Raw genomic sequence first — 60,948 nt, 5'->3', positions numbered from 1 at the left:
CTGGGCACTGGTGGCTTGCGCCAAGCTTGCACCTAGTTAACTCAGGAGGTTGAGAGCTTAGAATCATGATTGAAAAGCAGCTAGAACAAATTTGTGAGACTCATAGCTCCTTAACCAACAAAAATAAGGAGGAGGTGTGGCTCAAACGGTAGAGCAATAGCTTTGAGTGAAAAAGCTGAGCAAGAGGATAGGCTGAGTTCAAGCCCCAGTATTTGCATGTGTGCACATGTATGTACGCATGCATACACACACATGCACACACACAAAGCCAACCTAGCCTTGAGTTTTAGCCCTAGTACTGGCATACATACCACACAATTCTGTAATTTTTGTCGGTCTTGGGGCTTGAACTCTGGGCACTGTCCCTGAGCATTTTAGCCCAAGGTGAGTGCTCTGTTACTTGAGCCACAGTGCCACTTTTGGTTTCCTGTGGTTAATTGGAGATAAGAGTCTCATGGACTTTCATGCCCAGGCTGGCTTTGAACCTCAATCCTCAGATTTCAGCCTCCTGAGTAGCTTAGATTACAGTCTTGAGCCACTGGCGCCTGGCTTAGTTTTGTAATTTTCTTTCTATAGAAACATACCTGAGTAGGGGAGGGAAGGGATAGTGGGAGAACAACAAAGGAGGGAGTAACAAGACTCGACAAGAAATGTACTCATTGCCTTCCTCATAACTGTAGCCCTCTGTACAGCATCTTTACAATAAAATAAGATTTAAAAAAAGAAAAAAAAAGGAACATACCTGAGAACTTGCCAAATGGTATGTTTTCCCTGCTGTGGACCAATGATATTGCTGGAAACGAACTCAAGGCTTCTTAATTTATTTCACTCTTGTGTCAAAACAAAACAAAAAACAAACCCAAACTCAACACAGTATTGTACAGTTTATGAGGGCTGCACTTTTATTAAAAAACAAGCAAACATCTCTGACATACCGACTGCTTTCATTTACATTTCTGTCTGTAGGCATGGCATCAATACAGACTCAACAAAATCCATTAACACCAAAATTAAGTGGTAGGTGCTAGCATTGTGGTCTGAGGGTAAAGGACAAGAGGCTATCAGACTGCTTTACTGTTCTCAACACTGTCGGTTTACAGATCCAAGCAGTTTGGTTCCTTGTAAGAGTGCTGGGAACAAGGGCCTCAGCTAGGCTGCTCTGAACTTTACAGAACAGAATTTCAATCCAGAGTGCCCATCTATCTCTATCAAGCAGGTCTAATTGGAAAGACAGCTGGCAAAGGCCAGAGCTTAACAATGAGAACCAAGATTCTGTGCCACATCATCCAATTGCACTGTGCCCTGCCTTACTGTGGGCTTGATCTCAGCCAGACATGCTCAGCAAATGATTCCTTCTCACCTGGGCAAAGACAGAGGACCAACGCAAACAATCTAACTCCTACTTCTCCCTTTCCATACTCTGTCAGCAACATGGTATTAAGTTTCTGCTAAGGTCAGTGGTTCAATTACATCTTGTGAACTTCTGTATTAAGAGGGCAACTTTTAAAGATTTCCTCCCAGAACCTCAGAATCTACCTTTTTGAGAGATATGGGGCTCACACACTGAACCACAGCAAGAGTCATATATGTACATATGTGAAAGTAGGTAATTTCAACACGCAAGGAAGAGTGGCTAAGTTTGTTGCTTTGCTTTACATCAGAATGCCTTTGAAAACTTTGTGAAACACCCAAGCGTCAGCTTTCAAAGCAGCAACTGAAACCTCCAAGACAGTCTAATAAAAAACACAGGTTTCTGAATATGCAAAAGTCAGTAGAAAAATCAACCAGGTGACGTCCATTACAGCAGTGACTTCAAAATCTGTTTTAAAAATAGAAACCCTGTTAAATAGCGGAAGCATCTCACCTGCTGTGCTCCTCAAGCATGTGCTGTGTCTGTAAATGACTCAACTGAGAAGGCAGGTGCCTCCAATGCTCACCTCCAACAGGGTCCTTCACTAGCTCCTGCAGCCACAACCGATCCGCTGTCTACATACATAGAAAAATATATACATTTGGATACAAACACTTTTTTTATTTTTGAAGCCTAGGCTGGCTTGGATCTCAAGTCTTGGGAGTGCTGGGATTATGGGCATGTACAACAGACAGGTTTCTCACAGACTCTTTTTAGGACAATGATTGTGAGGAAAGAACAGTTAGCAGGGTGAAGGAAAAACAACTTTAAGAACATTCAATTAATTAATTTTCCCACTATGGCCCTGGCAAAGCCCTGGGTGAACATATGAGGTATGGAGCAGCAGCCTTCAAGTTCCAGGAACACTGGAAGCTTCTGGGTGTTTGCTACCTCCAGAGATAACGATTCTTTAAGCCAAGAGTGGGCTCAGGAATCCTGCTTGCCTGACTGAAGCCACAGACACCTGCAGGGAACACCCTGTGAACCAGGGATGATCTGAGGGAGGAGGGGAACTTTTTGAAAAGCAAGACCAGAGCAGCCACTCTGTCTCACTGAGGAACAGGGACCTTCATCAGATTGGGACAGTAAAAAAAAACTATTTTTCCTTTTGAATTTCTAGATTAAAAAAATAAATTTACTTAACATTCCATTGTCCTAAATTGGGTAGAATTAAAAAAAAAAACAGATTAACCTCATCCCTCAAAAAACATTTCTGAACATAAAGTGCTGGTTTTTGCTTCAGTTATCATTATTTTGAAGAAAAAAAACCACATACACAAAACCTTTTCTATTGACTCTTTTGGCCACATTTTGTACTTGGGCCTATATTAGCATGTAAATTAATAACTTTTAAAGTCACCTACATAGTGCAAATTAAAAATTGCATCATATACATGAGAAACAATTTTACTTTCTATTACAAATGCAAACTATTTGTCTTTTGACATGCTGGTAGTACTCACTTTTACTGCACAAAAAGGTCTGTGATTTCTGAATCACAGTCTATATTATAAATCTAAGCTGTCAAATGTATTTCAAAAAACAAATACTTTTTTTGACATACCCTAAAAAAATAAAAATAAATACTTTGAACTATAAAATTTTTACAAACATTAGCAACATTAAGAGTTCATAGCTAGTTGTTTCAGAAAACCTAAAATTACGTAATCTTACAACTTATATTTTAAACAGAAGTCTCTGACTTCCATGAACCATAACAAAGCACTAAAAATTTCATCATCTACCTAAGAGATCCGTAAGAGCTGCCAGGTATTCAGTGTGGAAGCCACTATGTTGATGAGAAGGAATGTGTTGGACTAGTGAAAGATGCGAGAAATGTGAAGACAAAGACGTACAATTTACTTCAAACATTTCTTCCTGAGAATGTAAGTTATTTTTTTAATATCAGGACAATTTAAAATGGGACAAAAGCTTGTGAATTATTTCATAAAAAGTTACTGGTCATATAAACAATTATTACCTTAACATGTAACTTGCAAACATGAAGTTCTACAAACTGTATTTATTTAAACAAGGCACATGCCTAGTTATCTGCAATGCTGGGTAAACTAGTGCCTAAAAATATGAGTAAATTTTGCTAAAACAATGGTATGATTTATGACATAGTGTTCTGAAATAATTTTCCTAAATAAAAACTAATCTGAACAAATGAATAAGACAACAGAAAAACCTGATGGTCAGTAGGGGGAAAGAGTCCACTTCATTGGATTATAATTGAAAATAATTGTTTCAATAAATAGATATGTACATGAACTTGTTCTAAATCCAGTGTAGCAATACAGTACAGTAGTTTCAGTAGTTTAAAAAAAAAACTATGTAGTTGTTTTATATGAATACTGACATCCTAAATTATTTACTTTGCTTCCACTACAAATTAGCACTACCAATCAGAGGTATGACCTTTGGCAAAGTGAATTTAACAGTGATATATATATATAACAATTTTGATCACAAACGAAAGCTTGATTTTGCTGAAAATATGATCAGCTCATAAAAGAAAATCCATGAAACTGTTCCATCACCACCACTGTGGATATTCCCTGCGAAAGCTTTATAAAAAGCCAAAAACAACTTCCTTATCAAAATCATTCCAGACTAGAATTTGGCATGACTTATGGAGATCTGGAAGAAGTTAACTTAGCAAGATAAGCCGTTTAATGTAACATACCCCTTACTACTTAAGTGGTCCTTTTTGAAACACTGCTTGGGCCTGAGGTGACTCAAATAAAAATTCATGGCAATTCATGGATAATACATTCATACTGGCCCCTTACATGTTTTGGGGAATGTATTATCATCTTTAGAGATTAAAATCATGAAAGGTCACCAAGCTTACAAATTGGCATTTGTCAGAAAAACAAAACTGGACACCCAGTGAGTGTGCCTAATCAGAAAAACAAAACTGGACACCCAGTGAGTGTGCCTAACTGTATAAGCAGGCTGGCTGAAAACAGCAGAGGAGCACTCTCTAATGGACAGTCGTAGAATTGCCTGACTTTCAGCAGGGAAACAAAGTTTGCAGTTAACCTTCCAAAAGAAGTTTGTCAGTGCCACAAAAGACTTGTCAGAATTAAATAATAATTTCAGTTACTTGGTCAAAAGAATAAATTTTTATCTGATGGTGGCTAGAACTTATGTGACCAGTTGAACTTATTAAATAAAGCTGTATGATATGTGTAAACAAAAACACAAGTATCATGCCACAGGTAAATAATAAATAAGTTCAAAATATATCTCTATCTATTTTAAAATAAATATATAAAGTTTCAGCAGAGGTTTCTGTCCACTTACCTCCCCAAGGCAGAAATTCTGTTAAGTGCTTCACATAGAAAAAAAACTATTGGATTTCAAAGTACTACAAGATCACTGAATGCTAAAAACATGCATCAGCCTTGAACTTTTTTTTTCTGAGCAACTAATCTGACTAGCAAGGTTCCTTTAAGCATATAGTTTTTTCATTGTTGGCACAGCCTTTTAGTCAAGAAAAATTGGAGAACCGTTATACCTGAAGTGCTCTAAATCTTTGGCTGGGGTGCTCAGTGGTATGAACAATGCTTAGCATAGGAACAGCTGGGCTTGATCTCCAGTGACACTATAAAAAAGTGCTCTCAATCTTATTTTAGACCAATTATCCTACCCAGTTTTTCTTTTTTTCTGTTTTTTTTTTTTGTGGTACTAGTACATGCACTCAGGATAGTTCTCTTTGGATACAAAAAAAGATGTTGGGGGAGGGAAGGGATAGCTCAGTGGTAGAGCACGTGCCTAGAATTCCTTCTCCATGAGGACTAGAGTTCAATCTCTAGTACTACTGAAAAGAAAAAAAGGATCCTGAATATCAATTCAACATGGTTATTTAGAGGGTTAACAAAACATCTCAAGAGTCTAAAAATGACTTCAGAAGTTTTCAGAATTGTCATACTTTGACATTGCTCCTTCAGGGAGTTCCTGGATCCATTCAGATTGGGCTGTGAGAAATCTGAAGAGGCATGCTACAGGAGGATGCCCCATCTTAACCTTGCTGGTTTAACAGACATCATTTCCAAGTTAATGGTAAAGTGTTACCATTCAAAGTTAAGAGGGAAATGATCTTTCCACTCATATCCTTCCATCAAATGTGTGGCTCAACAGTAAGGAATGAAACAGTGCAAACAAACTTCAGTGAGCCCCACTCTCAAAAGCATTTTGTCTCCATGTAACTTTCTGTGATGTTTTCAAAGTTAGTAATATATGATCAAAGTATCTTGTTGAAAAAAAGAACAGCTGTTGTAGTTACAGGACATCTGGCTGTTTGGGAATGCTATTTACATAAATGTGTGCCCATTGTACTCTGAGGAAAATTAGGACTGAATAGCAGCTGGAGAAGCTCTACTTCTGGATGCTCATGCATCTGCATATTTGTGCAGATGCTGTGCTAGCAGAACAGTTCATTTCTTTATGCAGTTACTCAGCTTCCTTTATGTCCTCTTGATCTGAAGCACTAGAGATGTCTTCGTCTGTTTGTTCTCCAGAGAAATAGAGCATCAAAGCGTGTGTTTTATGAGTTATGGTGACAGTGCAGGGTCCTTGGGCCCACGGCTCCCCATCTACTTGCATTGGCATCATTGAGCACTTCAAAATCAGCTGAAATCAGGAAACAAAAAATTAGAAAAGTCAGTTCCAGGAAAGTAAAGTCTGCCTTACTAGTATGATCCACATGGTCACTAACCTTTCTGCATTTCAGCTTTTTTCTTTTTTTGGTCGGTCATGGGGCTTGAACTCTGGGCCTGAGCGCTGTCCTTGAGTTCTTCAGCTCAAGGCTAGCGCTCCACCACTTGAGCCACAATGCCATTTCCCATTTTCTGGTGGTTAATTAGAGATGAGTCTCATGGACTTTCCTGCCCAGGCTGGCTTTGAACTGTGATCCTCAGAGCTCAGCCTCCAGAGTAGCTAGGATTACAGGTGTGAGCCACAGGCTGCATTTCATCTTTATAAAGTTAATCTGACTGTGTTTTTATTTATGGATTGTTTAGTGACTCTTTTCTAGCCAACACTTATTTCTTCAGCTGGACTGAGGGCCATGCTTCCCATTTCTTCCTTCCTCACTAAAGTCCCAGCAAAATGACCAGCACATGAGCCTTCTATGTATCTGTGGCTTGGTAGTGAACTGGGAACACTGGCCTGTTATGACATTGTTTCACCTACCCTCACTGTATGCGCCTGTCCTATTCGAAAAGGGTTTGCCAGCTTCACCTGAATCTGAGCACAGTGGAAAGACCCATACACACCAACGACTTCCAGCAACCCGTCATCATGCCTAACATTGGAAGAGGAAAACATGAATTATATGGTGGGGCAAAATGAAGTCAACCATGGAATGGCAGTTACTTTTTTTTAAATAAAATATTGATGTTAATGAAATATATAGAAGTGAAAATCTAAAGGAAAACTGTGAAAGTCATATAAAGAACAATACATGCTTTAATGAAAACTGACATAAGACTGAAGTGAGGCAAATGACATACTCCTGTAATCCCAGTACTTGGGAGGCTACAGCAGGAGGATCTTGAATGTGAGGACACTTGGGACTGAGTTCCAGTCTGGGCTATAAGGAAAACTGTTTCAAACAGAATAAACCAACAAACAAACTAGAGTGCAAATACACATACCTGGCTAAAGGGTAAGTCTCATCTCCCATCCCTTCCCAGAGTCTGCAGCCACCGCCCCAGTAGCCAATATTCAGAACAATAATACCTTCCAAATTAGGCAGCTCGACTTGCTCACCATCCAGTTCTAGCTTTAAGGAAATAGAAGCAGTTATTTAGTACAGAGCACACTATTTCCACACATACCTGCCTGCAATTCACACCCACTTTCACACATGTTTACAGAACATATGAGAGATGAATGAGTAGAGGACTCCTTCCATCTTGCTCCAGGTAATCTAGACTTCCCCTCCTCTACAGTGGAATTATTCTTATCAAGACATCAATGATGTCCTTCTTGCTAAATTCCCCTTCTCCCCTGCAGTCTGGGGGCTTGAACTCAGGGCCTGTGTGCTGTCCTTGAGCTTTTTCACTCAAGGCAAAAACTATTCTTGGAGTCACAGCACCACTTCTGGTTTTCTGGTGGTTAATTAGAGATGAGTCTTTTGGAGTTTCATGCCTGGGCTGGCTTTGAACTGCAATCTTCAGATCTCAGCCTCCTAAGTAGCTAGTACTGAAGGTGTGAGCCACCAGTACCTGGCTTTTGCTAAGTCTTTTTATTTACTCCCCGCTCTTTTTTTTTTTTTGGTAACAAGATACTGCTATGTAGTTCAGGTTGGCCTTGCAAGACCCAAGATCCTCTTGCCTTATTAGCCTCTTGCGTGTTAGGATCACAGGCACTACGCTACCTTGTGTGGCTAAATCCCAGCATTTTTTCTTGTACCTCCTATTTCAGTGGTACCTGACCCTGCTGCCCCTCCCTGTTCTTCTTTGCTTGTGGGACTTCACACTGCCTCTGCATGCTCCTCGGTCACTACTGGCAGCTCCACTCCTGCTTTGTGTAGGAAGCATTCTTCATAGCTGGGCAGCAAGCTCCATTTTCTCTCATGCTGCTGACTCCGAATACTGTCAACTGCTATCTCTGCACTCATCTTCCTGGTGTAGGAAAGTGACCTGGGCCAGATTCACCCACACAACTCTCCAGAGCACTGACTCGACTGTGCCATCCAACACTCTCATGGGCGAAACAGTCAAGAAGCTATTCCCCAACCTGCTATTCAGAAAATAGCAGGATAGTCCCTTAGCTCCCCAAGCCCTCCAACTGGGCATTATCTTCACCTTGTTCCACCTAAAAACAGGTGATGCTCCTTCTATGTCTCTTTCCTGACTTTAGCTTGGTTTTGGTGCAGAACCATCATCTCTTCCCTAACTGTGCTGAGCCTGTTTCCGCTAGCCTTACTCTCTTTTTAGACACCCTTGTACAGCAGTTGGAACGATACAGTGGAACATGGCATTTTCTCATTCAACCCTTCAGGGCTGGAGGTATGGCTCAAGAGAGCAACTTCCTAGCAAGTGTAAAGTCCTGACTTCAAACCCCAGCATAGCAAAAAAAAACAAAAACAAAAACAAAAAAATCCCCCCCAAAACCAAACAACAACAAAAAAGAGAGCAAGCAAAAAAGAATAAACAACCCGGCCATGGTCATGCCAAGTTCCAAGTTCCTTAACACGGGGGGTATGACCTGCTGCGACTTGGCCTCTGTCCATCTTCCTGTTCCTATCTCCAGCATCATTAGCTCCAGCCATTTTCCTCCTAGCAAGCTAAGCTTCAGCTGAGCGCTCTCCAGAACTTCCTGTGTCCCTTGCCTTGGGCTGTTCACACAAGCTGTTTTTAGCCTAGAACTCCAGTGTTCCTCTCTTCTTCACTTGGCTCTTGCTTAGCTTCTCACTCTAGAAACATTTCCACATTACTGTCATACTTCCTAGACAGTCTGTGTTATGTATTTATTTATTTTTTTGTGGTAGTGGAGATTGAACCCAGAACCTCAAGCATGTAAGTAAATGCTCTAAACTGGCTCCCCTTCCCCACTAACATTTGAGTTTGAGATAGGATCTCACTAAGTTGCCCAGCCAGCTTCAACCTCCCAATTCTGCCTTCAGCTTTGGCTGGGACTACAGGCATGTACCACATACTGTCCTCATCAGATCACTTCTCATTCTGTGTTGCAACGTGGTTTAAGTACTTTGCTTCTTCCTAGCTATAAACTTAAGAGAGAGTACGTTTTATATTTTTATTTTACCTATTTGTTTATTTGCGACAGAGTCTCACTAAGTAGTTAAGACTGACCTTAAACTCACAATCCTCCTGAGTGCTGGGATTACAGATGTGCATCACCAGGCCTAGGTAAGAGTAAGGGCTTTACCACCCATCTCTAATACTTAGGACAGTGTCAGACATTTTGCAGGCAGTTTCACAAACAACTTTTTCTTTTTTGCCGGTTGTGGGGCCTGAACTCTGGGCCTGGGCGCTGTCCCTCAGCTCTTCAGCTCAAGGCTAGTGCTCTACCACTTGAGCCACAGCACCACTTCCAGCTTTTTCTCGTTATGTGGTGCTGAGGAATTGAACCCAGGGCCTCATGCATGCAAGGCAAGCGCTCTACCACTGAGCCACCTTCCCAGCCCCTCACAAACAACTTTTGAATAAATTAAATAACAGAAAATAAAAGAAGGGCCATGTTATGATTTATCCTATTGACAGTATCAAAGTCTCCCCCCCCCCAAAAAAAGAAATTATGATAAAGTAGCATAAAACTTTCACAATGCCAGGTATGGTAGCACACGCCTATAAACCTAGCACACTCAAGGCAAAGGCAGGAGGATGCTGAGTTCCATATTAGCTTGGGCTACAAGGATAAATCATGTTTTTAAAAACCAAGGGCTGTGGATGAAGCTCAGTGGCAGAGAGCTTGCTTAGCATGCATAAGGACCTGGGTTCATCCCCAGCACTACAAAGTGATTTTATGGAGGATATTATCCCTTCTCTGGGTGAGGACTAACAAAGGCTTTCAGTGGCTGGAGGGCAGCCAGATTTCCTCTACTAAAGTTTGACTAGTTTGGGCTTTCTCCAAAATCTTTTTAGTTGGTATCACAACTAGAGAATTTTCCGAGGATGTTTTGTGTCAGTTCTGAGGCTTGAACTGTGTATATATGTGGGGGCTGTCCCTAAGCTTTTGTGATCAAGGCTAGCACTTTACCACTTAAGCCACAGCTCTACTTCTAGCTTTTTGGTGGTTAACTGGAGATAAGAAACAATCTCATGAACTTTCCTGCTTGGGCTGGTTTCTAACCATAATACTCAAATCTCAGTCTCCTGAGTAGCTAGGATCACAGGCCTGAGCCTCTGGCGCCCAGCTCTTCTGAGGTTTAAAACTCAGGGCCTAGTGCTTGCTAGGCAGGTGTTCTACCACTTGAACCATTCTTCTAGTCTCTTTTTGTGTTGCTTATTTTCTTAATTAAAAAAATTAAGTTGTACAGAGTTGTACAGAGGGGTTACAATTCCATAAGTCAGGTAATGAAGACAGTTCTGCTTGGACAATGTGACCCCTCCCTTCACATCCCCGCCTCCCCCCCATTTCCTCTCCCATCCCTGTCCAAAAGTTGTTGCATAGTTCTTTTTTTAGGGGGGTGGTGGTCATGGGGCTTGAACTCTGGGCTTGGGCACTGTCCCTCAGCTCTTCAGCTCAAGGCTAGTGGTCTACCACTTGAGCCACAGCACCACTCCTGGTTTTCTGGTGGTTAACTGGAGATAAGAGTCTCATGGCCTTTCCTGCCTGGGCTGGCTTTGAACAGTGTTCCTCAGATCTCAGCCTCCTGAGTAGCTAGGATTACAGGTGTGAGCCACCTGCACCTGGCACATAGTTCATTTTTTACATAGTATATATTGAATACTATGACTACATTTATTCACTGCATTTATTCTAGAAATTACTGATCCCCCCTACCCAGCTGAACTGCGACCTTCCTATCTCTTCCTCCCGAGTAGCTAGGATTAAGACTTCAGACAGAGTCTTTGTTGGAACAAGCAAGAAATATATTCAAGATTTTGCCATATCACAATGCTAAGAATACTGTAGCAATAAGCAATCACAATATTCTGTTTAGGTATAATTTAATATACTGTTCAAGATATTGTTTATACTTTTAGAATATAGAGATGTCATACAAAATAATTTGAATTACACTCTATATTTAAATGCCTATTGAGTACACATGAGTCAGGCACTGTATTAGACAACTTGAAATTTGCTATCTTTCAATATGTAAATTAAGCAAATTCTGGAGTTAGATAATTCTAGGTCCAAATCCTGATCTAGCTGCCTGTGGACTCTGCTTCAAACTGTTTATCTTGTCTGCATAATGAGACTATAATAATATTTGCTTTAAGGGGTTGTGGTAAGAATTCAGAGGAAAAAATGAGGACAAAGCACTTAGCAGAGTGTTTGGCACACAAATTCTCCAAATAAATTAGTAAAATATGATAACACAAAATTCAGCATTTGTAAAACCAAAAGTCTTTATTATACAGAAATTACTCTAAAGCTTTAGAAAAGGTGTTAGTAGCTTACCTCAACTTTTTTATTCAAATCTTTACATTCTTGCACCAAACAATCTTTGGTTCCATAGAATAAATAAACAGCCTGAAATATGGATAAAAACATCCTATTAAAATTCCCTCACAAACCCTGTAAACTGTAAGAAAAAATGAGCAAGGCTTCTTGCTTGCCTATTAGACATTGATGGATAGAAGGGGCCCAAGGCTGCTTTTCCTGCATAATTTTTATGGCATGTATCTTTTCCAGTTTAACACTACACCCTGTCACACTACTCATGGCTTAAGAATTGTTGTATGAACTCCGTAACAACTGTCAAAATATTAATCATCTCTCTTTAGAAAGTAACAAAAGCTATCACTCCTTCAGTTAAACTAGATTTTTTTTGGGGGGGGAGAAGGATGTAGCATAGGCAGTTTGTGTTCAAATGGTGATGTTGCCTGATTTATCAAAAAAATATTCATTCTATTAAAAAAAAGAATCTTTTTTTTGTGGTTGTGGGGCTTGAACTCTGGGCCTGGGTGCTGTCCCTGAGCTCTTCAGCTTAAGGCTAGCGCTCTACCACTTGAACCACAATGCCACTTCCGATTTTCTGAGTGGTTTGGGAGATAAGAGTCTCATAGACTTTCTTGCCCAGGCTGGCTTTGAACCTTGATCCTCAGATCTCAGTCTTCTCAGTAGCTAGGATTATAGGCATGAGCCACCGATGCCCGGCAGAAATTTTATTTTGTGGGGCTGGGAAGGTGGCTCAGTGGTAGAGCGCTTGCCTTGCATGCATGAGGCTCTGGGCTCGATTCCTCAGCACCACATAAGCAAAAAGAAAAAAGCCAGAAGTGGCTCTATGGCTCAAGTGGTAGAGCGCTAGCCTTGGGCTGAAGAGCTGAGGGATAGCGCCCAGGCCGAGTTCAGGCCCCACTACTGGACCCCCCCCAAAAAAAAAAAAAAAAAAAAAAAGAAATTTATTTTGTAACTAGAAAATTATACTTTTTCCTAACACTTCGGCTTATTTAAGGAAAATGCAGGTAGCAGGTAACTCTAATAAATAGTATATAATCACTTTTGAGTACAGAAATAATGGCAGAAGTAGTAAAATGCTGAGTTAATAAATGAGTTAGTAAATGCTGAGGTGATAAATGGCAATACTCTGTATTGGCAATATAACTGTATTAAAAATACTTTAAATTCTGAAGTTTACCGAAGAGAACCAGGAATGCAAACCAGGAAACTGTGATTTTCACATGATGTTGCTCAATCACTAAAAGTCATTAAAAAAGTCCTCTATAAACTTCCATTAAAGGAATCAACCATTCTGGAAACCAGGGTGATGACCTTGCTGGGAGCCAGCTGCCCCGTCCCTATCTAATCTGCCTTGGGCAGCTCCTCCACACCAATGGAATGCATGCTATGTCATTAATGACTTAACCAGAAACTTATTTTGCTTAAATTTCTTTCCAATTTTAGTTGCCACTTACAAAAAGTTATCATACATTCCATTTAGTTTTTACCTAAGCAAAATATGCCTTAGAACATCCCAATTTTGAATTTTAAACATTTTGTTATAGTTATTAATAAGATATACTTGAAGACCTAACAGGTTACACAAAACACAACAGGAAGCTATTTCCATAAATTGGTTCAATCTGAATCTAAGAGTGCCAAATATAATTGAACTGTTGATTTTTACTATACCTTCGGTGATAAGCAGGAAATGTAATTTTATCCAACACACCTTATTAAGAATTCTGCTGGAAAACAGAGACGGTGCCTTCTCACGATGAGCATGAAAATTGAGAGCCATGAGAGCATCGGGTCCAATAGAAAAATAGTTGTTCATTGTGAATTCCTGTGGAAGAGAGTGAGGATAAGCAACAGATGATGCTCCTGTATATAAGCTGGTGTCAACCTTCATTATACAAATGTCAGTTCCTATGTTCGTTTTTAGTAGTGAATACTTGAATACTTCCTTTTTTTTTTTTTGTTGGTCATGGGGCTTGAACTCTGGACATGAATGCTGTCTCTCAGCTCTTCAGCTCAAGGCTAGCACTCTACCACTTGAGCCACAGCACCACTTCCGATTTTCTGAGTGGTTTATTGGAGCTAAGAGGCTCACAGAGTTTCCGTTGAATGGTGATCCTCAGATCTCAGCCTCCTGAGTAGCTAGGATTACGGGAGTGAGACACCGGCGACCAGCTGAGTAGTGAATACTTTCTGAATTTAGTTTTTTCAAACATCTATATTTATACTGCCTGTTGAAGTTCCGTAAATAAAGCTTCAGTTCCAAGCTCCTGCTTTCCAATTCTGTACAACATGTCACCTCTTAGACCTTACCATCTAGAGCAGCTCTGATTTTTGTACCCAGGTTTTTCACTCCTGTGTTCTCAATGCTTTTGCTTTCTATCTTCTATCTTTTTTGTGGCTCTCGATCAGTTTCAACAGGCTACTAGTACTCCCTTAGTCTATCCTTCTTCCCAACCTACCTAGATTCCTCAATCTACATGACTTACTATTCTTGTTCTTGACTAAAGGGCCCAAACTTCCAGTTTCTTGTTCAATACTTCATAATTCTTTGTGTTGTATTCCTCAAACCTACCCAAGTCTGAGACGAGACATTCTATTTTTCTTATCTTGGTTAGTGTTTCCACAAGTCAACCATAAAAATTAGAATCTGGTAGCAATATATGTATATATTTGCAGTACTAGGGGCAGGACCTGGGGTCTCACACGTTGAGGCAAGTGAGCCACGACTTGAGCCTGTTTTATGCACCTTAGATTGTTTTTTTAATTTTAAAATTTAAATTCAAAACATCAGCCTCTCTTCCCTTTGCTTGCCCCCAGCTCAATTTTATATGTTTTCTCTCTTACTTTTTATACCAATTAGCTCCCAAAACTTTAAAATGTCTTTGAGTTGTCTAATCCTAAAATTTCCATAGTTTCACTCTGTATAGGCTTCTAGGGTATTTTCACACTATCTTTTAAAAAAACTTTTTAAAACACAGATTTGGGGTGAGGGTGTAACTTAGTGATAGAGTGCTTGCCTGCAAGATGAGTGAGGCCCTGGGTTTGATCTCCAGTACCAAACAAAACCAAAACCACAGATCTCTGTGTTATATTTGTTATTTGCTAATAATCACATTTCACCTTCTTGTCTCTATCCCTCTACCTGGAAAGTCCTTGGCTACCCTTTCTCTGATAATCTATATTGTATTTAAGGACTGCTTCCTGTCTGCAATCATCCCAGGCTGATCTGCACATTGAGACAGAACTAAGTGTACTTGTATTCCGATCTCTCCCACATCATGTTTTATACAGTCCAGCTAGGAGGCTGGGGAAGTGGCTCAGTGGCAGAGTGCTTGCCTAACACAAGATGCTCAGGGTTTGATCCCCAACAACAACAACAAAAAAAGCACAGGAACAACAACAAAGAAAACACCAAATCCAGTCCAGTTAATGAGGTGGGCACATGGGTATCTTTTCTGCTCCATAAGCAGCTGGCTCAAGACCCTAGGTCTCTGAATGCTTCCCAGGTGCTGCTGTGTCTTGTGCAGTGAGCATCCATGAGTGTTCGCAAAACTACTCACAATGGAAGCAATTGGCACATACCTTGGGTTTTCTTAGGTTGTAGTATCCTTTATTTGTTACCTGAACTTTCCATCTAAAAAACAGAAGTATTAAAAAAAAGTCATTTTTGCAATTAAAAACTGTGTTCTGGATGTCTGATGTTTTTCTATTAAAACAGTACTTGAGAAAGTAACCACATTCAGGTAGGTATACAAATTTTGTGGAAGTAGTGAGCATAATTTGTGACTGAACTATATGGAATAACTAAACAAGATGTCAGTATCATGTAACAAATACTATTAATAGTCTTTTACATTTAAACTCATTTTATAGTTAGGCAAGTCTTAATATGTAAACCAAATATCATCCAAGTTCAAGAAATATATATATGTACAAGAAATATATACACATATATGTATATGCATATATATATGCATATATATGTACAAGAAATATATACATATATATATATTTTTTTTTCCTCCCCCAAATTGTAACTTACCGATCTAGTTTGATTCCATCAGCTTCCATTACATTTCTTAAGACCTGTGCAACAGGGATTTCTCCAGCATAACCCGTACCCCAACCCAGGGTATTAGACAGATCGTTGCCTGTTCCCAGAGGCAGGACTGCAACCTGTGGAATGTATTTCTCTTGTCCCTAAAGGATGGGAGATAAATAGTTCAGATTTTTCTCTGTAGACTAGCTGCAGAAAATCTGTAAATTTTAAAGACTACACATGTGTCAACTGTAGACAGTGCTAACTGCTTAATCACAGTATCTCTCTCTCTCTCTCTTTTGCCAGTCCTGGGACTGGAACTCAGGGCCTGGGTGCTGTCTGTGAGCCTCTTTTTCGCTCATGTCCTATCAGTTGAGCCAAAGCACCACTTTTGGCTTTTTCTGAGTAGTTTATTGAAGAGTCTCACAGACTTTCCTGCCCAGGTTGGCTTCGAATTGTGATCCTCAGTTCTCAGCCTTCTGAGTAGCTTGGATTACAGGCATGAGCCACTGGCGCCTGGCTCACAGCACTCATTCTTCTCTATTCTGGAGATGATGTCTGATAGTCACCTGCTTAATAAAAAATACTATGTATCTAACTTAGAAGTGTTTCTGTAGGTTTTTTTCTTTCCTGTGGTGCTGAGGATCGAACCCAGGGCCTTGTGCATAGTAGGCAACTATCTACAGTGCAATCACATCTTCAGCCCCATTATGGTAGTATAGTATTTAAGAGACAAGATACCTTAATCTTCATTTCATCAACTGCATCCAGGACCCAGCCCACAGTCCCATCCCCTCCACACACAAGCACTCGAGCTGAATAATAGGGAAGAAGAGTACAGAGTTGCAGGGCTTTGGTAGGGGGAGTTTTTGTTACATCAAAAACCTAAAAATGAAGAAATAAGAAAAAAATATTTATCCAACATAATCCTCCATCTGAGTACAATCTAGGTTAGTGATATGGTTAAGTAAGGACTTTGTTCCTGTGTATCTACTTTTAATAACAAACCAGGCACAGTGCCAGATTCTATTCACTGTGGCTCATCCCTGTAAACTGACCTACAAACAGGAGTTGACATCATTCTGTTCAGGATGCTGAGGCATAGGAAGGTTATATTGCTTGCTTGTGACTCTGCAGAAAAGTAAATGCTAAAATATAAATTCAAACTAATCTGTTACATTTTACTACCTCTTCCTTTCTACTCACATCAAACCAAAATGGACAAGTTCAATAATTTTTTTTAAAGCCAGAATCAATGTGGCTGAGGCTGGTCTTTAACTTTTGATTCTTCTATCTCACTTTCTCTTATGCTGGGATTACAGGCCTTCACTCCCACGTCTAGCCTAAGCTCACTTTTAGCTAGGGTTGAATACTTACGGTAGGTTTTTTTTGTTTTTTTTTTTTTTAAAATTTTCTCTTACTAGTGTAAATTACTACAAATATCTGAAAATAATTTAGAAAAAAATAAGATGACATAAAAATACCTTTGATACCTTTCAATCTGTAAATGATCCTAGGAAAATATTTCAAGAGACTAAAATGCTCTATGTGTAAGATCCTCAGAGATAGTCACAACCTCTTGTATCAGGAAACTACATGAATACATTATGATGTATCTTTTCAACTATTTAAGTCAGTAGATATATAATTATGAGGACTATATTACAACAGGGTAAATACTGACCACTAAAAAACAGAATGCAGCCAGGTGCTAGTGGCTCATGCCTGTAATCCTAGTTACTCAAGAGACTGAGAGCTGAGGACTGCAGTTCAAATCCAGCCTGGGCAAGAAACTCTTCTCTCCAGTTAACTATTAGAAAACTGGAAGTGGAGCTTTGACTCAAAGTGGTAGAGCACTAGCTTTGAGTAAAAATGCTCATTCATGCTAGGTAAGCATATACTATTGAGCGACACCCTCAATATTCAAAATGCAAAAATCTACAAATTGGAAGGAAAAAAGCTATTACACTTCTGATTATTGCAATAAATGGGTTTCGTTTTCTTATTTTAAAAATCACACAGTATAGCTTTTAAATCATAGAAATCACCCAAAGGTGAACAAATGAAGTTTTTGTAAGTTTGCCTAGCTGTGCAGCTCCCACTGTAATGCCTCAAGATTGCTTTGCTGACATAACCCATTTCTAGACTCAGCCTCAGACAGCCAACAATCCACTCAGCCCCTATGGAATTTCCTTTTCTGGACAGGTCACACAAGTGGAATTAGACAGTTTGTGGTTCTTTGAATCTGGTATTTTTCACTTGTTTCAAAATTCTATTTACTTTATAAACTTGCTTATATCACTGTTATTTTACTTTGTGGGTTCATGAGACTTGTTTATCCACTCACCAAGTGATGAACAGATGAGCTACGTCCACTTTTCAGTTATTAAGAATAATGTTGCCATAAACATTTGCATGCAAGTCTTTGAGGGACATATGTTTTCATTTCCTGTGGGTGTACAATATTCCTGAAACTGGAATGCTAAGTGATAAGGCTTCTGTTTGTTCACATATTTGAGTCACTCAATTCTTTTATAGTTGTTATTCTTGTTATAACTAGGTGATCAGTGATTTTGTGTGTGTGTGTGTGTGCGCCAGTCCTGGGGCTTGAACTCAGGGCCAGAGCACTGTCCCTGAGCTCTGTTTTGTTCAAGGCTAGTGCTCTACCACTTGAGCCACAGCTCCACTTCAGCTTTTTTGGTGATTAATTGGAGATAAGAGTCTCACAAACTTTCCTTCTCAAGCTGGCTTTAAACCTCAATCCTCAGGTGTCAGCCTCCTGAGTAGTTAGGATTACAATTATGATCCACCAACACCTGGTTGTGATCAGTAATTTAAAGCATCAATACCCACTGCGTTTTAGGAAAAATAAAAATATAAAAATGCAAAGATTTATAAAGAAGTTTTTTTTATTTAGTTACCTGGACTGGATTTAACAGGATCCTAAATTCTCCTAATAATCCTTCTCCCATATTAGTTCCACTACGAGAGTTGGCCAGGATTATTAATGGGGTCCATTGCTTTCCAAACTTAGAAGCTAGCTAAAAAAAATTGACATGAGTGAAAGGGTTAACTTTCAGAGATGGAAACACTTTTCAGTTTTTGATAACAATATAAAAATATATAAATTTTTGTTGCAGCAAAAACAACTATATAAAAGTATCAATACAATAATATAAAAATCAAATAATCCTAAGAATGGAAGAGGACCTTAGAATATTATTCTAGGTAAGTCATCTAGCAATATGCTTGGACATTTGGGTTAAAATAAAACTCAGTTAATAAGGTGGCCTGTTCTATTGATATATTAAGTAGATCTGACTTAAACTGAGTTGAACATTTGTCTCTCAATAATTTGTATTAATTGTTCTGTTTCCAAAACAACTAAAATCACTTAGATGACTGCTTTTAAGCACTGGATACATTGTTTAAGATGAATAATCCTTATCTAAATGCTCAGAATCAGGTTTTTTTTTTAGATTGAATATTTGCATATACATGAGGTATCTTATGGATAGTACTGAAGCCCAAACACCAAATTCAGTTGCTTTCTATATACATCCTACTTATAGCATATAGTTCTTTTTTTTTTTGGTTGGTCATGGGGATTGAACTCTGAGCCTGGGCGCTGCCCCTAAGCTCTTCAGCTCAAGGCAAGTGCTCTACCACTTGAGCCACAGCGCCACTTCCAGTTTTCTGGTGGTTTATTGGAGGTAAAAGTCTCATGGACTTTCCTGCCTGGGCTGGCTTTGAAAGGCAATCAGATCTCAGCCTCCTGAGTAGCTAGGATTACAGCCTGAGCCACCGGCGCCCAGCTTGCACGTAGGTAATTTTATACAGTATTTTTAATATGCTTATGTTCTGACCACAAGTTGTCACATGAGGTCAAGTATGGACTTTTCTATTTGTGTCTGGGCTCAAAAAGATTTTATTTTGTGTTTTTAGATTAGATATATCCAACCTGTATTATATATGTTTGTCCCCAGGCAACACATTCAAATTCTTTTACTATTCTAGTTAGATCAGATATGAGTTTTTCTCTGATCTCTTTTGGCTTTCCTTTTCTAGCTGTACCATAGTGTCTGTTACAAGTTTTTCCTTTTTGTAAACAAAGTCTTCTTATGATAAGTAGTCCAGGGCTTACCTCAAATTGGAAACCCTACTGTCTCTGCTCCAGTGCTGGCATTATAGGTGTGTGCTATCACACTGGGCTTGATAGTTTACCTTAGATGGCATTTTATATCTCTACTTAGAATATTTAAATTTATTTTATTCTAGGAACTGATTCTTCTCACATGCACAGAATTAACTATCTTATATAATGACCTAAACACCTCTTTAGAAATCAATTATATAATAAACAAGTTACCATTTCATAATCTGTTTTTTTGTCTTTACGCATCTGGTTAATGGAAGTTAAATAACTTGGTGGAATGATAAGGTTTTTGAATTCTCCAAAATCACACTTTTCATTCTTTAAGCTGTTTTTCATGCACTCATCATGTACAGTTTTCTGACACCAGATGCACCTGAGGGAAGGAGGAAACCAAGGTATTAATTTTAAACTGTTACCTTACTCATCTAACCATTTTTTGGGTCATAAACATTAAAACAGTAATTCCATTACTACTAGGCATAAAATCTAGCAAACTAGATATGTACCTGTATGTACATAGTGAAAATAGAACTATAAAGGTTTGTATGTATTTGGCAGTTTAATCTAACAGTGGTTCTTAAGTGTGGAGTCAAGATCCTTTCTGTGGGGCTAAAATCTTTTTTTTTTCTCTCTGTCAGTCGTGCGGCTTGAACTCAGGGACTGCATGCTGTCCCCGAGCTCATTTGCTCAAGGCTAGTCCTCTACCATTTTGATCCACGGCTCCTCTTCCTGTTTTCAGGTGGTTAATTGGAGATAAGAGTCTCACAGACTTTCCTGCCTGGGCTGTCTTTGAACTTCGATCCTCAGATATCAGCCTCCAGAGTAGTTAGGAGTTCAGGCATGAGCCACCAGTGCCTGGCTAAAATCATCTATATAATACTAAGCCATTGTTTTACCCTCATCCTCCCAGAAGTATTCAGTGGTGTTTTCTGGAGGATATATGTCATGTGTTATTACAGAAGCAGATAGGAAAATTTAGCTGCTAAGCCAAAGCAATCTGTAAAAATGTACTAACTTTTCAGAAAACACATTTGTTACTTTAAAAATGAGAAATATTCTAACAGTTCTTAGTTCTAATTGCAATATGGTAAATAGACATAATCCATGTAAATAAAGGTGACCTAGAACAGTGGTTGTGTTAGTTGTAGTTTGCTTCAGATATGTTCATGAAATCTATAGTCCTTACTGCCTCAATGGTCCCTGGCCTGGGCCTTGAAAAGTTCTTTGGTCCAGCTTAGACATCTATAAATTTGTAAATATGAGTAAAGAAAGTAATCTATTTCTTTCTGGCAGTTGATATTAAAATTTTTTTTTCCTTTGAAATACAGGCAGCAGAACATGCACTTTCAGATTTGCCTCTGTGTGTGGTGTCACTGTTTGGGAACAGTGCTGGTAATGTCAGGGGATTCTATTATTAATCTGCTAAGTATTTAATCCACTTACCAGTGAGGCAGATCTGACCAGACAGACAAAAGCAGGTCACCAGAAAAGAGTGGTTATAATTACATTCTTTTTTTTTTTTTTTAAGTGGAAAAGCGCTGTTTTTGCTTAGATACTATCTTTGCTTTCTACTTTAAAGATATGTTTTTCCTTTGGATCCTCAGACAGGTCAAGTTGATTCAGAAGTGCTGTTTATTGCTAAAGAAAAAAGTGCTGTTTACTGCTATTAAAGTGAAAATTATGACATAACTTGGAAAAATAACATTTGTTGACACTTGCTTTCAAACTGATCTTGAAAAACTATAATAAAGTCTAATACCTTCATTTATTAGCCTACTATTAACTCTAAAGTATTAGATTGCACATCTTTTTCTCTAATTGCCACTAATACATTTATTTGTGGAAGATCAGGTCAAATCTTATTGTGAGCTTGTTAACTGGGTGGACTAAAGACTGCTCTGCCTAACTGGTAACTAGATCCCATACATACACAAGGCACCACCATCACAGAGACAAGCACTACACAAAGGGACTCGTTCTGGGGAGTCATGTGGATTCCCACTCAGAAGGTGCTGCCCTGTATCAGGACTTAGCTTCAGCCTCCTAACTTGGGTCTAGCAGCATGGTGGCCATGTGATAGGGGATCACACCTTAAAAATAGTCTTTATTGAATATAATCTGAATTATTTACAATGGTTTCCTCATCAAGGAAAGAAGGACTGATGAGAAGGGAAAATATCAACTTTTCACCCAATTCTTTTGCATTGCTTACATTTCAATTTACATTTCATATTTTACTTTTTTTTTGGGTTCGGTCATGGGGCCTGAACTCTGGGCCTGGACGCTGTCCCTCAGATCTTCAGCTCAAGGCTAGCGCTCTACCACTTGAGCCACAGCACCACTTCTGGCTTTTTTCTTTTTGCTTATGTGGTGCTGAGGAATTGAACCCAGGGCCTCATGCATGCAAGGCAAGCGCTCTACCACTGAGCCACCTTCCCAGCCCCTACATTTCATATTTTAAAACCCAGAATATGTTCATGAAATTCTTGAATAAAGCTTTAAAATTAAATTTTCAATAATACTTTGTGATGGTTAACAATTTTGAAACATAGAAAGGTATAAAATAAGAATCATCTAAAGCTAGAAGCTTAATTTTTCTCCGTTTCATGATTCACATAGTATCTTTCAGGTTAGGGACAAGATTTGGTTATTGCTTTTCTTCCTACATCATACCATGTTTGTTTTTTCTTTTTTAGAACTGGGGCCTTGAGCACATGAGGTAAGCGCTCTACCACTTGAATCACATGCTCAGCCCAATCATGAATATTTTCATACACTACTTTTTAAAAATATGATTTGTAAAGAATGGATATCATATCATGTAGACATACTATAAGTTATGTAAGCTATTTATTTTGGTGACTTGATTTTTTTGCCCAGGACTTTCCTCTGACTACAACACTACCTATAAGACTCGGGCTCTTGTGTAGCTGGGATTAAAGGAATAAGGTTAACGTATTTACTTATTTTTACTTGGGTTGGTCTCAAATCATGATCTTCATGATTCCCATGTCTTAAGAAGCTTGGATTAGGGGCTGGGAAGGTGGCTCAGTGGTAGAGCGCTTGCCTTGCATGCCTGAGGCCCTGGGTTCGATTCTCCAGCACCACATAAGCAAAAAGAAAAAAGCTGGAAGTGACGCTGGGGCTCAAGTGGTAGAGCGCTAGCCTTGAGCTGAAGAGCTGAGGGACAGTGCCCAGGCCCAGAGTTCAGGCCCCACGACCAGACCTCCCCCCCCAAAAAAAGTGCTAAATGCCAGAAACTTTGCCGGGCGCTGGTGGCTCACACCTGTAATCCTAGCTACTCAGGAGGCTGAGATCTGAGGATCACGGTTCAAAGCCAGCCCGGGCAAGAGAGACCGTGAGACTCCTATCTCCAATAAACCACCAGAAAACCGGAAGTGGCGCTGTAGCTCAAGTGGTAGAGCGCTTGCCTTGAGCTGAAGAGCTGAGGGACAGCGCCCAGGCCCAGAGTTCAAGCCCCACGACAAAAAAAAAAAAAAAAGAAGCTTGGATTACAGGTGTCAGCCACTGTACCTAGCCCCTTTTCTAATAACATTTATGTGTGTGTGTGCTGGTATTGGGGCCTGAACTCAGGCCTAGGCAATTCCCTAAGCTTTTTTGCTCTTCCACTTGAGCCAAAGCTATACTTCTGGCTTTTTGCTCATTGACTGGAGATTGAAGTCTCTTGAAGGCTGGCAGCTGGTGACTTACTCTTGTAATTCCAACTATTCAGGAGGCTGAGATCTGAAGACTGTAGGTCAAAGCCAGCCCAGGCAGGAAATCTGAGAATCTTATCTCCAATTAATCCCCAACAAATTGGAAGTGGAGATGTGGCTTGAAGTACTAGAGTGCTAGACTTGAGCAAAAGAACACAGGGACAGTGCCCAGGCCCTGAGTTCAAGCCCCACAACAACAAAGAAAAAAAAAAAGGAAACTTTAGTAAGTAAGAACCTTTCCTGGCAATGATAATTATTACTTTTTCTAAAAAGTTGTTTCTTTACAACAGCATGTGGTGATCAGCAATGCTGGTGATCAACCCAGGGCATTGTGCGTTCTAGGCAAGCACTTTAATTACACCCCTAAAATTTTCCCCTCTTACCATGTACTCACTATGCTGTGTAGGCTGCTAGCCTAGAACTCACTAGGTAGTCCATGCTGGCCTCTAACTCTATCCTCTTCCTCCTAAGTGCTTGCATTACAGGTGTGGGCCATTTAATCAAATACAGACACATAAAATCAAGTACATTTAACAACTGAATACAGAAATAGAAAATTCAAGATAAATCTGAAGCTAAAGTGGCCAATGTATTCTTTTAAGGCTTGGGCAAGAAGCTTTTGTGTTACTGATCACAGGGGTGAGTGTGTAGGTGGAATGAAGAAAAAGCTTGACAAAACATGTAACACTACATTTCCTTCCCTTACTGAGAGAGAATTTTACAGGGAGACAGATTTACTTAATGAGTATTTAAATTTAGCCTAATTCCTTATGTTGATCACAAGAGAGGTGCAAAGAACAAAGGGATGGCTAGGGCAGAGGTGATGGGTACCCGTAGAATTGTACCGTAGTGGTTGGGTAGACACAGGAACATACAAAAAGGAAACAAGTCTACGGAAGTAGATGCTAGCACAATGTCTGGCACAAAATAGATGCCCAACAAGTGCAACACCTTTGGCACTTTTTTCTGACAGAATTTAAAAGAATTTCAGAATCAGTCACCACCTGTCATCACCACCTTTGAAATACTAAGTTGTTGACCAGTCTCCAGAATTCAGCAACTTCTCTAAGAGTGAGGTACGGAGAAAGAGTCTGTGCCAAGGCTGGACAAAACCCAAGAGGGATAGTCTGGTTTGTGTGCAAAGGATCTGAACAGTGATGTTTTGCTTCTCTCTCCAAAATATCTCCTTTCTACGGCAGACTATAATTCTGATGAAATTACAATGCATCATAATGAAATCATGGGCTAAAATAAACCAGTTCAGAACATTGTAGAATATGTACAACTTCAGAACAGTGTGCTCTGTTCTCCTGAAAATAAACACTTCCTAAATTATATGAAGACTATTTTACCATGGGTGAGTGGTGTAGCATGCTGGGAACAGATTGCTCAGTAACCTGTAAGAGCACATTAATGAGGACAAGGTGACCTGACCTATCATTACAAATACCTACTGTGCTCAATCCAGTGCACTAAAAAGATAGAGGTTCATGTTTTTGTTTTTTTTTTAAAGATTGACATAGCCATGGTTCCTAATGTTAGAATTACCTGTGAGACCTGTTAAGACAAAGATTGCTTATCTCTAGTCCAGGCTTCTGATTCAGTAGGTATGGAATGGGGCTAGGTAAAAGCAGGAAGCCCAGGAAAATGTGTTTCAGGAAAAATACATTTTTTGCGGGCAGACATCTTAAATATTACAAACATTTTATTTTTCACTTCCAACAGATTCAGGGACCTTACTTTGAAACCCCAAAGATACAAATTATTAAGTCATCATCAGGAAAAATTTTGTGGGGAAAGGAAGATGAGTAAACCAGGTAAGGGGTCCTAGAAGAACGCTAACAGCTCTTAAGGGTACTCAGGCACTAGCTAGGAAGATGCTAAGAGAGGAAAGCTTTGTGAAAAAGAAGAGTGTAAGAAACGGCCTGATATTTTAAGGAAACTACAACCAGGTGTTGCTGGTATGTACTGGTGCATGCAGGTAGTGCCAAGTGAGCCTAGAAAAGCACCAAGGCAAAGAGCACTGAGGTCTGGAATGCTGTGTTAGCACTTGGAACCTATACATTAGGTCACTGCTGTGAGTGATGAGGAACACTGAAAAGGTTTTAGGCAGCGCAGGGATTTGCCTACATTGCAATTTTAAATGATCTGGAATCAAAAGCACTTAGGTTATCTGTGAAGGAATATCTGCAGCACAATTAAAGTATTCATGGAAGGTTTTTTTTTTGGGGGGGGGGAATGGCACAGGAATAATCAGTTTCATGCAAGCCATTTTTCCCTCAGTCCTAGGGGTTGAATTCAGGGCCTGGATGCTGTCCCAAAGCTTCTTTTACTCAAGGTGAGCGGTCTACCATTTGAGCCAGATCATCACTACCAACTTTTTCTTAGTTTATTAGAGATAAAAATCTTATGAACTTTTCTGGCTTCGAATTGAGATCCTTAGATCTCAGCCTCCTGCATAGCTAGGATTACAGGTGTGAGCCAACTGTGCCTGGCCCATGGAGCCATTTTTATCTCATTCTGCACACAGAGAAGGGAAGAAAATATACCAATAGTAAATTCAAGATATTGGTCACTGTTTGCAGCACTCACCAAAGACAATAAGGCCACAAAGAATTTTACAGTATAAAAATTTACTGTATAAAAATGAACAGCTTGCTGGGTACTCGTGACTCAAACCTGTAATCCTAGCTACCAGAAGGCTAAGATATGAGGATTGAGGTTTGAGGCTAGCCCAGGCAGGAAAGTCTGTGAGACTCTTATCTCCAATTAACTACCAAAAAAGCTGAAAGTGAAGCAGTGGCTCAAGTGATAGAGTGCTAGTCTTGAGCAAAAAAAGCTCAGAGACAGCACTGTGGGCCCTGAGTTCCAGCCCCAGGACTTGTGTACACACACACACTAATGTCATGCAAAAAATAAAGAACAAAAGTAGCTGCCCAAACAGTGCCAGTTTTCTACTTTAGCTCTTAAGTATGTTTATGGGTCTTTCCACTCATCATAAATAAAAACCTATGACAAGGAAGATGTCCAGACTTAAGGCAAAGAGGAGGCTAGGTATTAATGTTTCTAATCCTATTCTGGGTGTTAGAAATCCTGGAAGCCAATTCTACTTTACCTTCAGTTTTCTCAATGTGAAATGAGTTAAGATCAATAATTTGCAAAGCACCACTGCTTGTTACCAATCTCTAACAACCAAAGGATATCAACACTGATTTCAGACAGTAATTCACATCACAAATATGCTGTTTGGTATATAAAGATTATGTGTATAAAGAAGCCACAAATATTTTTGGCTTAATCAAGTTCCCTTATCTAAGATACTATAGTTCTGGAAGATCATGTCATAGGAACTATTCCTAGAGCTGGGAAGGTGGCTCAGTGGTAGAGCGCTTGCCTTGCATGCCTGAGGCCCTGGGTTCCATTCCTCAGCACCACATAAGCAAAAAGAAAAAAGCCGGAAGTGGCCTTGTGGCTCAAGTGGTAGAGCGCTAGCCTCGAGCTGAAGAGCTGAGGGACAGTGTCCAGGCCCAGAGTTCAGGCCCCACAACCGGACCCAAAAAAAAAAAAAGGAACTATTCCTCTCAGGCTGCTTTTTGGGTGTATTTCACTATGCCACCAATATTAGCAAAAGACATTTGAAAACATGCTGCAATAACACTTGTCTGTGGCTGAAAGTTAAAGTGCTTCATTTTTCCTTATGTAAACTGAAGAAATCATGGCCACAAATCAAGCAGATCTTAAGCTACCCGAACATGAAAGAACCACATTTTTTTTTTTTTTTTAACATTTTGGCTAGAGTAGAGATCACTTGCATCATCTCTGCATTTTTTTTTTGCCGGTCCTTGGGTTTGAATTTCAGGGAATAGGCACTGTCCCTGTGCTTTTTTTTTTTTTTTTTCTCAAGACTAGTAGTACTCTCTACCCCTTGAGCCACAGCTCCACTTCTGGAGATAAGGAGTCTCATGGACTTTCCTGCCCAGGCTGGCTTCAAAACACGATCCTCAGGTTATCAGCCTCCTTGGGGTAGCTAGGATTACAGGCATCAGCCACCGGCGCCCGGCTTCATCTCTGCAACTTTGCAGAGCTGCAAGTATCAGGAGTGTAAGGCACAGCATCAGGGAGGTGAAGTGCGGGCCTCGCGCCATTTGTGCCAAGAGGAGCTCAGGTCTACCAGGCAATCGCGACGCAGCGCCCGCGCCGGGGCATACACACCTGTAATCGCAGAGCTTGGGCTGACAGCCGCATTGCTGCTTGCAGAGCACACAGTAACTGCACAGGGGCACGTTGCCGCGGATCCAGTGGTGGGGCATGGCGGCGTCGGGGCCGCCGCCGTCGCTCTTGAGCATGATCTCCTTGCAGGCGAAGCGCTTGTCCGCCTTCTTGAGGCAGGCCTCGTCCACGCGGAGCCCGCAGCAGTCGCAGAAGGCGCCCTGCAGGATGTGCTGCGCGCAGACGCAGCAGTAGGTGGGCTGGCTGAACAGGTCCGTGTCGCGCCACCCGTGCTGGCTCCGGCGGAAGATGTCCCGGCGGTGCAGCTGCCGGCGCGAGCGCTGGAGGCTGCACCAGAACGTGATGAACACCGGCAGCAGCACCGAGCACAGCGTCCACAGCACCAGGTGTCCGTCGGCCAGCAGGCTGCCGGCGGGCGGGCCCGGCGCGGGCCGTCTCTCCCCGTCCATCCTCGCCGGTCCCCGGTCTGACTAGGAGAGAGCAGGCCGGGTCCATCGGGGCGCGCCCTCCCGGCCACCCCGCGTCCAGCCCGCGTTCGGGCCGCCCCGCCCTCCTCGCCCCGCGGGTCTCCCGAGCGCGTTCGGGAAGCGGACGCCACCGCCTCGCTCGAGCCCGGGGGAGAGCGCAACAAGCATTCGCCGGCGCCCGCCACGCACGGGCAGGGTGACCGCGTCCGTAACGGCCGGCCAGCGCTCGCGAGGGTCCCTCTCGCGAGGTCTCCGACCCGCACCTTCACCCCCCGTACGCCCCCGGGAACATACCTCGGGCCTAGGCCTCGGGCCGCCGTCCCGCCTGGGCGACGCACAGCCCAACGCTGGGGCTGCGTAGGGTGATGAGGACGCGCTGGCGGAGCGCACGAGCGCAGCCGGCACGCACGTCACCGGCCGACCGGCGCGGCTGAGGCGGAGCCTGCGGCGATGCATCCCGCGGCTGGGCGGGGCCTGCGGCGGCGCACCCCACGGCTGGGCGGGGCCTATAGTAGCGCACCCTGAGGATGGGCGGGGCCTGCGGGGGTGCACCCCACGATGGGCGGGGCCTATGGTAGCGCACCCTGAGGATGGGCGGGGCCTGCGGGGGCGCACCCCACGATGGGCGGGGTCTGTAGCCGCGCAACCCATGGATGGGCAGGGCCTGAGGTGGCGTACCACCCCATGATGGGCGGGGCCATGGCTAGGGCGGGGCCTGTAGCTACGATGAGCAGGGTCATATTAAGGTCAGGACTTGAAGCAGCGCACACAACTGTGGACAGGACGTGGCCTGTAGTGGTGTGTCCCACGCTAGGCGGGACCTGGTGGGGCGGGGCCTGCAGCTAAGCGCACGGTGACTGGGCAGGGCCAGAGCTGAGGCGTGGCTTCAGAAAGCAGTAAGGCCTGAAGGTCTGGGGCGGGATTCCGTGGAGGTGGGGGCGTGGTTAAGGGAAACGGGGGCGGAGCAAAGGAGGATGCAGGGATTTGAGCCCCATAAGTAAATTGGTCATCGTGGAAAATTCTATGGGAATGACAGCACATGCAGAGCCTCCTCCAGAGGAAAGGTCGATCTTCCCCTGCGGAGGAAGCACAGATCTCATCAGCTGAGTCGTCCTGAAAAACAAATCCAGATGCACATCTGTACCAGGTGCACATCTGTACCAGGTGCACATCTGTACCAGGTGCACATCTTTGCTAGGTGCACATCTGTGCCAGGTGCACCTGTCAGTCTGCTCAGACTGGCTTCTTCAGCTCGCGAATACACATTCGGAGCTCGTCTCTGTCTTTCCATGTGTTGGAAGCTCATTTCTTTTTAGTGCTAAGTGATGTCCTATGGGCTGAACGTACCGCCGTTTATCCATTCAGCTCTGGAAGGACGTCTTGACTGCTTCAAAGTTTTGAAATAAATACTTGCAAATAAAGGTGTGAACAGCTGTGTGGAGGTGTTCATGCACACACACGTTGTCAACTCATTTGGATAACTGCTCTCTCTATCGCTGTCGTGCAGGGCCTGGGCACTGTCCCTGTGCTTTTGTGCGCAAGGCTAAGCTCTCTTCCACCCTGAGCCACAGCTCTACTTCCAGCTTTTTTTTTTTTTTTTGTGATTAATTGCAGACAAGGATCTCATGGACTTCCCTGACCAGGCTGGCTTTGAACTGTTATCCTCAGATTTCTGCCTTCAGAGAGGCTAGGATTACAGGTGTGAGCCAGTTACCACCAGTGCCCAGCTAAATTGCCCCTCCCTCTTTTTTGTGCCAGTGCAGGGGATGCTCATGGTTGGTACACTACCACTTGAGGCATACCACCCCAGTCTAACATTTTACTGGTTAATTTAAGATAGAATTTCTTAGGCTTTTCCTGCCCTGACTGGTTTGAACCGAGGTCCTCCAGCTATCAGCCTCCTGAGAACTTGGATTACAAGCATGAGGCTTGAGATAGGGTCTTGTTCTGTACTTCAGACTGGCCTTGAACCCAGAGTCCTCCTACCACAGCCTCTTGACTGCTGGGATTACAGGTGTGCATATGCCCCAAGTTCGTGCTTTCTTTTTAAAAAAATTGTCTTACCTTCGATGTTAGAGAATTCTGAGATGTCTGGTGAAATTCCAGGTGGTCCTTAATACTCTGTGAGGTTCGAGAACCCCTTTGGAACGGGTCCCTTGATGTCCCTGAAGTTTTCTCAGCCTGGCTGATAATCACAGAGAAAAACACTCGTATTTCACTATTTTTTCCCAGGACCAGCATGGTCTCTTCCAATTAAAGCCCTGTGCTTTTCCTGAAGGAAGCATAAACTGACAGCAGCCTTGGAAGAGGCTGAACAAATTTATTCCACCCATGTCCTGCTGCCCTCCTACAGCCATTGTCCCCTGTCCCACATTCCTGCCTCTCTGCCAATGCTTCTTGTTTTGGTTGGACAGTAGCTGGCTCTGCCTTGTGAGAGGGATGGTGGCTGACCTCAGATGTCCTCACCTGCTGGGCAGTCAAGGCCAATGTCTTGGGCCTGAGGAGAAATGAAAGCCCATTTGTGGAAGCTGGAAGGGCCCTTGTGTGAACCAGGCCACCTTCGTATTGTTCTTGTTCCGCTGCTCAAAACAGGAAGGGCGTGTGAAGGAATGTTGATGGCAGGAAGGGGAGCCCGGGACAGCAGAGCGGATGCCCACAGACCCAGCCACACTTTCCCATCTACTGAAGATGTGCTTGTATTTCTACAGCATGTAAAGTTGTATATCTTAATACGTGCATGATTAATCTGGGTATTTTTGTATATTTGGTCCTTTATTAAAATTTAATTTTGTTGTAAAGGTCATGGACAGAGGGTTTACAGTTACATAGTAGTGAGTACTTTTCTTGTCAAACATTGTCACCCCTCCCTCGTTTTTCTCCCAATTTCCCTCTCTCCTGACTAGCCCCTCTCCCCTCCATGTTGTAGAGTGAATTTCCAATTTAGCGTTTTGTAAGTGTCGCTGTTGCATTGGTTCACCCTTTGTCCTTTGTTTCACTATTTTGTTATTCCCTTTCCCTTCCCCAAATCACATAAATGCATATACAAGACACAAGGTACCAGAATCAAACACAGTGACTACAGGGGATAAACCAAAGGGAAAAAGAGAAAAAAAAGAAGGGGGGGAAAAAAAAGAACTTCAATACAGTACATCAAAAAACATCATCAAGCCCGGCGCAGGTGGCTCACGCCTGTAATCCTAGCTACTCAGGAGGCCGAGATCTGAGGATTGTGGTTCAAAGCCAGCCTCAGCAGGAAAGTCCATGAGACTCTTATCACCAATAAACCACTCAGAAAACTGGAAGTGGCACTGTGGCTCAAGAAGTAGAGTGCCAGCCTTGAGCTAAAGAGCTGAGGGACAGTCCCCAGGCCCAGAGTTCAAGCCCCATGACCAACAAAAACAAAAAACAAAAATCATCATCATCATCATGAACAACAACAAAAACACCTTATATTTGGTCCTTTGAAATGGTTTTGTGGACTTTCTATCATGTGTCTGAGGGTGGGAGAAGGACGTAAATACAATTCAGGTTAATTTCAGATAGAGATGGACCAACAATGATAGACATAGGGCTCCCTCCCTCCTTTCCTCCTCTTTTCCCTCCTTCCTTCTGCTTCCCCTCCCTTCCTTTCCCCTCTCCTCCTCTTTCTCTTTCTTCCTACTCCCTCTTCCCTCTCCCTAATCCCCCCTTCACCCCCTCCTCCCACTTTCTGCAAGTGTCTTATTATGTAATCCAGGGTGGCCTTGAACTCTTGCTCCTCCTGCCCCCATTTTCTCAGTGTTGGGATTGCTACACCTGGCTAATCTCAGGTCTATTGATGATGCTATGATCAGTATAGTCCATTACCTACATAGTACACATGAATTTGATTTTGAATAGACATTCTTACGGGACCCTATACTTACGATAATTATTATCATTAGGATTTTATTAATAATTTTGACAAAGGAACAATCCTAACCATCCTGTTAAAATCTCTTGTAGGGTGATATTGTCCAAAAAGAATTGTACTCATTACTTGACATATGTAATTGTAACTCTTCTGTATATCACCTTTATAATGACAATAAAAACTCTTGTATTGATGGGCATTGTGGTACATGCTTGTAATTCCAGTACCTAGAAGGCTGAATCAGAAGAGTGAAGAGTTTGAGGTCAGCCCTGTAAATATCTAGTAAGTTCCATGCCAGCCTGGGCTATAAAATGAGACCTCTGTCATAACCAGCCAACCAAACAAGCAACCAAACAAAATCTCGTGTATCAGTTAGTTACTGTCAGGGTAATGCTGTATAACAAACCACTCCTAAACACTGTGGGTTGCAGTAACAATCTTTTTTTTTTTTTTTGGTCAGTCGTGGGGCTTGAACTCTGGGCTTGGGTGCTGTCCCTGCGCTCTTCAGCTCAAGGCAAGCACGCTACTGCTTGAGCCACAATGCCATTTCCAGCAGTAACAATCATTTATGTCATGACTTCCATCTTCCCATTGCTTAGAACAGGTCACTTGGTTAAGTCAGAAAATGCAGGTGGTTGCTTTCACTGTATTTGATGTTGGTATAATTTGTGGAGGGGAAGGGCAAAAAACAAATCGTTTAACTAGGGATACAGGTGGACCCATTGCAACAATGAGATGTACAAGACATTATGTCGAAAAATGAACTTTACAACTTTGGTTGGGGGGGGGTTGGGGGGGGGGGACGTGGGGGGAGTATGGGAAGGGATGGGAAGGGGAAACCAAGAGGAGGCAACAATGCTTGATAACAAATGTACTCGTTACCTTGACTATGTAATTGTAACTCCTCTGTATGGTATTCTCACAATAAAAAAACAAAAACAAAAACATGTTTTTCATTATCTTCTAATTATTTGAAAAAAAGAAAAAAGAAAATGCAGGTGGTAAAGAATTTATGAGAACCAACCTAATGCATCTGCCCTAGTCTCCATCTGCCTGCACTGTGGATGTGTCAATGAGTGTGTGTATTTGTGTATGTACAGCTTTGTGGGGGGGGGGGGGTTGCTAGCACTACTTGAAAGAAGTATAAAAGAAGCTGGGTGTAGTGGCTCAAGCCTGCAATCCTAGCTATTTGAGGAGGAGATCGAGTCCAACTGGGTATAAACATTTATGAGACTCCATCTCCACCAATGGTTGGGTGTGGTGATGCATGCCTGTTATCACAGCAATGGGAGAAGCACAGTGGCTGGGCCCAGTGACATAGGGAAAGACAAGTATGCCCAGGCCAGCTTGAGCATCAAGTGAGACTCTACCTTTGAAATTAACCAAGGCAAAAACAGGCAGGAGGCATGGCTCAAGTGGTAAGTGCCTGCCTAGCAAGCTCAAGGCCCTGAGTACAATGATTATTTTTTAAATTTTTTATTATCTTTAAGTGGTCGTACAAAGAAGTTTCCATTCTACAAAACAGTATATGAATACAAAGTGTCTGATAACATTGTCACCCATCGCTCCTAACCCACCCCTTCTCTCACTTTTCTTTTTCTTTTTTTAACTGAGATTAGGTGATTACATCAATTTCACCTATTTCACAGTATTTTGGTTTTTTTGGGGGGGGGTCCGGTTGTGGGGCCTGAACTCTGGGCCTGGGCGCTGTCTCTTAGCTCTTCAGCTCAAGGCTAGCACTCTACCACTTGAGCCACAGCACCACTTCTGGCTTTTTTCTTATGTGGTGCTGAGGAATCGAACCCAGGGCCTCGAGCATGCAAGGCAAGTGCTCTACCACTGAGCCACCTTCCCAGCCCATCACAGAATTTTGGAATAGTGATGTTTAGTTAAAGTTGCAAACACATTTTAACCTTCACAAGGCAAATTGTCATTATCATGGTCTATAAAGTTTGTGAATTCTATGAGCTTTGACAATACAATTATTTCTTCAACATCAGGTGATATTTACATTTCTTATACTTTCCACTATAATTATTTGTCCATTGTAAAAATTTAGAGCTTATATTCTAGTGGGAAAGAGAGATAAAGAAATAAGCCGGGCACTGGTGGCTTACACCTGTAATCCTAGCTACTCAGGAGGCTGAGATCTGAGGATCACAGTTCAAACCAGCCCGGGCAGGAAAATTCTGTGAGACTCTTTTTTTTTTTTTGGGTCCAGTCAAGGGGCCTGAACTCTGGGCCTGGGCGCTGTCCCTACCACTTGAGCCACAGCACCACCTCCGACTTTTTTCTTTTTGCTTATGTGGTGCTGAGGAATCGAACCCAGGGCCTCGGGCATGCAAGGCAAGCACTCTACCACTGAGCCATCTTCCCAGCCCCTGTGAGACTCTTATATCCAATAAATCACCAGAAAGCCAGAAGTGGCGCTGTGGCTTAAGTTGTAGAGTGCTTACCTTGAGCTGAAGAACTGAGGGACAGAGTCCAGGCCCAGAATTCAAGCCCCATGACCAACAACAACAACAACAACAAGAGAAGTAAAAAAAAAAACATAGGAATGATTGTTAGAATTTTTATTAATCCTTAGTCTAAAAAATGTGGAGCTATGCTCATTCTCATGGTCTAGACAGATTCAGTATCTTTCTGTATTAAAAAATAAAAAAGATTCAGGGTGCTGGTGGCTCATATCTGTAATCCTAGCTGTTCAGGAGGCTAAGATCTGAGAAGCAGAGTTCAAAGCCAGCCCAGGCAAGAAAGTCCGTGGGACATTTTTCTGTCAATCATGGGGCTTGAACTCAGGTCCTGGGCGCTGTCCCTGTGCCTTTTTGCTCCTAGTCTTCCAGATTTTGAAAGTTTTCTGGTGGTTAATTATACATAATAGTCTCACGGATAATAGTCTCACTGACTTTCCTGCCTGGACTGGCTTTGAACCCCAACCCTCACATCTCAGCTTCCTGAGTGGCTAGGATTACAGGTGTGAGGATTACAACCCCCAGCTCTATGACATTTTCTTTATCTTTGATCATACTCCCCCCCCAACAATGTTATCTGGGAAACTCATACAGATAAAAAACTAGCTATGTTAGGGTTCTGCAATTATACGCAGTAGGTTTAACCATGTAGCCCAGGCTGGCCTGGAACTCCTGATCCCACTGCCTCAGCCTCCCAAGGGCTGGAATTACTGGTGTGCACTACCTTGCCTTGATAGTCTCATTCTTTATGTGTTGTTAAATGACCTGGGGAAAGACTTCAGGTCAGACATCAGCTACAACAGTAGGGAGGTGGTCTCAGAAGCTGTAGCACCAGCTCTCCACCGCCAGTGATTCACTGGGATCCTGGCTACCCCTTGAATAGCTAAACTGACGGACCCTGTTTGTTTTCTGGCTAGTTCTCCGGGTTCCACTCTCCAGTTTTCTACTCTGCCACCTTGTGGATAAATTAGGAATTGCGTCTTCTAGCAAGATCTGTACACCGGGTTACCAACTATTGCTTTCTCTGGGAATGGGGAAAAGGAAAAGAGAACTCTCCCACAACTCTTCTTGTAGCACATCCTCCTGTTAGGATCATTATTTTTGGAATTCAGTTGAAATGCATGCTCTTCCAGTATCATAGCTAATGAGGCCTTCTCTATCTGACTGTGTACCAGCATCCATGGCTGTGATACAGGCTCACATCGCTAGCAACACTTTTCCCACCCACTGTAAAAGCAATTCAAGCACACTTAGGACTTACACCCCAGTGGAGGAAAGAAAAAAATACAAAGTTGATAAGTTTTGGGGAGTACTATTATGGACAACAATAAGGGTGGGGGTGAGGGAACTTAAGTTGGCTTGGCTGAGCAGGAGAAATTTCAAAATCTGGAAGACTAGGAGGAAGTGGTTATGAAAAGAGCATGTGCAAAGGTTCTGAGGTGAGACTGAGATTCATAAGTTGAAAGTAACTAAAGTGAATTAGAGGACAGTGGTCAGAGTAGAGTTGGAAAGAACAATAGGCACAAATAGCCCAGGGTTTTCTGTACAAGGAAGGACTGTGAGTTTTGTTCTGAGTTCAGTGGAAGGGCATCAAAGTCCTTATTCAGGAAGCCTCAGCTTCTAGAGTGTGCTCAGCTTACATTATAGAATGTGTGTGTGTGTGTGTGTGTGTGTGTGTGTGTGTGTGTGTGTCTTTAAACTCGGGCTTGAACTCAGGGCCTTGAACTCTTGCTTGGCTTTTTCATTCAAAGCTGGTGTTCTGTTACTTGAGCCACGGCTTTACTTTGGCTTTTTACTGGTTAATTGGAGAGAAGAGACTCTGGGATTTGTCTATCCAGGCTGACTTTGAACTGCAAGCCTCAGATCTCAGCCTCCCGAATAGCTAGGATTACAGGCGTGAGCCACTGGCACCTGGCTCATTATGAATTTTATTGAGCAGCACAGCACTGATATAGAAAGTTGCTAACTTAAAGACATATTCTTTTAGAGTAAAGTCATACTGCATACATTAGAATTTTCTAACTAGCTGTAAATTTTTATTTAATTTTTTATTGTTGTTCTCGAGGTGGTATACAGCCTGTTACTTGCTGTTACATTATTGGGTGATATATACACTTCTTTTGCTTAGTATCAGCTGTTCCCTCCTTCTCTCTCATTCCTTCCCTCCCATCACTGCCCTTGGGTTGCTTAGCTGTAGATTTTATTTTCAGAACATGGAAGATGTTTAATTGCTAAAACAGCATTGTTCTATCTAAGCCCAAAGAACAAAAGGAACAAAAATTTGAATCTACACATAAAAGTCCCAAGATACTGTATATATGTATACAGACATTCCTGAGCTAATGCTCCTAAAACTGTGTGTAGCGCTTGGAAAATATATGAAAACAAAAATGTGGCTAGCGGCAGAGTGCATAAAGCCAAACATCAAATTTTGAGCAAATTAACCAGTGAGATAGCTTTGTTCACAATACATGAGCCCCCCCCCACCCTTTTCTTGTTTACTACCCGTTCAGAATATCTCATACCAATCAAGCAGACAGGATGTGTTGGTTTAATATCCAGTTACACAGCATTTGCATAAACTCTGACAACTTTGGGTCAACTTTGTTTTCTTTTGAGCTGGCAAAGTGACCAGAGAATGACCAGATCATTCCTCTCTTTGAATGGAGAGTTTTATCCCTTAAAAAAAAGAAGCCACATCTTTTTTCACATCTTTTTTTTTGTGTCCGGTCATGGGGCTTGAACTCTGGGCCTGGGCGCTGTCCCTCAGCTCTTCAGCTCAAGTCTAGTGCTCTACCACTTGAGCCACAGTGCCACTTCTGGCTTTTTTCTTATGTGGTGCTGAGGAATGGAACCCAGGGCCTCATGCATGCAAGGCAAGTACTCTACCACTGAGCCACCTTTCCAGCCCCAGTAATAAGTATATTTCTTTTCTTTTTTTGGTCGGTTGTGGGGCTTGAACTCTGGGCCCTGGCACTGTCCCTCAGCTCTTCAGCTCAAGGCTAGCGCTCTACCACTTGAGCCACAGCACCACTTCTGGCCTTTTCTGTGGATGTGGTGCTGAAGAATCGAGCCCAGGGCCACAGGCATGCAAGGCAAGCGCTCTACCACTGAGCCACCTTCCCAGCCCCAAGAAGCCACATCTTTTGTAGACATATTTTTATAGTTGCTTAGTAATTTCTTCATGTGATGTTTACAGATAGATTTAAGGTCTATAGTATGTTGAGAATTTATTATCTCTATGTAAATAACCTTAAATTGGATGCAAGTCTGCTTGCAGTGCTATTGGCTGCATGCTGGATGAGGCCCCGCAAAAGAGCATGTGATGACTTTGACATTATGGGAGCCTGTGAGCTTTCTGTCACTATGACGAAATACTTGAGATGGTTAACTTACAGAGAAGAAAGGTTTACCTGGATGGTAGCTTTATGGGTTTCATTGTTCTGGGGTTCTGTGGTGAGGCAGCGCAGCATGGTAGGAACTGGCGAGGAAGCAAGACTGCTTATGTTAAGAGCTAGAGAGCAAGAGCAGGAGAGAGAGGCCAAGGGTTTCCCCCATGGACTCCACACTTTAAAGACAAGGGGCTGGGAAGGTGGCTCAGTGGTAGAGCGCTTGCCTTGCATGCCTGTGGCCCTGGGCTCGATTCCTCAGCACCGTATCAACAGAAAAGGCCAGAAGTGGTGCTGTGGCTCAAGTGGTAGAGCACTATCCTTGAGCTGAAGAGCTGAGGGACAGTGACCAGGCCCAGAGTTCAAGCCCCATGACCGACCAAAAAAGAAAAACAAACCATACAAGGTGACTTTACGATTCACTAAAATATCACTGTCTCCCAACACTGTCACTGTGGAGACTCCACCAGTAACACAAACCTTTGGGGGGCGTTCCACATCATGCTTGGCATGAGGCATTATGGGAAGAGAAAATGTGGGCGGTCTGTGGACAGAAGCCTTAAATTCTCCTTGGTCATCCATTAATGGAGACTCTCGGATTTGATTTCACCCCTCTGGATCTCATGTTCCTTATTGGTAAGCAGGTGGAGAATAGTGAGTGGTCATGGCTACCAGGAAGTTCAAGCTTATCCCTCATCCTTACCTGGGTCCCACAAAGTAGTAAACTGACATCTCCATTCACAGAGGAGAAAACAGAAGCTCGGAGAGGCAAAGGGATGTGCCAAAAGTTATGCTGTTGGGAGGAGTGAAGCCAGGATCTGAACCCAAGTCCCAAAGTCTATGTTTGGAGGAAGATACTGGGAGTTTGAGTTCAGAGTTTTGCACTGGTTATGCTGGAGCCAGAAACCAGGTCCTGAGTTCAAGCCCCAGGACCGGCAAAAATTTTTTCCTAAATGACATCAATATGCAAACAAGAAGATAAACCAAAGCTGCAGAGAAACACTCATACACAAGCATAGAATGTACTGGAGTGTTTACAGGAGATGAATATCACACTCAGCTTTCTCAAGTCAAGTTCCAGAAGTCATATGACCTAGGGATCATTTCCTGCCTCCGGATGAAAAATTTACAGGAATTCAGAGGAAAATATTTTGGCGGTCATTACTACAAAATTGAGTCAGCTCCACTTAGCATCACGCAGCAAACCCTGTTAGTGAATGCCGGAACGAGCATTGAGCCTGACGGGGCTTCTTTCAAGTAGGCTGGCTCAGCCTGGAGGACCCGGTGAGCCGCAGGTGGAGCAGGCCCTTCAGGATGGGGAAGTTGGCAGCTCTTGTGCTGGCTCTGGCCCTGCTGCTTCTCTTCTCAGGTGGGCTTTCCTGAAACAGCCTCATTCTTTGCTAACGTGAAAACTACAATACTAGTCATTAGGTATCTTTCAAATCATAGGGAGGATAGATTGGGTAGGTATTTTAATGCTTTTTCTTTTCCTTGTAAGGGCAGGCTTCTACGATTACTCTCATTGGAAAAAGAAATACTTAAACGAGCTAGGTGCTGGTGGCTTACACCTGTAATCCTAGATAATCAGGAGGCTGAGATCTGAGGATCACCGGTTCAAAGCCAGCCCGGGTAAGAAGGTATATGAGGCTCTTATCTCCAATTAATCAGCAAAAAAACACCTGGAAGTGGTATTTTGAGTTTTAATGATCAAAAATGATGATAAATCTTCAACTCTTTCTTCTTTTACAGTTTGTATGAGATCAGCACAATTTGATTATTTTTAATATGTTAATATTTTAAGCATTTTCATGTGATTACCAAAGGCAATGTAATTGTGTGTGTATGTGTGTGCGTCTGTGTGTGTGTGTGTGTGTGTGTGTGTGTGTATGCTGGTGCTGGGGCTTGAACTCAGGACCTATCACGCAAGACTGACACTCTACCACTTGAATGATGCCCCAGCTTTCAGCTTTTTGGTGGCTAACTGGAGATAAGAGTCTCGTAGACTTTTCTGCCCATGCTGACTTTGAATCTCAATTTTCAGATCTCAACTTCATGAGTAGCTAGAATTACAGGCACGAGCCACTGGCATCCAATGACAATTTTATTATTATGTTTTCTCTAAAGGAGTATGTATAATATGTGATTTTGTGTGTTTGATGATTAGGTTTAACCTATCTTATTGACACTGAGTATCTTCCAGCAATGACTTTAAGCTATATTTTGTCTATTGAAGAGTTAAAAAGAAAAATCTTACCAGAGCAAACCTAAGAGAGAAGAGAACTGAAGAAAATACTTTGTTTGTTTTTAAACATACTCATTAATGCATGCCTCCTCTCCCGGGGCGGGGGTCATTGTAGTAGGTGAATAGATTCAAATTGTGTAGCTTTTGCTCTGCGTTAACTGTATTAGAAACAACTTAAAATTTTCCGAATCCTCAGGAATGCTATGTCCTTTGGGGGAGGTTTTTGAGAAAGCACTTTGGTGCTGGAACAAAACTGGAACTTGCAAATATCCTTTGTGTTGATCTGAGGCAAAGGAGCCTGAACTCCTTTCCTGACTTTTGCAGAGGCCTCGCCAATTCTATCGGAAAAGCAGGCCAAACAGCTCCTGAGATCCCGGCGGCAGGACAGACCCAGCAAGCCGGGCTTCCCTGATGAGCCAATGAGGGTGAGTGCACGGCCCTGGGCCTTTTAGAGAAAAAGACTGTCACCTGAATGCTCATTCATTCTGAAACAAAAGTGGGTGCTGGTGGGGTGCAACTTGACCTTCTTTTCATTTTTCTCCCCTGGAAATTCTAACTCCTCTCAACTGCCAGAAACAAGGTATTTACAACAGACGTAGTTGAGTTGAGCTGTTTCACTGGAAGTTGCTTTAACCTGAAGTCAAGAGGAAACAAATGTGGTTAAAAACATGGACAGTATAAGGTCCTGCAAGGAGGGGAGCCTTTGGATCTATAGCAATCGCAGGTGGGAGGGAGGTGTGGGTGGATTTCCTCTCAGTGGGAAGGCAGGCAGGCATGGATGTCAGGTAGCCATGCTTGTGAATGATTTCCCTTCAACTTCCGAGTGTTAGCTAGTTTTGAAAAGGCAACCATAAATGACTCCATTTTGATTCTGATAGGAACTGTTTGTGTGTGCATCTCTGCCTAGTTCAGGGATAAGTGTTGTGGAGTCTCTTCTCATTACTGGGATGAGGTGTCCCACTGGGCTGATCCCATATTGGAGGGGGGATGGTGAATCTGTGCCTGTAAGAGCCTTTTTTTTTCTAATTCAATGAGCAATGAAGTGTTTAGAAGGAATAGTTCCCAAGCAGGGCTTACCTGAAAACTCATTAAGGTTTTAAAAGCAAACTCAGTTTGACAAATAAGTACTTGAATCACATTCTTTGGGCCAGCCTGCAAATGCTCCAGAAAAAGATTAAATCAGTAATAAAGACCTAGAATAACTATGGTTACAATTTTGAACAGTTGCTGGGTGCCAGATGCTCACTCCTGTAATCCTTGCTACTCAGGAGGCTGAGATCTGAGGATTGAGGTTCAAACTCTGCCCAGGCAGGAAAGCCTATGAGACTCTTTTATCCAATTAACCACCAAAAAGCCAGACGTAGGGTTGTGGTTCAAGTGGTAGAGTACTAGATTTGAGCAAAGAAAGCTCAGGGATAGTGTCCAGGTCTTGAGGTCAAGTTCCTGGGCTTGTATGAGTGTTAGTGTGTGTGTGTGTGCATGCACACGTGTACACATACACACACACTCATACACAGAGTCACACAAATAGTCATTGGAACAGTCATTGAACAGTCAGTGGAAGCTAGTGGCTCACACTTTGAATCCTAACTACTCAGGAGGCTGAGATCTGAGGATTGCAGTTTGAAGCCAGCCTGGGCAGAAAAATTCCCAACTCTTCTCTCCAATTAACCAATAAGAAGTTCAAGCGGCAGGACTTCATTCTTGAGGGAAACAGCTAAGCAAGAGAGAACAGAAGGCCCTGAATTTAAGTCCCAGCACTGGCACAAAAATAATTGTTTCTGAACAGTCCATTCCATTGCACATGGCATTTTAGGTAATAATAACTGACAGCATTGTTGGGACTATTAAGCCTTTTGTTATAATTAGGAACACGTGCTCATGAGCCTACAAAAGACCATCATCACCACCAACAATTGTAAGCTGGAGGGAATCTTGCTTAGCAAAGTTTTCTCCTAAGCTTTGTACATACATGTTGGCAGTACTGGGGCTTGGGCCTTGTGCTTACTGGGCAAGGCCCCACTGTTTGAGCCAAGCCTTCAGCCCTCTTTCCTCTGGTTATTTATGAGATAGAGTCTCATCTTTTGTTCATCTTGCGCAATGATCCTTCTATTTATGTCTTCTTCCTCTTTCCTCATCAACAACTTCTTCTTCTCCTCCTCCTCCTCCTCCTCCTCCTCCTCCTCCTCCTTCCTCCTCCTTCCTCTTCCTCTTCCTCTTCTTCTTCTTTCTTTTTTCTTCCTTCTTCTTTTGTTGGTTGTGGGGCCTGAACTCTGGGCCTGGGCACTGTCCCTCAGCTCTTCAGTTCAAAGCTAGCACTCTACCACTTGAGCCATAGCATCACTTCCGGCTTTCTCTGTTTATGTGGTGCTGAGGAATCAAACCCAGGGCCTCAGGCATGCAAGGCAAGCGCTCTACCACTGAGCCACCTTCCCAGCCCCTTGTTTTTATTTTAGGGGCTGGGAAGGTGGCTCAGTGGTAGAGCGCTTGCCTTGCATGCCTGAGGCCCTGGGTTCGATTCCTCAGTACCACATAAGCAAAAAGAAAAAGCCAGAAGTGGTGCTGTGGCTCAAGTTGTAGAGCGCTAGCCTTAAGCTGAAGAGCTGAGGGACAGCGTCCAGGCCCAGAGTTCAGGCCCCACGACCGGACCCAAAAAAATAAAAATAAAAAAATAAAAACAACACTCTGCACATTTTTTTTTTGCATCAAATGCTTTGCTGTGGGTATATTTCTAGAAAATAGATTAAGTCCAAGGACGTGAATGTATGCATGTATGTACGTACGTACGTATGTATGTATGTATGTATGCAAGTATTTATTTATTTATTGTGCTGGCACGGGGGCTTGAACTCAAGGCCTGGAACTTGCTTTTTTTTTTTTTTTCACTCAAGAGTCTACCCTTTGAGCCACACCTCTACTTCTGGACATAATTATTTTATAAAGGCTCATGCCTGTAATCCTAGCTACTCAGGAGGCTGAGATCTGAGGGCTGTGGTTCAAAGCCATTATGGGCAGGAAACTCTGTGAGACTTTTATCTCCAATGAACCACTGGAGAAAACCAGAAGTGGCACTGTAGCTCAAAGTGGTAGAGCACTAGCCTTGAGCAAAAAGAGCTCCGTGACAGCACCTAGGCCCTGAGTTCAAGTCCCATGACAGACAAAAAAAAAAAGGTTTTCATATATATTATAGAATTGTTTTGCAAAAGAGCTTTGACAATTAATGTTCCTGCTGTCTTCCAAGTGACTTTTCTAGCAGAAGGTTTAAGTTAAAGATGGGAGCAAGGTCCAGTGCTTAACTTGGAGGCCCCCAGTGGTTGTTTTGAGGGCAGTGAGGGGCAGGGGAGGAGTGAGAACTGATGTGTAGGGTTCTTTAGTATGGACACCACTGTGCCATTCACTGGCATATGTGAGGAAAAGAGGCTTCTGTGGGTTGATGAGGGCTTCAGGTTCAAGAAGGCACCTGACTTTGTAGTTGCTTCTGCTCTTGCCTATGTGATTAAGTCTCACACATCCTGACAGACTCACTTTAGAGGGTAGCTGTGCAGAAAGGCCTTCTTGCTGACTCTCCTCTCTCTAATGAATCACAGCACTCACAGCACAAACTGGCTACTTTTTTTTTTTTTTAATTTTACGTCAGTCCTAGGGCTTGAATTCAAGGTCTGGGCACTGTCCCTGAGCTCTTTTTGCTCAAGGCTAGGAGCGCTCTACCACTCTGAGCCACAGCACTTCTTCCGGTGTTTTGGTGATTGTTTGGAGATAGAGTCTCATGAACTGTCCTGCCCCAGCTGGCTTTGAACTGTGATCCTCAGATCTCAGTCTTCTGAGTAGCTAAGATTCCAGGTATGAGCCACTAGTGCCCTGCCATGCTGCCTATTTTTTTGTGCTTTTATGTCCCTCTTAGTAGATTGTTCCAAATTGCTTGAGGAGATGGACTATGTGCTTCACTTCTGATCCCCAGTCCCTAACTCACTACTGATATTTACCAAATGTTCACAATACTTATTTCCATTCATGCCTCTGCTTGAGGGGGTGGGGTGGGGTCATTTTACGTGATGTAACTCTACCATAAAACCTGGAGGTTATTTCAAAGAAATCTTTTCTATTACCTCACTTAAATCTCATTAGCTTCTCTTAATCTCCTCAAATTTTAGGGAAGAAATTGTTTGCCAAATTGCTAGGAGAGAGCCATGGAAATTCTTTAAAAATTGACATTCGAGCTTAAATGATGTCTTGGGTGACTGTGTTCATAAGTACTTGAGTATCCTGGGATTTCATCTTCATAGGAAGCTCGCCATTTTGGCTGGTATTCTTTTTTAGAAATGTTCTTGTTAGGCACGTAGAAATCAATCTTAGCTTTATGGTAAGTCGTCTTTGTAAAATCTCTTTTCGTGTTTCACTCCTTGACAAATGTACGTAGCATGTTCATTATCTCTTTGTTTCCCCATGATCTCAAAGATGATTTGGAGTGGCTGAGATTAGTGTGTTGCACTAATCCTCTTTCCCACAGGGCACAGCCTTGGGTGGGGAGGGGGCTCAGGGCAGTGAGGTTCTGAGCCATCTTCCTGTTCAAGTGATGACCTTGCTTTTCCTAATGAGCGGAATAATTCTTCCAAACACTGATGGACCTCTAGTCCTGCCCAAATGTCGCATGAAGGATTTGCTTTCTTGGAAAAAGTTCCTCCCTTCTTGTATTAACTGACCATTTTATGATTCTCAGCTTAGATCAAGTTCTGGTGGATATTGCATTTCATTAGCACCCCAGTCTAGGGCCGTGCTGTGTCTACTTACAATTTCCGTTCTAATTATTGCGAAATGATTTATTTAAATCATTGCAGTTGGCATTTGACATGGAACACAAATATTGTTTTTTCTTTTATTTTGTTTAATTTTTCCCCCTCCCTTGGAGAAAAGAATCAAAAGAAATTAAAACCTCTTTTTTTTTTTTTTCTTTTCCATCTCCCTCTTCTTTCTGGTCCAGGAACATTTGAGATTATCATTACAGCTGGGTCATTTCTAACCCAGCCAATGCAATTGTTAAATTTGTGGTTTCTAGCAGATTTGCAGTTTGGCTTTTCATCTTTGACTAATGACCGCTCTTAGGCCTTTGTGGCATATTCATTTTCCTAACATTTTAAATAAATAGTGAGATGTCATGGAAACCAGAGCTGGCTTTTTTTCTTGTTCTCTGTGTGGGTCTATTTTGGTTGTTTTTCTTCAACGATGATTTCAATGGCTGTTTAGGAGTGTGAAATAGATATTACGTTTTTAAAGCTTTTCATGCACATTCTGCCTGGGTCATGATCATGAGCAGATCACACAGAGGTCGAGGAACCTCCTAAAGAACACTCATTGAGATTGTAGGGGAAAACTAGCTATTTCCTTTGCTTGCTCATTTATGCATTGCTCCAGTGAGCTCTGATGAGAACCTATTGTGTGCAGGTGCTAACACATACCAAAGCATACCTTGATTACTACCTGGGTCTGGGACCCATGGCTCACACCTGTGATCCTAGCTACTCTAGAGACTGAGATCTGAGGATTGTGGTTTGAAGTCAGTCCAGGCAGGAAAATCCATGAGTCTCTTATCTCCAATTAACCAGCAAAAAGCCAGAAGTGCAACTGTGGCTCAAGTGGTAGAACATCAGCTTTGGAAAACAACAACAACAACAAACCAACAGCTAAAGGATAGCACCTAGGCCCTGAGTTCAAGCTCTAGTATTGGTACTCATATGCACGCACCTACCTACACACACTCTCTTATACACACAAGTAATGCTACTGCAGTTCCCATCTAACAGATGGGAAGACTGAAATTGGAGGGACAAAAGAATATCAGCATGGCATGGATGTGAAGGGGTTCCAGACCTCAGAGTCTTTATACCACACTGCCTGGCAGATGGGCAGGTGAGAAGGAAACTGTGGGTTTCCTTCAGTGCCACTTCCAGAGAATAGTTCAACACCTAAAGCTATGTGCTGGGGAGCTGGGAGCTGAGTCTCTGTACCAAAGACTCCCCAGACAAGGCAGGACTAGGCCTCAACTTCACAAAGACATCATACAAACAGCAGAGAAGTAATTGCTGTATCCCACAAGAAGTCTTCTCATCACTCACACCTTCCCCGAGTGGTCCCCAAGAGCCACTGCAGGGGTACCGTACCATGTTTTGATGAGTTAAATGAACATGGTAACCAAACAAATCAAACTGCATGTAGGAAAGAAAATGTTCAGGAAAGTTGGACACTTCATAATTTAATCCATTGCCCCTTCCCTTCCCTTCCAATTTTTAAAAAAAGCTTGTTTGTTTCGTGAGGCAGAGGTTCACTGTGTAGCCTAGACTGATGTTGAACCTGTGACAGGATCATTGTGTTTTAGCCTCTCAAGTGCTGGCATTACAGGTGTGTTCCACTTCTGGCTTTTTTAACAGTAGAGAAGAATCTTGCCAGTTTGTCTGCCTGTATTTATTTGTCTGCCCGGGCTGGCTCTGAACTGTGGTACTCAGATCTCAGACTCCTTAATAGCTAGGATTAGAAGGGTAAGACACTGGTACACTCAGAGTTTTTTTTTTTGGCATGTGACTATATTTATTATAGGATGTAGAATTTCTAGCAGGACATTCTAGACACATTAAAAATTTTAAGTTTTAGCCAGGTACCGGCGGCTCACGACTGTAATCCTAGCTACTCAGGAGGCTGAGATCTGAGGATGGTGATTCAAAACCAGCCTGGGCAGGAAAGTCCATGAAACTCTTATCTCCAATAAACCACCAGAAAGCCAGAAGTGGCGCTGTGGCTCAAGTGGCAGAGCGCTTGCCTTGAGCTGAAGAGCTGAGGGACAGAGCTCAGGCCCAGAGTTCAAGCCCCACGACTGACAAAAATAAAATAAAAAAAATTAAGTGTTAAACTAACTTTTTGAAAAAGTTCTTTTTCCTTCAAGCCATAGGAAAGTTGTCATGGTTTAAGTTTTTTTTTTTTTTCCTGATATAGACCCATGCCAAAATAATTTATGATGGTCAGAAATACTGTCCAGCTGCCTCCTGTGTGGCCTTGTGAGAATGAGGGCCAGCTTCTTATGGAATCATGCTACACATGGCCCCAGTGCCTTGCTTATCTTGGCATAACATTTTCAAAGTTCCACTGATAGTGGACAGTGGAATCTGGTGACACAGGAACAAGAGGTCAAGTGACACCTTATGGCAAGACCAGCAAAGCTCCTTTCTGGGGACTTTCCCTCCAGCAGGAGAGAGCTAGCCTTCATCAGGGCCCACCACGCTGCTCACTGGAACAGAGAGAGCAGCAAAACCTTTATTGATTTTTTTTTGAGAATGGGAGGCTAACGCTTGGTAATTATCCATCCATTACAAAAGATGATCTGCTTGTGTGCAAACATCTTGGCTTTCAACTTGATGGGCTAATGGGAAGTATCTTAACCCAGGTACGGCAGAGTCCCTTCTGTTGATGGAGTCATCATCTTATGTAAATATTTTGGCCTTATGATAGGGCTGAAAGACTTCCAGAGCTTTGAGAAAGCACAAGGGATAAGTAGGAAAAAAAAATCATATATCTGGTCCAACAGGCCATAGACTGAGTTAACCCTATATTACGGTCCTGGACTAAATACTTCACAGATGATCAGTGTAATGCATCTACATTGGGAGAGCTGAGTAGAGTCTGATTCAAAGGTTCTAAGGGAACACAGTATAAAGAGATAGCTAAGTCCGTGAGACTCATATCTCCAATTAACCAGTGAAAAGCCAGAAGTAGAGCTGTGCCTCAAGTTGTAGAGCACTACTAGCCTTGAGCAAAAAGAGCTAAGGGACAGTGCTTAGGTCCTGATTTCAAGCTCTAGGACCATAACACACATAACACACACACACACACACACACATACAAAGATGCTATAACTTCTATCATTTATTTGAGCTATTTTTCAGATACCCCAGTGAAGAGAGTTTTTCAGGAAAGGTGGTCTTTAAGATTTTACAAAGTAGGCTGGGCACTGGTGGCCCACGTCTGTAATCCCAATTACTCAGGAGGCTGAGATTTTAGGATTGCCTTTGTAAGCCAGCTCAGGCAGAAAAGGCCGGGAGACTCTTATTGCCACCTAAAACCCAGAAACGGAGCTGTGGCTCAAAGTGGTAAGAAGACTAGCCTTGAGCCCAGGCCCAGAGTTCAAGCCCCATGACTGACAGAAAAAAAAGAGAAGGATTTGACAAAGTAACCTGGGCAACTGTGATCATAACCCCCATAGCAGTCAGAGGTATTATCTGCATGGAAGCCAGTGGGAAACCAATACTGTATTACTGCTAAGCTATATGACCTTCAAAATTAGAGATTTTAAATCAGTCAAGAGCCAGTGAAGGGGCTGGGAAGGTGGCTCAGTGGTAGAGCGCTTGCCTTGCATGCCTGAGGCCCTGAGTTCAATTCCTCAGCACCACATAAGCAGAAAGAAAAAAGCTGGAAGTGGTGTTGTGGCTCAAGTGGTAGAGTGCTAGCCTTGAGCTGAAGAACTGAGGGACAGCCCCCAGGCCCAGAGTTCAGGCCCCACGACCGGACCCCCAAAAAAAAAAAAAAAAGAGCCAGTGAAGCTGAAGGGCTTATTTAGGTCTTTCTTTGATAATACTTCCTCTTTGTCCTTGTTTGTCATGTGGGGGGCTATCCTGAACCCCACTGGTTTTAGCTTGGTCTAGTCTGTAAATGTTCTGGCTTTCTGTCTAATCTGGTATTTTATGAGAATGCTATTGTGAGAATATGAAGGCGGAAGCAGAAGGAAACACACATCATGCTCTAAAAGCAACAAGTTCTTTTGTGCTGGTCCCTACCTGTTTCATAATCTAACAAAACTTCATGCTTTTACATTGTCATATAATATTCCATTGTAAATAGGTCTCACAGCGGATCCATTTGTATATGTAAGGACAATTGTATCTTTTTTGGGTAGGATCCCCATACAAGATTCTAATTTTTTTCGTCTCTTGCACAATTTCCGGTAGTACAATTGCTTGTAGTACAAACTCTATGTGGAACATTTGGAGACTGGTCCTGACTATGTTTTACAAAATACCTCTCTAGTGTTATGGTTAATAACACTTTTTTTTTTTTTATTTTTGCCAGTACTGGGGCTTGAGCTCAGGGGCTGGGCACTGTCCCTAAGCTTTTTTTGCTCAAGGCGAGCACTCTACCATTTGAGCCACAGTTCCACTTTTGGCTTTTTCTGTTCTTGTGGTACTGAGGAATTGAACCCAGGGCTTCATGCATGCAAAGCACTCTACCACTAAGCTACATTCTCAGTCTAATACCACTTTTTGTTTTATTGTTATTTCATTTGATATTACTATAGAGAAGCTAGCTTTCTTCTGACTGTATCTTACCTTTTTGAAAAAATAATTTTTTTATCATAAATCTATGTGGCAATAGGTACTGTGTAATATTAGTTAATTGTTTTGATGGTGATACTGGGGCTTGACCTCATGGCTTTGAACTCTTGCTTGCTTATTCATTACTGGTACTCTACTACTTGAGCCACCCCTCCCATCCAGCATTTTGCTGGTTAATTGGAGATGCAACCTCACAGACATTTCAGCCCCGGCTGGCTTAATCCTTGATCCTTACTCCTTCAGGTCTCAGCCTCCTAAGTATTTAGGTTACAGGTGTACGTATGTCTTTGTGCTTAGTGTTTCAGACTTGTTCGTTGAGTTCGCTTGTGGGTAGGTCTGCCTGCTCTCTCCCATTTAGAGACATGGACATGGTGAGTATTTTCTCCTCCCAACTCTCCTCCCTCCCTTGTCCAGGCTGCGTCCTGTGTCAGGAAGCAGAGCCACCCTCTCACAATGGGCTGAGTCTCCTCACAGTGCCTTTGTCCCTACAGGAGTACATGTACTACCTGCTGGTGCTGGAGCACCAGGCTGAGGAGCAATTCCTGGAGCACTGGCTGAACCCTTTCTGCAAGCCTCACTGTGACAGGAACAGGGTGCACCCTGTGTAAGGGGCCTGGGGCCCACTTGGTATGTCCCAGAGTTTCATGGTGTGTGTGTGTGTGTGTGTGTGTGTGTGTGTGTGTGGCACATGGGCTAGAAAACCTTCTGGGATGGAGGGGGTGGAGCTAGTGCAGCTGCATATAACTTGTGGGATGGTAAGAACAAAGTAGGAAAACCAGGCAGGGGTAGCGCAGTCACCACGTGATCCCAAATAGGGACTGGAGGGGACCCTATGTGCCAGTTAGAAAATATCATCCTGGAAGCTGGATCTGGATGGTTGAGACTTGGGTCTCTCCAAGGGGGATCAGCACCTGTGGGCTTTACCTGCCTATGGCATCCACCACAACCATCAGCATTGTCACCCCCTAGCTTTTCCACTGCAGCGTGTGTTCCCTACCCCGTCCTCCCTTTCTCTGGGCTTGTCGTACCGCCCAGCAGGCCGCTTGCAGCAGGTAGTTCAATATGCCCAGCACCCCCCTCCCACCCTGCCCATGTTCTTCGATGAGGGAGATTGTTTCCTCCCAACTGTCCACCTGTAGGTCCCATCTCCTTCCTCCCTTCCCCAATCCTACACAACAAGGTAGTAAAATCCCATCTGAGGTTCAGTCCCAGAGAATTTCATCCGTCCCTGCAACTTTTATGGACCAAACAGGACAGGCATAATCGGGTGGTTTATTAACTGTGTTAAGGGTGATGTGCTATCTTTGTGGCTGTTGACTTTGTGCTACTGTGATTTGGCATAGAGACATTCCCTCTCAGTATTACTGTGCAATTTCCAGGGTGTGAGCACATGCATTCTCTAGTCTTACTTCATTCGGGCATTTATCTTAACCCTTTGTGTGTGTGTGTGCAGATGGATGCCAGTCCTGGGGTTTGAGCTCAGGGTCTGGGTACTTTCCTTTAACCTTTTTTCCCCCTCAAGGCTAGTGTTCTACCACTTGAGCCATAGCTCTACTTCCAACTTTTTGTGGCTAATTGGAGATAAGAATCTCATTGACTTTCCTGGTTGGGTTGGCTTCAATCCTCAGATCTCAGCCTCCTAGGTCAATAATATTACAGGTGTGAGCCCCATCATTTGGCTCATGCCATGATATATTCTTTTTCTTTTCCAGCAAGCAAGGACCTGGGGAACAATGCTTCTTCTTCCATTTGACTTCAAATCGCCAAAGCAGATGTCTTCAGACCTGATGATTGGCAGCTCCTGTGGACGTGCCAAAGGAGAAAGATACAAATATTGATTCTGCTTCATTCTGCCAACCTGCATAAATCATGACAACTAAGCATTTAAAAGCAGAGAGTTCTCAAAGGTCTTCCTGCTAGTTTGCTAGTGTGGGCAGAATCAGCATTCCTGGGGTTGATGAATCTGGGACCTATTGATTACCTGCCTTTTCCTTTTCTTTTTCTGCATTAATAAAAATAGTGTTAAATCTGCTCTCTGTGGCATCTCTTTTCCAGAAGAAGAGATGTGGAGACTTTTCCCCTCCTTTGTTTATATTAGTAAATCTAGTATCAGAAAACTTACCTTTGAATACATGAATGGATGAAAACATGAATACCTAGCAATTTTGTATTAATTCAGGTCATTTTTTTTTTGTTGGTTGTGGGTCTGGGCTGGGTGTTCTCCCTGGGCTCTTCATCTCAAGGCAAGTGTTCTACCACTTGAGCCACAGTTCCACTTCTGGTTTTCTGGTGGTTAATTGGAGATAAGACTCTTATGGGCTTTCCTGCTCTAGCTGGCTTTGAACCATTATCCTCAGATCTTAGCCTCCCAAGTAGCTAGGATCACAGGTGTGAGCCACCAGCGCTCAGCCAGGCCATTTTTAAAAGAATAGATTTATCACTGGATGTCAGCGGCCCATACCTGTACTTCTACCTATTGAGGAGGCTGAGATTTGAGGGTTCCAGTCTGAAGCCATCTGGGACAGGGAAGTCTGTGACATTCTCATCTTCACTTAACCACCAAAAAGCTGCAAGTGGAGTTGTGACTCAATTGGGAGACCACCAGCTTTGAGCAAAAAAGCTAAAGGATAGTGCCCAGACCCCAAGTTCCCAAGTTCAAGCCTCAGGAGTCACACACACACACACACACACACACACACACACACACACACACACACACACACGGAGAGTAGATTTGCCCAAGTCTAGCTCTGAAAATACATAACCCAACACCAGACCTTTTTACCCTAGTGTTCTAGCCAAGGAGATGTTTCTTGTGGATAGTGGCATGTTGCCCCATATCCAGTGTCCCTCATGGATTAAACATCAATGACCAACAAAAGCAGATATTCAGAGGGCCAGGAAATGTGACTGAATGGTTTTAAGGAAAAGAACATCTGGCACCCTCCCCAAAGGGTAAGATAGGTGTTCATGAGTACAGAGGATCTGTCTCCAGGCAGGATGGTGGTGGGGGTAAGTCTAGGGAGAATATTACAGAACCTCTCCTAATAATGTGACAGGGATGCAAAAGTTGTCAGAGAGAAAATAAAGTTGCTTGTGTCACCCTACCAAAAAAAAAAAAAAAGTAAATAAATCTGAGAGATTGCCAGAGCTGGCTCATACCTGTAATCCTAGCTACTCAGGAGACTGAGATCTGAGGATCACAGTTCAAAGCCAGCCAGGGCAGGAAAGTCCATGAGACTCTTATCTCCAATTAACCACCAGAAAACTGGAAGTGGCGCTGTGGCTCAAAGTGATGGAGCATTATCTTTGAGGGGAAAAGCTCAGGGACAGCACTGAAAAACTTGGAAAGTTGAGCCGGGCGCTGGTGGCTCACGCCTGTAATCCTAGCTACTCAGGAGGCTGAGATCTGAGGATCGCCGTTCAAAGCCAGCCCTGGCAGGAGAGACCGTGAGACTCCTATCTCCAATAAACTACCAGAAAACCGGAAGTGGCGCTGTAGCTCAAGTGGTAGAGCGCTAGCCTTTAGCTGAAGAGCTGAGGGACAACGCCCAGGCACAGAGTTCAAGCCCCACAACCGACAAAAAAAAAAAAAAAAAGTACAACATTTCTACTGGGGCTTGATCTCAGGGTGTGGGTGCTGTCCCTGAACTTATTTTGCTCAAAGTTTGTGCTCTACCACTTGAGCCCCTCAGCTCCACTTTTGGCTTTTTGCGGGTTCATTGGAGATAAGAGTCTCACAGACATTCCTGCCTGGGCTGGCTTTGAACCACAATCCTTAGATCTCTGCCTACTGAGTAACTAGGATTACCAGTATGAGCCAACCAACGTCTCGCTTGAAATTGTCCGTTTAAGATTTTTGTTATCTTTGTGGAGACAAATGGAGAGCTGATGATTTTGTAGAGATGGGGACAGATTACTGAGGGGTAGAATCTTGGACAAGTTATGGAACCTGCTCTGCCTCTGTACTACAGGGTGGCCAGGAAGCTACAATGACTTAGAGTGGGTTAAGCTTTCAGAACGTTGCCTGGCTCAGGGTGGCTTCATGCCATGCAATAAATAGCCCTTGTTAGACACAAGAGACATGAGATGAAGCTAGTAATGGTAACCACACAAGAAGCTACCAGAGATTAATAACTGCTGGTACATAAAACACTGATGCAATAGAGGTTGCCTGGAAGGCTATTTTAGGTTGGGTGGACAGGGAAGGCTTTTCGGAGGAGGTGATACTTGAGCTGACACCGGAATGACAGGAAGGAGCCAGCTGCCTGAAGATCCAGTACAGGAAGGGCATTCTAGTCTGAGGGGCTGGTTGGGGCAAAGGTCTGCAGGCAGGAACAACCTGGCCAGGCCATGGAATTGCTATAAGAGAAGCTTGGATGGGGGACAAGGAGGCTGGACTTCCCTTGGGTGAGGGTCCTGGCTGACAGTGACAGCATGGGAAGGCAGCCACTTTGGAGTCAGGAAGCCAAGGATGTGTGGCTCTGTGCTTCTTAGTTAGGAAACTTGAGACAAGGTCTGAGCCTGCTTGGAATGGACCTCTGTTTTCTCATTAAAACCTCGTAACATTGAGCTGCTTCTATTCACTTTATGAGGCTACTATAAAACTCCAATGAAGCCTGGTGCTGGTAGCTCATACCTGTATAATTCTAGCTACTCAGGAGGTTGAGATCTGAGGATCACAGTTTAAAGCCAGCCTGAACAGAAAAGTCCATGAGGCTCATCTCTAATCAACCAGCAGAAAGCTGGAAGTAGAGTTGTGGCCCAAGTTGATAGAGTGCTAGCCTTGATCACAAAAAAAGCTCAGGGACAGTACCCAGGTCCTGAGTTCAAGTACCAGGCCAGGCACAAAAAATTCCAAAAACTAAAGCAAAACTCCAATGAAGTAAATACAAGAAGAGTACACACTTCAGGTGGTATAAGCCACAGTTGTATGCTGTGGGGCTCACATGTGACAGGGTGGCTATTTGTCTCATGGTAGCCATAAAAGTGAGCAAGCAGCAACGGTGTGTTTGAAAAGTCCCTCTCGCAGGATTGTCCTGCAGAACAGAGCCTTGCTTCCTCCTTGACTCACCTGTGGTTCATGCAGCTCAGCCCTCCTCTTGCTTTTGGATCTTCAAGGTCCATCCAATTGAGCTGTGATTGAGCATTCATTACTATGTGCCAGGCACCAGACTCTGAAGGGGAAGACTCTGGATCCTCAAGGAGCTCACTGCCACCTTGGCCACAAACTTTCTTCTTTTGTTTCCTCCAGCCTTGCTGTGGTCCTTCATTTTTAGGAATGAGGAGGTACACAGAGCAGAGTGTGGAGTCTGGAACACACCCAAGAGCAGCATGGTGGTCTCTTGGGTAATCATGGTATACACAACTCAGTACAGTGGCCAAGAGTCCTTTGAAACCAGATGGCCTGGGTTTAACACTAGTCTTTTGCTCACTAGATTTGTAACCTCTCCGTGCCCCAGTTTGCCTATCTATGAAATGGAAGTTACAGTTCTAACTGCATAGGGTGGTGATATGATTGCACATAAGGAGTTTTATGATAGGTAAAGGAGCTGGTAAGAGAAGTACATGTAAACACTGGCTTACTAAAAATCAGTAAGAAGCTGGGTGCTGGTGGCTCATGCCTATAGTCCTACTTACTCAGGAGGCTAAGGTTTGAGGATCACAGTCTGAAGCCTGGTTTCCGAGCAGGAAAGTGTGGAAGATTCTTTTTTTGTTGTTTGTTTGTTTTGTTTTTGGGTCCGGTTGTGGGCCTGAACTCTGGGCCTGGGCGCTGTCCCTCAGCTCTTCAGCTCAAGGCTAGCGCTCTACCACTTGAGCCACAGCGCCACTTCCGGCTTTTTTTCTTTTTTTTTTTTTGCTTATGTGGTGCTGAGGAATCGAACTCAGGGCCTCATGCATGCAAGGCAAGCGCTGTACCACTGAGCCACCTTCCCAGCCCCTGGAAGATTCTTATCTCCAATAAACCACTAGAAAACTGGGTGTGGTGCTGTGGCTCGAAGTGGTAGAGAGCTAGCCTTCAGACCAAGATTTCTCAGGGACAGCGCCCAGGCCCTGAATCCAAGCTTGATTCCCCTCCCCCCAAAAAAAATCAATAAGAAAATTAAGTTAAATGCCTGTGGCTACTCAGGAGGCTGAGATTTGAGGATCGAAGCTAGTGCTAGCAGGAAAGTCTGTGAGACTCTTATGTCTAATTGACCACCAAAAAGCAGGAAGTAGAGGTGTATCTCAAGTGATAGAGCGCTAGCCTTGAATGAAATAGCTAAGGGACGGTGTCCAGGCCGAGTTCAAGTCCTAGTACTGGTGCACACATGTCTGCACACACACGTGCATGTGCACACACACACACACATCAATAAGAACATTAGCTTGACCTGGGAAAGACACTTGACAGGTTTCCAAATCTGTGAGCTGGGGCACACCCTAGGCACAGTGGTGGGCAGGGCGGTGCTAGGCTGGGACATGATCTTTCCCATCAACTCATGAATGGAGAAACCTGCCTTAGCTGAATCTTTTGCCTAAATAGCTTTAGCAAATTGTTTAATGCATCTAGAGAAGAAGAGGAAAAATGGCTTCTCTGGCTTGGAAGGGAAAGCAGACAACGGTCACTGTGCATGCATGTACCAGGGCTGGCAAATGGAGAGGCAGCACCGGACACACCACTTCTCGGTCCACACTGCCATCCTTGGTCCCAGCCAAGACCCAAGTTTTACTGAGCTGCGAGGCCAGGCCCGCAGGTCTGCGAAGTCCTGGCCGGCCACTAGGGGTCAGTGTGTCTCCGCCGCAGGCGCCCAGGGGCAGCTCACCTGATTGCCGCCAGAGCCCGCAGGACAGTTCTGCAACATGTCCTGCCTGGCACGAAGGACTAAATAAACAAACAAATAACAATAATAATAATACATGAATGCATTTTTCCCCATAACGGATACAGGAGCCCGGACGACCTACACAACAAGTCCACTCTCTTTTGCAGGGGAATGCAGACGGTACATCTCTGCATTCCTGGGCAGAGGGAATAAGGATCCAATTGTGGTTTTCCCCCCTCTGGTTATCTTGGTGCCGCTGAGGGTGCCATGGGGGAAAATCTGCTGAATTCTTCCTTTTCTATTTTCTGCCTCGCCGAGGAGGAGGGCGTTAATGCCGGCTGGCAGTTACTTGAAACTGAGATGGTTGGTAATGGGGTGTGTTACCAAACACGGGCAGGAAATAAAGTATCATATTTTCTGGAGAGTGAGCCTCTCCCGGGAGACAGATCTGAGCTGAGGAGACATGGAAGAAAAAAAATCAAACCCTCCAAACACCCCCCCCCCCCAAATCCTGTGTAATTGTGCTCTCTCTCTCTCTCTCTCTCTCTGTGTCATCTCTCCCTTTATTTTCTGGAGCTTCTGGAGTTTTAACTAGCCAAATAACTGGGAAGATTTGTGTCTGATTGTTGTTGCTTCAATGATTCCTTCCTTCCTTCCTTCCTTCCTTCTTTCTCTATGAAAGTATTTGAACTCAGGGCCTGGGCACTGTTCCGCAGTTTTTTCACCCAAGGCTAGCACTCTCTACCCCTGAGCTACACCTTTACTTCTAGCATTTGGGTGATTAATTGGAGTTAAGAGTCTCAGACATTCCTGCCTGGGCTGTCTTGGAGCCAGGATTTCCACATCTCAGCCTCTTGAGTAGCTAGGATTACAAGTGTGAGCCACCAGGGCCAGGATTCAATGCTTGGTTATTCTTGTATCAGGAACTGACTCAGATAAAAATAATGTCAGGACCTGGAGGTAGACTTGGCCATCTCAGAGCAACCTACCTGTCTGGAGCCCTGCATCTCAGTCCCTCCCCCCCACCCCGCCCCCACTGGCAGAGAGAGCCCCTGAAAGCTCTCTTTCAGGTACTTCGCACACACCTGAAATGTCCTCACCCTGTTCCTGCACCCTTGCTGCCCTCCCCTGGGACACCTTCTCTGATTCCTTCTGGAAGGACTCAGGACTTCCACCTGCCTGACAGCACCCTCCCCTCTGCTGTCCCTTTCTCTGAACTTGTGTTACAACCTTTCTCCAAACAATGAGCTCTGAACAATGCTCCCCTGTATCCCTAGCACCTGGCGCAGTGTCCGGCATATTGCTAGTAGGTGTTTGAGTATGTGTGTGACTGAACTGAGGATGATACCCTCAAGTGCTCTGCTAGAAATAAATAATAGTGGCCAATTCAATAGATGACATTCCCTGGCTTGAGCGCACTGCGCGCTTGCTCTGGCTTCCTCTTCACGCTGTCCTTGTGGGAGGTTACCAGAGGCCCCACTTCACAGATGGGGACGCGGGTACCCAATAGGTGCACAGGTGCAGATCTGCAAAGGTGCAGATCAGTGGCAGGGCAGGGCTCTGGGTTTGATCTGACAGGAGGCCACTGGAGCCCACTGCTTTATCTTTTTCCTCTCTTTTTTTAAATGCCTGTCCTGGGCTTGAACTCAGGGCTTTGGTGCTCACCCTTAGCTTTTCCATTCAAGGCTTTCATGCTACCACTTGAGCCAAACCTCTACTTCTGGATTTTTGGTGGTGGATTGGAGCTAAGAGTTTCATGGACTTTTTCTGCCTAGGCTGGCTTTGAACTGCAATCCTCAGCTCTCAGCCTCCTGAGTAGTTAGGATTACAGCCTTGATGCCAACTAGCTGTTGGATTTTTAATACTGTCCAATTCTCCCTGGACTCTGGAGGGAGAATTCTTGGGCTCAAATTCTAGATCTGCCACCTATCACCCGGGCTAGTCACTTACTCTCTTTGTGCTCCAGTTTCTTCATTTGCAATATGGGGATAGTATTTTACCTCATAGCACTGTCCTGAAGAGACATTAATGAATTAATACATTTGCTTTAAAAGGTGCTTGATCCAAAGACCTATAAATGTGAGTGGTTCTTTTTGTTGATATTGGGCTTGAACTAAGGGCCTTATGCTTGTTAGGTGGATACTTTATTTATTTATTTTTCTTGTGGCAGTCCTGGGGTTTGAACTTAGGGCTTGGGCTTTTTCACTCAAGACTGGTGCTCTACTGGCTGAGCCACACTTCTGGCTTTTTTGTGGTTAATTACAGACAAGAGTCTCATAGACTTTCCTGTATGGGCTGGCTTTGAACTGTGATCTTCAGATCTCAGCCTCCTGAGCCACAAGGAATATAGGTGTGAGCCATCAGCTCCCTCGCTTGGGCTCCCCAAGCTCTATCTTGGGCTCTATCTCTTGAACCATGTCTGCATCCAGTGTGAGTGATTTTTATTTTTGAGACACTGGGTATAGAATGTGAACTCTTTGCTTCCACTTCTGAACTGATTTTCATCAAATGACCATGGCTTCCTCTTTACCTCTTTTTTTTTTTTCATTTGAAAAGCAGTCATATCATTAGAAAGACATAAGAGATCACACCAAGAAGCCTGTATGTAAAAGACATTGGTCACTCTCCTAGGCCCTCCGTGTCATGTCTCTTAGTAATAATATAATATGCAATTCTGCAAAGCAGTAGAAGATGCCCATCTAAGGCCCGGTATCCAGAACATTCAGGGCATGGCTGCTTTGGGTAGACACACACTCACAATTAATGAAGCCAGCCGGTCTGTCCGGATGGATATAAATACTCTAGGAAGAGAAATCCAAGACCAAAGGCTTGGGCCATCCTGCTCCGTCGGCACCAGCTCATGCTCTTCCTGTGTGTGATGTGGCATGACCGATACTTATTCCTTCCTGAGAGCCGGGTGAACTCACAACAGCCACAGTGTTCCCAGTGGTGTCACCAGATACCACATTCTCTGCAGCCAGAATGCATGCTATTGCAATTCTTCAGGGGGTGGCTGGGGAGGACTGGGCTGATCTCTGTGGATGGGAGATCACAATGCTTGGAAGTAGTTCTTGTTGTTACCGTGCAGTTTTTGAATATTTACACAGAGCATTTGCTATACCCTTGGGTGCTACCCTAGGTGTGGGGATATCAGAAGGTCCCTGTCCCTAGGGAGGGTGCAGCCTGATGGGAGATGGCCGGTGGACATAAAGCACTGCTGTGCTGAGAGTTGGGAAGGAGAAAGGCAGGATCTTTTGGGTGCAATGGAGTTAATATGGGGAGGAGGCCTGGTGTTAGGGAGGAAGGATCAGGGGTGTGGGACTAGCTAGGCAAAGAGAGGAGGTGGACTGTTCTAGGCTGTGCAAGATGGGAAGCTGAGACCATGGAAGGGTAGAGAACATTGAGGCGTGAGAGCACATGGACAGGGAGAGAGAACGGAGGGGAGCTTGCAGAGGTTGGAGTAGGCCGTCTAGAACCTTGAGACCCCAGTTTAAGGATTTTGAACTTCGCTGCAAGGTAATAGGATACAGCTGAAAGATTTTAAGTAAGAAAAATAAGGCAGTGAGATATATATTTAAAAAATAAGCCACACCAGGTGCCAGTGGCACAAGCTTGTAATTCTAGGGTTTTTTTGGGGGGGAGGCTGAGATCTGAGGATTGTAGTTTGAAGCCAGCTTGGGCTGGCTGTCCATTAGGAGGGCCCAGCATTAGAGGGGTTTTCCTGTAATTATGCTTCTGGGAATATAGACCTTCCAGTGTTTGAACTGAGGAAGTCCCAGCAATCCCAGGTGAATGAATCAGGCTGGCACTAAGTGAAACTAACGGGGTGTCACTATTAGCTGGTCTTAGTCCAAGCCAGGTGGCTAGAATATGCTCCTCGGAGTCTCCAGGGCCATCCAGCCATCTGAAGGAGGCTGTGGGTCTTTGCCAACTGCTTCACCCCATCCAGTGTGGTTGAACTCTCTCACCTGACAGACAAGGAAACTAAAGAGCAGCAAAATAACCGATCTGTTCACGATAGTCCAGAGAGTATGTAAGTGGTGGAGTGGAAGTTGACCACTTCACCACTTTCTTCCTCCTAGGTTCCCAAGGATCTGCAAGGATCTTCACACTTTCTGTCTTTCTCTCCCCAGCCTCTGTCTGCTTTCAAGGTTTATATCATAATATAAAATCAATGGATAATTAGATGGCATTTATGAAGTTGAGATTCTCTCCTGAGAATCCTTTCTATATCAGTCGTACATCTTCACAATTCGGTGGGTGTAGGAACTATTATTATCTGGGTTTAACCCATATGAAATTTAAGGTACCAGAAAGTTTAGCCACTTTCCAGCTAGTAAGAGGCAGATGTGATGTGAAACTAAGCTCAGGGTTCTGGATGCTTCTGCCTCTGGTTGCTGATAGGCTCCTTCTGGCACACACCTGTAGGCCACAGCTCCCTGAGGATGCTTGCCCCATTTATGCCATGTCCTGTCATGGGAAGGTTCAAAGTTAGGGATCATAAGATCTGGGTATGAATTCTAGCTCTTGCAATCACTTTAAATGCCTGAGCCCCTCAACCTCAGTTGTATAATGAGAAAAGTCATTGTGATATGATGAATACCTTTGTGTCTGGTTTTCTTTACTCTGATGAGTTGTAAGGATTTCA

The 60,948-nt window shown here is 43.3% G+C and overlaps 2 protein-coding genes across 3 annotated transcripts; one reads left to right on the top strand and one right to left on the bottom strand.

The window, feature by feature from the left end:
* Positions 1 to 888: 888 nt before the first annotated feature.
* Dgke (diacylglycerol kinase epsilon) lies at positions 889 to 28,526 on the bottom strand. Its single transcript, XM_042673702.1, has 12 exons — positions 28,424 to 28,526; positions 27,645 to 28,132; positions 19,930 to 20,089; positions 18,482 to 18,601; positions 16,302 to 16,445; positions 15,564 to 15,721; positions 15,104 to 15,155; positions 13,233 to 13,346; positions 11,519 to 11,590; positions 7,078 to 7,205; positions 6,614 to 6,725; positions 889 to 6,052 (listed from the first exon to the last, which is right to left on the bottom strand). The coding sequence occupies exons 2-12, from the start codon at positions 28,109 to 28,111 to the stop codon at positions 5,873 to 5,875; spliced, it is 1,707 nt and encodes a 568-aa protein (XP_042529636.1). The 5' UTR covers positions 28,112 to 28,132; positions 28,424 to 28,526; the 3' UTR covers positions 889 to 5,872.
* A 10,506-nt stretch (positions 28,527 to 39,032) lies between these two features.
* On the top strand, positions 39,033 to 51,526 carry CUNH17orf67 (chromosome unknown C17orf67 homolog). 2 transcript variants are annotated; one of them, XM_042673906.1, is made up of 4 exons: positions 39,033 to 39,250; positions 40,448 to 40,548; positions 49,986 to 50,121; positions 51,207 to 51,526. In XM_042673906.1, the coding sequence occupies exons 1-3, from the start codon at positions 39,196 to 39,198 to the stop codon at positions 50,100 to 50,102; spliced, it is 273 nt and encodes a 90-aa protein (XP_042529840.1). In that variant the 5' UTR covers positions 39,033 to 39,195; the 3' UTR covers positions 50,103 to 50,121; positions 51,207 to 51,526. The 2 variants fall into 2 exon arrangements, with proteins under 2 accessions (XP_042529840.1, XP_042529839.1); XM_042673905.1 differs by lacking the exon at positions 49,986 to 50,121.
* Positions 51,527 to 60,948: the final 9,422 nt, after the last annotated feature.

Source organism: Dipodomys spectabilis, unplaced genomic scaffold, assembly GCF_019054845.1.
Source record: "Dipodomys spectabilis isolate Male_0828 unplaced genomic scaffold, ASM1905484v1 ptg000018l, whole genome shotgun sequence".
NCBI classification, from domain to species: Eukaryota; Metazoa; Chordata; class Mammalia; order Rodentia; family Heteromyidae; genus Dipodomys; species Dipodomys spectabilis.
The sequence above is the reverse complement of the archived record's forward strand: the minus strand, read 5'-3'. Positions and strand labels throughout refer to the sequence as shown.

Coding starts and splice junctions, on each gene's coding strand:
- Dgke (XM_042673702.1), bottom strand. CDS start 28,111: ATGGACGGGGAGAGACGGCCCGCGCCGGGCCCGCCCGCCGGCAGCCTG. Junction 15,722..16,301: donor TTGATGAAATGAAGATTAAG/GTATCTTGTCTC, acceptor CCCATCCTTTAG/GGACAAGAGAAATACATTCC. Junction 6,726..7,077: donor GAGACTTACCCTTTAGCCAG/GTATGTGTATTT, acceptor TTCCAATGTTAG/GCATGATGACGGGTTGCTGG.
- CUNH17orf67 (XM_042673905.1), top strand. CDS start 39,196: ATGGGGAAGTTGGCAGCTCTTGTGCTGGCTCTGGCCCTGCTGCTTCTC. Junction 39,251..40,447: donor CCTGCTGCTTCTCTTCTCAG/GTGGGCTTTCCT, acceptor TGACTTTTGCAG/AGGCCTCGCCAATTCTATCG. Junction 40,549..51,206: donor TCCCTGATGAGCCAATGAGG/GTGAGTGCACGG, acceptor TTTCTTTTCCAG/CAAGCAAGGACCTGGGGAAC.